This window comes from Camellia sinensis, chromosome 1 (assembly GCF_055761805.1).
Source record: "Camellia sinensis isolate YWXY chromosome 1, ASM5576180v1, whole genome shotgun sequence".
In the NCBI taxonomy this organism is placed as follows: domain Eukaryota; kingdom Viridiplantae; phylum Streptophyta; class Magnoliopsida; order Ericales; family Theaceae; genus Camellia; species Camellia sinensis.
In genome coordinates this window covers 239,613,965-239,686,053 of record NC_138961.1, presented here as the reverse complement: position 1 = coordinate 239,686,053, position 72,089 = coordinate 239,613,965, and the positions used below count along the sequence as shown (strand labels likewise).

The window sequence follows — 72,089 nt, the reverse complement described above, 5'->3', positions numbered from 1 at the left end:
AGAGAAGACAAAGATGACCAGAACCATCACATAGACACAGTCGAATTTGAAGTGTTTTACAACTGGACTCCAGAATGAAGTTGCCTACGTATCCCAAACATGGGAATCAAGCCTTACGTAGTTCGGGGTTAAGGTACACTCGGGTATTAACCTCTCCTTTTACGCTCTAACTTTTGCCAAGGCCGCCCTTTCTGGGTTTTCAACCTTGCGAGCTTCGTTCTTCTTTTCTTTTCAATTCTTTTAATTTCTTTTCTTCCTTTTTTTTTCATCTTTTCTTTTCATTTTCTTTATTTTCTTTATTTTCATTTTTTGTATTTTTCATTTTTTTTTTCTTTTTCTTCTTTCACTTGCTCTAACTTTTGCCTGGGTCGCCCTTCCGGGTTTTCGGCCCAGCGAGCCTCTCAAGGGTAAAAGTGTAGCTTTGTCCATGTTGAATGGTTTGAGATCCTGAAGTCATCTGAATCCAGGAGAATGACTGTTGTTCGCTGACGATGTAGGAGTCCATCCAATGGGGGCTGAATTTGCCCATAGTGTTGTGGATAGGAACTCGGTTATCCTTCAGCAATACCTTCGTCTTTCCTCCCTTCTGGGATTTGGCATTCTTGTCGATCTTTGTTGATTTGCAGAATGATCCATCTTCGGGCTCTTCGAGCATGTCTGATATTTTTGCCCCTAGTTCGAGGGGTGCTTCTGATCTAGCTTTGCAAGCTTCTTTTGATCACAACTGATCTTCTTGATCTGACTTTCTTGCCTCTTGTTCGAGGGCTGCTTCAAATTTGGCCACACAGGCCTCACATTGTAGTTGACCTTTGAACTTTCTGAGTTCTAGTCCAAGGTTTGAAAATGAGGGGTCGAGTCTCGAGGTTGAGAGCGATCCTAAGCTGCACAATCTCAAGAGCGATTCCACATAGATCTTCGCAGAACCGCGCAAAACATATTTTTTTTTTTGAAATCTTTTAAGAAAGCGACTAATCGCTCGCGCTGAAGACAATGTAGAACCAATCTGGATCAAGCCAAGATCCTTCTCAGTATTCACACTAACAAGCGTGATCTCAATCATTAAGGGCTTAGCATGCCTTTCTTTCTCTCAATTGATCAAGTTTTTGCAAATCCCGAGGAATTCCTTCCTCTTCATTTTCATCACAATGTTCAAAAACAGTTTTGAAAAACTTAGGTCAACGCAATGACTTAAAAGCACAGAGAAGCAGGTGAAATGCACTGTCGTTCCATTCAACTTTCTGGCACAACTGGCACAAGGCAGAAGCAAGCACAAAAGCATGAAAAACCACTGTTGTTTCATTCATAACTGTTGGTGTAACTGGCTCCATGGCAGAAACAGACTCAAAAGAAAGCGAAAAGACAAACACAAAACAAAATAGTGATGCCCGAGGTAACACCACCGAAATCACCTGACTCTAACAAAACAGGACTGACTTGATACAACAAGACAGACCCGAAACAAAAAGACAGACTCAAAACAACACAACAAAACAGACCTAAATACCCAAGTCAGAAACTAGCATTCGCAAATGCTCAAAACAATGCGTGTCATACGCCACATCTGGAGTAAATCGAGCGCCGCCCGCAGGTGGTTCATCCCCCGATCAAATAGTCACATTATCCCCCACAAGTTCATTGATCCAGTGCCGATAGACTTTGCAGGACCCAGCGCGACGATGACCTTGTTGTCAATCAGATCTTGTATTTCATGGCGAAGACGGTAACAACTATTAGTGCCGTGGCCAATTTCTTGATGGAAGGCACAGTACTTGGCCGGATCATGGAAAGGGGGAAGTTTATCTGGCAGTGGCCGCAGCTCCAGGGGTTTCAGATCCCCTTTTCTAATCAGGACCCTCAAGGTCGCTGATAGAGACATGTATATTGGGGTGAACACCCTCTGGCCCCGAGGTGGGTGTTTTGAGGTTTGTGGAGTTTTGCTGGACGGGCCAACAAAGGGACTGACAGGCGCTGACTGGGTTTGCTGATCTCTTCCAAGCACGAGATTAGAGCTGAAAGGGACATTCTTGGTGCAACGGCCCTTCTCCCGACTTGCCCCTTGATTTGAACTGCTCTCGTTCTGAGTGGCGAAAGTGTCATCCACAGTTTTTGCAACAACTGCGAGTACTTGCTGTTTGTTCAACCCTTCGGCTTTCAAAGCCTCAATATCCCATTGAAGGTGTTCATAGGGACTAATGCCTGCCCCTACCTTGTTCTTACCACTTGCCTCAACTTTGCTAAGAGATTGGCCTTCTCCCGATGCAGCCCGTCCCAAGGTTAGGGAGCCTTTTGATATGAACTCCCTGGTATATGATGCGGTTGACGACGGAGCCAAAACTCCAAAGGCCAGATCTGCCACAGTTCTTTGAAGATCTTCGATCATCCTCATCAGCTCAGAAGTAGTGGGTTCATGGGTTTGAGATGATTGGGGTTCAGATGCACCCATCATGCATAAGTCCATGCTTTTCGGGATAAACACCTCAGGCTTGGGTAGATGGACTGGGGTGATGTATGCGCTGGGGTCGTAAGGGACGACCAATGTGTGGATTAGGTTGAGATGTGGATGAGGTACTTGGTCATTGGGGGCTGAAGGTGGAGCTATCGTCCGGTTGTCAATGAGATTTTGGACCTCATGACGAAGGCGGTAGCAACGGTCGGTGCCATGACCGCGCTGCTGATGGGTCAGGAAGAGGTTGAGGATCAAGGGGTTTGAGATGCCCTCTTTCCATCAAGACTTTTAGTGCGCTAGTTAGGCTCATATAGAAGGGGGTGAAAGTTCTGCCCTGAGCTCACGCTGGGCTAGCGGTTTGTAGGCTTGGATTGGCAAAAGGGTCGGCTGTGGCAACTGTATTGATTTTGGTGGGTTTGGGAATAACGCTACTACCAGCGTTGGTACTCCCTGAAATCACCCTCCTTGTCGGTTCACTTGTTCTGGGAATGATCCCACTGTTGAACGCATTCTCGATCTGAACCCTCAGTTCATGCAAACTTTTGAAAGTGAATAGCGGAGCGACTATCAACTTTTGCAACATATCATGCTCGAGGTTTCACACCATCATCTGCACTTGATCCCTCTCAGAAGGGCGATGATCTGTCATCTGTGCTGCCTTTGCTCTCCACCTCGCAACAAATTCCACAAAAGGCTCTATTGGGTTCTGGCGGGTTACTTCAAGCTCTTGGATGGTCATTTCAACTTGGGTGTTGTACGAATACTGATCGACAAAGGCCTCAGCCAGTTCTTCCCAATTTTGCTTTACTTTATCTTCCAACTTAGCGTACCAAGTGGCTGCTACACTCGATAGGGTTCTTCCATACAAAGAGAGTTTCTGTGGCTTAGTCAGACCCATCGGCTTCAGGACATCCAAGAAAAGTCGGATATGTACCATTGGATCTCCAGACCCGTCGAAACGGTCAATATATGGCATTTTGAATCTGTCTAGGAGCCATACGGCAGACTCAGTGTGCCCATCCTCAATGTCGGGAATGGAGTTAAGGCCTTGTGCCTTTTTGAATTGCTTCTCAAGGTTCGCAATTTTCACTGCAGTCGGATTGAGCTCATTAACATCAAGGGAATAAGACCTCTCATTAGGCTGCACCAGGGGTCTGAGCACCTGAGCTTGAGTCAACCTTTCTCGAGGATTTGGACACTATAGATCTTCAGCTGGCAGAAGTGCGTCAAAGTTCGGCTGGGGTCCCAAAGCTGGATGTGAGGCAGATGCCCCAGATGGGCGCTGCATTTCAATACTGGTCTCAGCCTGCATAGCAGTTCCCTGATTTAATGCTGCTATCACAGCCACAAATTCTTCCAACCCTGTGCCATCATAGTCTGCTGAGTCCGAACAAAGGTGATGTGACTGGCGACTGACGGATCAGATGAACTAGTGAGCCCTGACTGGTCTTTCTTTGCCTTGCCTCAGCGAAAAAACACTGGTTTCCCTTGAATTGAATTTCTGACCTAACAAAGTCTATCAGCACTAGTCCAATGTACTCGGGGGATATCGGAGCCTTCTGAAGCTATGGTTCCAGGGCTACCCCTAGCAAAAGAGAAAACAGACAACATCTCAGCCTGATTTCACCAAAACAGATTTGACTCTTTACTGAATTCTGCTCCAAAGTTCTGCCTGTAAACCGATACCCTCAGGTAGAACTGATTGCCCCAAAATACTGATGCTGGTGCCCGTAGGCCTGATACCCAAACTTGTAAACTGATACATGCGTTCCTGTAGAGACGCACTCCAAAAGCACATAGCAAACAAGTGAGAGCCAAAAAAACACCCCTATGTTGAGGTAGGGTTTCCCTGTCCTATTTTGTCAGGAACTAGGGTTTCACTATGCACGCAACGGTTTCAAACAACCTATAATTGGGTAGCAACCTGTCCTAGATTGGAATGGTCACTATGAATTCCGAATATGCACTAGGTCGAATGGTCAAAAAGGGTGCCCCGGTAAAACCGGGGTTTGTGTTCCCATACTGGCAGAGCCCGTAACTGGTCAGTCTTATGGTCATGTCTTAACAAGGCAAGCCTTCGGCAAACCGTTCAGGAATAGCAGATGGCCAACACGGTGTCCTAGGCGCACCAATGCACATGCAATGCAAAGAAACACATAAGTGTAGTCAAAACAAGATATCATGAGTTCGAGTCAAGTTCTCTATTCTCCTCAGCAGAGTCGCCAGAAACTGTAGACGCGCCCTTGGGCCTCATGCTACAGTTCAGACTCGATTTGTGTCGGTTCTTAATCTGATCTCACAATGTGCAATGTGAGATTGATAAATCACCAAAGAGTTCAAATCCGGCAAATCGTTTTGGAAAACAGATTTTTGTAAAGAAGTGCCAAACATGGACTGCTTTTCCAGATACAGAGTCGCCACCTAAATATTTTATTTTGGGGGAATTTAGGAAATCCTGACTCGTTTGCCTAAGGCCACGTGTCCGTCATCACCAAAGTTGCCTCGGCTCGGGAACTTGGGTACGATTGGGGAAGGTCAGCTATGAGCACCCCCTCTCGCCCGATCCGAAGAGCGGTCTCTACTAACTATGATATCTAGTTTTGAAAACATTATGCGTTCTTCTTCCGGTTATTAGCCTAGATTTACTACGTGATGCGCACAGCAAACAAGTATAGACTAAGTCGCCTAAATTGGAACGAAACATGTCACGTTTGTTTATTTGAAAATGGTTTGATGGTGCTACCCGCAAGTAGGCTTAAGACATGAATTTTGCCACCCTCAAGTGGGCTTAGAAAATATAATTTTGCCACTCTCAAGTGGGCTTAAAACTTGTATTCAATGCATTGTTCCAATTTAAGTAACCCAACCTTCACCCACAGGCATTTAGGCAGTTATAACACATAAGCATATAGCCTCATGGTAAGCATGCTATCATGGCAACACTCACACTCATGCAAGGATGCTAAAACATAAATGCTTACCGAGTACTTCAAGCCAAAACAGAAACTAGTTAGTAATCATATGCATGATCCTAGTTCATTTTGAAGTGGCTAATGCAACACATGCAAGATGCAACTACTATAGGCTCGGTTATTCTAAGATGGCATATGATGATGGTACAGTTAACACGCATTCAACTTAGAATTGAAATACAAAATGCAGTTAGTATGATGCGCCGAGCCCGGTGCATGCATTACGAATGAATGTATGCAAATATGCTATCATAAGTTTGCTAATCAAAACATGCCCTAAACTAACCATCGAAAGCTAGTAAATAAAAGGGAAGAAAGACGTGGGGTAGGGAGACATACACATATTCACGCACACTTATTACACAGTTGCCCTCGCTCGGAGGGTCCGAATAAATATTACACAACAAAATGAATACTATTAAATTAATTATTATAGAACTTCTAATTAATTAACAAATTAATTACAGAGAGAAGGTGGCCGCAGCCCCGCCTCGGAATGCGTGAATGATGCATGCTTGGCTCGCCTTGCTCGGAAACCCGTACCATGCCACTGTTGGCTCTGTTTACACTGCCTTGCTCCTCTGAAAATTATGAAAGTTTCCAGAACTGCTTTGAGTTTCCTTCTGAATGTTGTGGAGTGCCACTGGCCAGAACAAAAGGCCACCGGCCATGTGAATGGGTTTATCGGCCAAAGATAATGTCATCGGCTGGACATTGATGGCCGGTCGGCACTAAAGATGGCCGGTCGGCCATTTGTTCCTGCAGAATCCTGCAGTTGACAGCAGCAGAGGGCAAGCAGTGTATGGCATGGAATTTTCAAGAAAATGTATATATGGCCACTCTCCCAATCATGTTATAGACTCAAGGGAGTGTGGCCCTCGACCCTCGGGCCATCAATTGCGCATTGCGATGCATGATGGCCTAAGAGGCCAAGTTTGCCATTCAATGTAAAATGAATGCATAAAAGAGATGGATGCCTCGTGCCCTATCATGTTGAGGTCAAGGGCATTGGCGACCGAGGAGTGAGTCGTATTTCGTCACTTTGAGTAAGAATACGCCTCATCCCTCATGCCTGGTTTGACACCCCAAACCAAACAAAATGCTATGCATGGGTGCAATGTGGCTCAAGTATGTAAGATGGCTCGAGTATGCAAACATGCCAAATGTAATGCAAACTACGCATGTAAACATGCAATGTGCCAAGCATGCAAAATGCAATGTGATGCGACCTATCATACAATGCAAATATTCAACGGAAACATGATATAATGCAAGCATGCAACTAATGTAATGTAACGTGCAAACATGCAAAGTATGCAAAGATGGTCTTATACTGAAATGAGAGGGCCTCAGCCCATCCCAAAACAGTGGCCAAAATGGTGCAACAAAGGCACAAAACACACATGGAAACATGCATATACCAAGGCCTATCACCTGAGGCATAAAAGAGGCAATTCTAAGCATACTTAAAAGAGACAAACATGGGCATTTTACAAATATGCTGAGCTCTGAAATCATGCTAATAGGAGTGCCAAACCAAACATGCAAATGAAGCATAGCATGTAAAGGGTTCCAAAGCTTGAGACCAACCAAAGGACTCAAGCCATAACCATGCCAACTAAGCCCCAAAGGGCCAAAGTGACTTAAATCAGTCCTAGGGCAGACCAAAATGGGACTAGAACATGCACGGAACATGGTCAAAACATGCCAAGAAATGGGCCCAAAACAAAGGGCATTTAAGGCCACAAAAGGGAGCGCTCTACTACAACCACCCCAACCACACATGGCATGGACTATTCAACCAAAAATAGAGTTTCAATGCATCTAAATACACCCCAAAATCCGCATGAATGGCATCCCAAATGACTTAAACAAAAGGCATGCACTATGACCTATTTCTAGGCATAAAAGAACAACTCTTCAAGGCATGAAAGGGATGATGAATGCAAGCATACAAGCATGGATTAGGGACTGAAATAGCATGGGGAACGACTCCAAATCACTGAAATCACCCAACTAAAGCATGTTAATGACTCACACACTTAAGGTTCACAAGCCAAAATGCAAAGGGGCTATACAAAGCATGACAGGTATGACCAAAGCAATACCTAACAGACCTCAAGAATTATGAAACATGACCAAAAGCTTCACAAAGCTAGGCAAAAACATAAGAGCATGGTAGGCTAAATGCATGATGCACTTCTAGGCAAAATAAGGGAATACAAAGCAAGTATATTAAGCATGCAAGGGGCCATTAATCCAACCAAAAATAGAGATATAATATGACCAAATAACACCCAAAAACCTCTTAAATGAAGCCAAATGTAACTAAGCATACATGCTACCCTTATGAGTCAAAATGCAAACAAAAGAGAGACAAAGGAAGAGGGGTGTCCCTCCCCTATGCAAGACCTCAAACCCTCTTCATCACCACTGTAAATCCACTAGATTTCAATAGTGAGAAGGCCAAAACACAATAGTATTCAAAACTCAACAAAGAGAGCACAAAAAGAGCCAAACAAGGCCTAAGAGGGGGAGGTCGACCCCAAACAACAAAATGTCCTTAATGAAGTATCTTAAGCATGCAAATATGAGACCTTTTTCAGTTATACACGAAGCTCAATTCAGTATGAAACGCAGGTCAAAAGCTAGTGCAAGATTGGAGAATCTAAAGCAAAAGTGTTACCCTTGAAGAACACCTCAAGAACAGCAAGTCCAGCCACCTTCTTCTGATCAAAACCAACTCAAAACCTCAAGAATAAACCCTCAACACCTCCCAAAGTCGAAGTATGGTGTAATGGTGTGTGTTTTAGTGCAAAAGTAAGAACAAATCACCCTTTTAGGCCCTCAAACACACACAAATGAAGAGAGAGAGGGAGATATAGAGAGAGAAGATGTATGTATCAGAATATATATGTTCTAGGTCTGATTTTGTTGAACCTCTTCAAAGGAGAGGGAAGGTCTCCTTATATAGACAAGGCAATGGTGCTAAGCTTCTTAGAGAAGCTAATATAAAAGGGTCAATGGGGTCAAGCTTCCAAAGGAATCTAACCCAAAGGTCCAAGCTTCTTGAGGAAGCTAAGACAAAGGGTCAAGCTTCCTCAAGAAGCTAGACCAAAAGAGATCAAGCTTCCATGAGAAGCTTTGAGTAAAAGGGTGCAAAGGTTCAAAACAGCCACACAAGTGTATGGAGGGGAGGGTCCGTGCACTCCAGCCGGCACAGCTGGCTTGTACCATGCCTGAAAAAGGAAAAAAGGAGGTATCGGCCAGAAAAGGAGACAATCGTCCAAATAAATGGTCGGCCGGCTACTACAAATGGTCAGCCTGCTATTTTTCTGGCCGGCTGGCTAAATTGGTGGCCGATACATGGCTTCCAAGGCCAAAATGTGGTCGGTGATGTTCATATTGAAGCCCCAGAAGTTAGCTTTCCAATGGCGTAAACCTTGCATTAAAATTTCTCCTGTGAAAAAAGTTATGCCCGTTTTGGTGAAGCCGCGCAGATTCGATCCAACCGGATTGATCCCCTACTTCAACCAACCATACCTCCCCCACCCGGACTTGGCTTTAGGAGATTCTTGAGTGCAAAATGAAGCCTTGGAAGTATGATTTCCAATGGTGGTGGCCTCATAGCTAAAATTCAAGTATGCAAATGAATAAGCCCGATTCAGCGAGGGCTGTTCGACTCTCTCTCCTACCCGGATCCTTGCCGAACTTCTTCTCCAACTTGGTTTCTCCCCTCTTCTCCTCTTTTCTTCAATTTCAAACCCCTAAACAAGGTGTTTTGAAAGAATTTTCAAAGATTTTATCTCTCTTTCATTCATTTCCACTTTGTCCTTGTTCGGTTTACCGAAAAGCACAACATTTACCGAAATGCGAGCGTCGGAACATCGTAGGAACTTTATTTTCAAAACATTTTGAAAGAGAGGGTTTTAAGATCTAAAATCTTTTGATCAAGATTGTTTTGGTCCAAAAGGGGCATGAAGTTGGGATTTGACTCTCTCATTGCTGAAGAAATTGAACCTTTGCCCTGCACACCTTTTACCACCAAGTAAACCATCAGTAACGCCCAAGTCTTAACGGCGGTCAAAAATGGGGTGTCTACAACTTTGAATCGGACCCCTTGAAACCAACTTGCCGCAATTTTTTGAAGTCGGTCAAAATAAGAGCCGTAAGAAATTCTTCACCCCTCAGAACTGGGATGTTTTCTGCCGCCAAAAACGTCATATATGTCGGCTCGTACCGAAGGAGAATGTGGGCCGCCCTCCCTTGCTTCTGAAGACTCGAACGGCTAAAATATTTGAGCGCGACTTTAACTTTCGAAAGAACGGCATCATCGGTTGAAGTCAAGACTTTCTTCAAATCGTTTCCTGCACAAGCAAAACCATGAGATCTCAAAAATGAAGCTTTATAAATATAAGGAAAATAAACGCAAAAAGCTATACGGCCACTTGGTTCGTCCCTCCGTCTAAGAATAGGATCAAGGCGATCCTCGCCTTCGCTGAATTCCCAGTTGCCTCGGACAACGACCATAACATCATCGACTCACTTGCCAGAGCGGGAAAGCATAGTAACTAGTTGATGGTCGGTGTCCTTAGCCCTAAGGAAATAGCGTCCATGCCGACCAGAAGACTTGGCTAAGGCATAACAATGCCGAATAGCAGGTATGCTGAGGTTAATCCTAAGGCGACGGTTTAGCTCTATAATCCCCATTACGATTCTAAAAAAGTTGACATTGGGTTGTGAGGGGATTAGACCCCAATGGCGAAGGACAGCCTTAAGAAATGGATGAAGTGGGAAACGGATTCCGCCCTCTGCAATTGATAAGAGAGGGAAGACGACTGTGCTTTCATCATCCCTCTCTATATCGAGGGTGTCGTCTGTCACAAGCGACAGATGGACGTCATCAGGGATAGAAAAATTGTGTCGAAAGCTAGAGATTCGATCCGCGAAGAGGAGGTCTTTCAGATGTTTTGCCATTTTGGTCAACCTATAAGAGCGTACTAAACTAAAGGCAAATCAGGAAAAGGGATTCAAAGCAGAGAGGAAGATAACTTACAAGAGACAGAGAGGACAATAAAGGATGAATGAAAGTTGCAGAGGTGAGTCGGAAGGCAGTCCAAAAACTCTTAAGCATCCAAAAATGTGTGTTCGAAAAGACGATAAGATTTTAAATCACAATAAATAGAAGTGTACGAAGGGCGGGAAGTTGAAATGATAACCGAAAGACGTGTGCTCTGACATCCGCGTTGGAATGAGGTTAGTCACCGAATTTCGGCTTTGACTTTTCGAGTTCGAAACCAAACACTCTAGCTAACTGTCGTTAGTGGAGTGCTTGGGGGGAAATTGTGGGGGCCGAATATTGGGAGTCGTAAAGAGGCCGAGTAATTGGACCCAAAGAGTCGAAATATATACATCGCATTCGGCCCCATCTTGCACATTTAAATCCTGCCCTATTCGGCCGAATAGCCGGTTGAGTAAGGGGCCGAGTGAAAAGCGGTTTACAACAAAAGGAGCCGAATAAATAGTTATACGGCGAATTGAAGGTGGGCCCAGCCCCGAGGCCCAAGAAAGAAAAGATATAAATAGAAGAACATCAGCCAGAAAGAGGTATGTGAGAATTAGTACGCTTAACTTAAAATACAAGTAACTAAGAGAGTATACACTGACTTAACCGTCGGAGTGCTAATTCCGGCACCCCCGACCGGAGTGTTTGTTTCTTTTCAGGTCGTTCAGGTCATCATCTGAGGATCTCGAGCATCCCAGTGGATCAAAAGAGTATTTCCAATCCACTTCCCCACAGCAACCTAGTAATCTCGGCAAGTACGTAGATACTTCTTTCAACATAACCTCGGCTTAACTTCAACTTGAAATTTTTTTTAAAAATTTCAACAAGTGTTAAGCCAACTTTAGCTTGTAAATTCCAACTCTCAAGCATCATTCTCCAGCTCTCTGCCCCCTAATGTAAACTTAAGTTTCAGTTAGGTTCTCGTTAAGCATGTGGCTATGACCTTGTTGCCGAAGTTATATTCAAACAGAGACTAGCCGAGGTTCTCAACCTTGGTTTCTCTGTTAATCTTACTCAAATGCACTTAGTTTCAATCTGTGTTTGACTTTGCCGATATGGCAAGTCCAGGTTAATTAAAACTTAGTTCAACTCCATTATATGCAAGTATAATTTCACCTCTGCCATATAATGAGTCTAAGTTATTCGTCATGTTTCAATCAGAAACATCACCAACTTAGTTCAACTCCATTATATGCAAGTATAATTCAACTCCGTCATATAATAAGTCTAAGTTATTCGTCACGTTTCAATCAGAAACATCACCAACTTAGTTCAACTCCATCATATGCAAGTATAATTCAACTCTGCCATATAATAAGTCTAAGTTATTCGTCATGTTTCAATCAGAAACATCGCCAACTTAGTTTAACTTCATTATATGCAAGTATAATTTAACTCTGCCATATAATAAGTCTAAGTTATTTGTCATGCTTCAATCAGAAACATCGCCAAGGGGTTGGTCAATCATATTACACAAGTTTGAAATTAAAAATCGAGCTAAAATTTTATTATTTACTTCGGCTAATAATAAAAAACTTTAAAAAAATAAAAAATCTAACGATAGAAAAACTTCAGGCTGTAAGTATTCCAGGGTCTTGGCAACTCTTTGCCTTCACTGTCTTCAAGCTGATATCTCCCATTGCCCAGGACCGAGATGATTCTATAAGGTCCTTCCCAATTTGGGCCAAGCTTGCCCTCTCTGGGATCCTTCTTGTTGCCGACGACCTTTCCCCGACTTGAAATTCTCGTGGGTTAACCTTCATATTGTAAGCCCTAACAAGCTGCTGTTGGTATGCCCCCAGCTGAATTGCTACTTTCTCCCTTCTTTCTTCCAACAAGTCCAGATCTCGAGCTAAAATGCATCATTAGTCCCATTCTCCACTCCTTGGGTTCTGACCCCTGGGATGCCGACTTCTAATGGGATTACCACCTCTGTGCCATAAGCCATGGCAAATGGGGATTTCCTAGTTGATCTTCTCGGTGTAGTCCGATATGCCCAAAGTACATTGGGCAACTCTTCCACCTGCTTCCCTTTTGCTGCTTCCAGCCTCTTCTTAATCTCATCCAAGATAGTTTTGTTGGATGCTTTTGCTTGACCATTGCTTTGAGGAAAGCTTGGAGTGGAGTAGTAGTTCTTGATCTTGTACTTTGCATAGAAGCTTTTGATTAGCTTACTGTCAAACTGCGTACCATTGTCTGCTATGATTGCCCTTGGGATCCCAAACCTAGTGATAATGTTCTTCCATATGAAGTTCTTTACATCAATGTCCCGAATCTTTGCAAGGGGTTCAACTTCTACCCACTTGGTAATGTAATTTGTTGCCACTAGCAGGAACTTCCTTTGTCCAGTCGCTTGAGGTAGTTGTCCAACAAGATCCATGCCCCATTAGGCAAATGGCCAAAGGCTGGACACTGGGTTTAAATCTGCTGCTGGTTGATGTATCAAAGGTGCAAACCTCTGACACTTCTCACACTTTTTGACATAAGCTTCAGCATCTTTTTGCATGTAGGGCCACCAGTACCCCTGAGTAATGACCCTATGAGCAAGTGACCTACCCCCTGCGTGGCTTCCGCATACTCCTTCGTGTATTTCATACAGGAAGTCTTCAACTTGTGAAAAATGCACACACCTCAAAAGGGGACCAGTAAAAGATCTTCTGTAGAGATGTCCTTATGTAGTTAGACTGAATCTTGCCGACTTCAGTCTAATCTTGTGTGCTTCTTTATGATCATCTGGCAGTTTCTCATCTTTAAGGAATACTATTATCGCATCCATCTAACTTCGTCCCATCTCCACACACATTGCCTCATACTCTGTGTTTAGTGGTTCTACACTTGGACCTGACAAATAGTCAACCATTATTGTCATTGCCTTTCCTAGTTTCATTGCACTAGCCATGTTGGCCAAGGCATCAGCATGGCTGTTGTCATCTCGGCTAACTTGCTGTACTCGGCAATTCTGGAATAAGGCTACCAATCTGCCCACCTCCTTCACATAGGCCATCATCCTTTTATCTTGGGTTGCGTATTCGCCTGTTGCCTGGTTGACGATAAGTTGGGAGTCACAGAAAACCATCACCTCGTCGGCTTCCATTACTACTGCCAACTTTAATCTTGCGATCAGTGCTTCATACTCTGCTTCGTTGTTTGAGGCCTTAAACCCCAAACGAATGGGTTATTCCAGCATCCGCCCATCTGGCGATACTGGCACTACTCCTGCCCCCACTCCTTGTCGGTTTGAACTCCCATCAACAAACAGGCGGAAGGAGTCGCCGATGTAAATACTGTAGGGCCTGAGTTTCTCTTCTTTCCTCTGTTCTGCTATCTCCAACTGGGTTTCTCCTTGTTCACCTGGACATCGTACACCCCGATTCAATGGAGCCCGATGTATAATGGCGCTTGTTGTGAACTTGGCCACGAAGTCGGCCAAAACTTGGCCTTTGATTGCTGTTTTAGGTCTGAATTCCAAGTCATATTGGCCCAACACCACTGCCCATCTGGTTATCCTGTCTGTCAGATCTCTTTGCCGCAACAGGGATTTCAAAGGATGCTCAGCTAATACCACAATCTTGTGAGCTTGAAAGTAGTGATTCAGATTCTTGGAAGCCATTACTAAGGCTAGTGTCAATTTTTCCAAGGGTAAGTATCTGGTCTCTGCATCTGCTAGGATTTTACTCACATAGTAAACTGCACTTTGTTCTCCCTTTTCTTCTCTGATTACCACTGCACTCACTGCATGCTTTGAAACCGTCAAGTATAAGAACAGCTCCTCTCCAGGTACTGGATTTGAAAGAACTGGAGCTGTGGTCAAGTATTTTTTCAAGTCGGCCAAGGCGACTTCGCACTCTTCTGTCCATAAGAAGTTTGTGGCTTTCTTTACTAAACTGAAGAAAGGTTTGCATTTGTTAAAACTTTTGCTTATGAACCTATTCAGGGTTATAGCCCTTACAGTTAACATCTGTACTTTTTTTGCCGATGTTGGGCTCTTCAATTCCAAGATGGCCTTGATCTGATCCAAGCTTGCCTCGATGCCCTTTCTGGTAACCAAGTATCCCAGGAACTTTCCTAACCTAACTCTAAATGTGCACTTTGACGCATTGAGTCAGAGCCGAAATGTCTTTAGGATGTCAAAGACTAACTTTAGGTCAGCCAGATGATCCTCAGGTTCTTTGGTCTTCATGACCATGTCATCAATGTATACCTCCACTGTTTTGCCTATTAGACGTTTGAACATCTTAGTCACCAATCTCTAGTAAGTTGCTCCTGTATTTTTCAACCCGAAAGACATCACTCTGTAGCAATACAGCCCTTTTGGGGTGATAAATGCAGTCTTCTCCTCATCTGGGAGGTACATAGCTATCTGATGGTACCCCCCGTAAGTGTTTAGGAAGCTCATCCTTCCATGTCCTGAGGTGGCATCCACCAATTGGTCAATTTTGGGGAGTGAAAAACTGTCTTTGGGACAAGCCTTGTTCAGGCTGGTGAAGTCCACACAGACCCTCCATTTCTCATTCTTTTTCTTCACAACAACCATGTTTGATAACCATGTTGGGTAGTTTACCTCTCGAATGGCTCTGGCCTCCAGAAGTTTATCCACTTCCTCTTCTACTGCCTCAACATGCATCAACGTAGGCCTCCTTGCTCGCTGGATGACAGGTTTGGCCGAACTATCCACATTTAGTCTATGGTAAGTGACCTCGGGGTCAATGCCAGGCATCTCGTATGGTGTCCAGGCAAACATCTCAAGGTTTGCTCTCAAGAATGCCTCTAATTCCTTTTTTCTCTTCCTCGGCCAAGCCTGAGCCGAGAAGGAAGAAGCGCTCTTCATCCACTTACTGGACTAAGATCTTCTTCAGAACTTCCTGATTTTTCTCGGCTGGTTCTTTGTTGACGTCCTCAAGGACCTCCATGTCCTTATCTTCAATTTCTACTGTTTCTGTTTCTCGTATGTTGCAGGTGGATTTCATTGCTGCCATAGAGCAATTCTTTGCCGGCACTTGATCCTCTCTGACCTCCTCAATTCCATGTTTTGTTGGAAACCGCAACAGCTGGTGCAATGTTAAGGGAATAACCCCCATTGTATACAATCATGGCCTTCTTAGGATAGCATTGTAAGGGGAGGGGGTGTCAATTCTTATGAACTCCGCTTTTACCTTCTTGGTGTTAGCCTGCACCTCCAAACTCATTGCCCCTAGGGGCCACGTCGACATTCCGTTGAACCCAACCATTGGACCATTGGATTGTTCCAGATCATGTTGGTGAAGGCCAAGCTCCTTGTAACACCTGACATACATGATGTCACAAGAGCTGCCCTGGTCGATTAGAATTCGCTTTACCTGGCACTCTCCAATCTGGAGGGATATTACCAAGGCATCGTCGTGGATGCTGCACCATCTCTAGGTCATTTTCAGTAAAGGACACCATTGGTCCCTGGCACTCGTCTGCCCTAGGTCTTTTCTGCCGAGCCTGATACACATGTTGTAAGTGTTTTACCTTCTGAGTTTCTGCACGTATCTCGTTCTCATTGACCTTCGAGTGAATCACATTGATCACTCGAGGTCCGCCTACTTGCGGTTATGGTGCTGGAGGAGGTAGTGTTGCCGGTGCCTGAGGTAGTCTCGCTTGCTCTTCCCTTGTCTTGGCCTCATCTACCAAGTCCCTTAGATGACCTTGTCTTACTAGGTCTTCCAGATGTGCTTTTAGAGCTCTGCACCCTTGAGTTAGATGCCCATCCTCATTGTGGTAGGCACAACGCTTCCCCAGACTTCTTCCCATAAATTCACCAGGAATCTTCTCTGGTGCTCTATAATAGGGCTAATTCTGGATTCTTTCCAAGACTTTGTAAACCAGAATTAGGAATACGGTTGTGACTGCCTGTGCAGCCCTCACTCCTGTCTCTTGCTTATTGTATCCACTATTACCTCGGCCTCGCTTCGGCAAACCATTTCTCTTCTCTTGTTTTGACGCTTTCGTCCCTGGCCTGTCCTCCTCAGCTCTCGCATACTTCTCTATCCTGGCCATTAGTTCCTCCTTACTTTTTGGCAGTGTCTTTGCCAGTGATTTTCGAAGCAAACAATCATCGTTCAGGCCTTTCTTGAAAGACACGACCACCACCTCTTGGTTGCATCCTGGTATTTGGTTGAACACCTCATAATACCTTTTGGCATAAGCCCTAAGGCTTTCATCCTCGCCAATTCTCAGAGCCATCAAGGAGTCCACCCTCAACGGCTGTAGTTTGTTTGTCACAAACCTGGCCACGAACATCTCGGCCAGGCCTTCCTAGCTTTTCACAATTCCTTTTGGCAACTTGTGAAACCAGTCTGATGCAATTTCCTCAAAGGATGAGGGGAACACCTTACAGAGCAACGGCTCGTTCCTGGTATACAGTGCCATTGAGTTCAGGTATAATCCGATGTGAAAGTTAGGGTCAGACTTTCCGTCGTATATCTGGAATCTCGGCATGTGGAATCTTTTTGGGGCCTTAAATTTGCCCAATTCTATCGAGAATGGCATTCTCGGCTTGACCTGAGAGGTTACCTCGGCATCTTGTCGCTTCCTCTGGAGGTAATCTCGTAAATCCTCCTTGGTCCGTCTAGAAGCTCGGTTGTCCACAGACTTCATCCTTTTTGGTGCGCTACTTCCGGTGTTGTTATAAGTCCTCTTGGACCTCCCTCCATTAGTCATGTCGAAACAGAGCTCCTTCCCTTGAACGTGCCGATATTCTTTGGTGCAAGCTTCTTTGATACGATGTGTCCTCCGAGACTCTCCCTTCATTGAGTCTCCTCGCCCGACCTCCCTTGAAGGCCGGTGAGAGTGTTCCTTGGTCCTGGTGTGCTAAGGGACTGCAGGGACTGTTTTCTGCCCCACTTTCTGGGTATCGTTCTTGGCCGCTAGAATCGGCGTGTCTTGTAACAGAAATGGTGGATGCATGACCTTGTTCTGCATCATGAAATTGACGACCGATTGTAGGTCCGCCAATTTGTTCTACATTCCCTTCATCTCTCCATCCCTCCACAGGCATCTATCTTTCCACACCTGGAGGTCGTTCTCGTTATAATACCCGCATCGGTCTGCCTTCTTTGGTATGTCTCCCTCCTGGCCGACATCTTTCTCTCTAGGATTCTGATCTCGAGTTTCTTCGTTGCAGTTATCCTCCTCTACGTTACGGTCAATGTGTTTACCACTTCCAGTAGGGATGTTGTCCCCAATCTTCTCTTTTTGTCTGTCGTTAGCCATCTATTTTCCTTTCTTTACCACAGACGGCACCAAATTGTGTGTGTTGTTTTCTGACCACACTGCCAAATAGGTACTCAGCTAGAGAACACAGGCATAACAGATTACGCCCGAACGACCTGTCACTGAAAGATGAGACTCTGGCGGTGGTTCGTCCACCCGGGGGCACTCCGATGATCAAGTCGATACTCAATTATCTCTCAAAGATAGCAAATAGTGCTTTTACTCACTAATCAGAATACCAAAAGCATACCTTAGACCCACGAGGGTCTCCTACTTTTATAGCCAGCACTAACCTCATCCCTGTAGAAGCCTAGCTTCTCTTGGACTCTGGCCCAATGCTCATCCTGGACTCTCCAATAGATAAAGATAAACTCCTTAAGAGCTTTATCCTTATCTAGGCTGAGGTCCTTCCTCAGTCCATGACTCTTATCCCTTATCCATTCATCTCGGATTCTGGTATTTTCGCAGATAACCTCGACCTAGCCAAGATTACCTCGGCGTCATGACCAGGACACGTGGCACATCGGCTGGCACTTCGGTGCCACCTTGACCATGTGTTGTTATTCAAAAAATATGTCCCCACAGGAAAGTATCCAACCGAACTCCTTTCTTCTGTGTCATCATCATCATCTGCTCAAATAACTCTACTGAAGGACCTAGGGATTGCTTTTTTCCGAGTCTTTTTCAACCAATCAACTAATTATGCTTAAGTCCCAACCCGTGATCTTGGCCAACAATGCTGCAGGTGTCTCGAGGGTTTCTTGTTCACAGACTGCCCTACCAAAGCCTCTGCAGGCATTAGTTGATGAATCAGGGGATATATAATAATGCCATGGACAAAAATTAGCTGAGGTTGATCATGGATTTTCTTTTCTTTTGTTTATTTTGATACATGATTAATGAGTGATCTTGAACCACTTACTGTGTATTGCATGACCATGTTTTCCATACAGATTTTTTTTATACATAAAATTTATATAGCATAATGTGTAGTGACAGTATTTGGAATTATAAACTACAATGGTATGTTTTTGATTTCCAATGAATGAATGTAAATGTGACATATCATTGTTTATGAAATTTCTATATACAAATTCTGTGTATAATATTATCATTTTTAGTAACATAATTGTTTATTAGAGGAGACTGGCAATGAAAAGCAAGAATGCATATAGATAAATAAAGCAATGCAAATTTCATCATGGCATTATTATTCTCCAATAATTTAATAATCCCATTAATTTTTGCATTGGTTTGTCTCTAATTAATTTGGAAGCCATGATTAGGCCACATTTGAAAATATAAACTCATTTCAACCGAGTCAGTCCTCCTCTCTATCTTCTTCATCCTTGAGGCAAGTCCTGGGAGATCTTTCTTCCCCCAAGATTTTCCACCAACTTCAACTGCACTAAACTGACTAAATCCGTGGATGAAATATAAAATGGGGCACCAAAATGATTTAAAATGACATGGAAAAATGATCACCATATGGTTGTTTTTGATAGTCTAGGGGAAATTTAGTTGTAGTTTTGTTACGAACATTGTGTTTTTTTGTTTATTTATATATTCATTTATTATTATTATGACGCTGTGGTGAGCAAATTCATGAGGTTTTGTGGTGTCTTTTGTTATGATGTTTACATTTTTTGTGGTATTAGTTACAAATTATTGTAATATAGTTATGAAATTATATATAATATGAGTAATGATATACAAATAGAAAACGTGCACAAAATAATGTGACTCAATATGAATTTTTCACTTTTAAACAAAAACAATTATGAAGATGATTTTTATTACGAACAAAAATTACACTGACACATTATTTTTATAGTGTTTTCAGTATAAAATTTATGTACAATTTTTCCTTGAGAAAATATCTTATTCTCGAATCGTTTTGTTTCAACTGATTTTTTTTTCTTTATTTTTTTATAATGTGTAGGGTATCTTAAGCCAGGTGCACACCAGACTAAGGTCTCATTTGGTATGTGTTTGTTTTAGTTTAAAAATCAAAAAGTTATTAAAAAAATTAAAAAGTCTATAACTTATACAAAAAAAATCAAAGATTCTCTTTTCTTTTTACTTTTTGCATATTTTTTCGTAAAAAACTAAAAAGTCATTTCAAACATACTATTTTTTTTTACCTCATATTTTAACAAAAAAATCAAAAAATATTAAAACATATGTTCCCAAACAAGGCCTAAGTTGCCTTGTTAGACCTTGAATGAGTGTGCACCATTGAACTCCACCAATTGCGAAGTGGACAGTCAGACTTGTCCAAATGTGATGCTCAGCGTGACCGTCCAAGGGGTTGAGGGCGTTAGATTTAGGCCAAGTTTAGCATCTCTTCAAAAAATTAAAAAGTTACTCAAAAAGTTAAAAAGTTATTACTATTCACCAAAAAAAATATTAAAAAATTAATTTTTCACATATCCATACAATTCAACAATCATGAAAAATCTGGCGCTGCGCAGCGTTTGTTGAATACTATTACACAGTTTTGGTGCAATTTTCACACACTGTTGTTCGACCTGTGGGGCCCCATCACGGGTCCCGTTTTGATAATTTGAACCATTTAATGTGTAAAACTCGTCGAGCACTATATGTTTGTAAAAAATCACATTGATCGGATATCGATAACTACATGATCAAATCAGTTTTGTATAAAAAAATGGATGGTATTATAATTAATGTACGAGCAAGAAATAATCTTCTCGTATAATCCTATTGATCAAGTTCGTGCTCCTCCAAACGTCGTTGCTTTACTCCCTGAAAACACAAACGTTAGCTAGCCGGCGGATGTGTGTCAGATACTTCTCCGATGCTTAAGTCAGCAAAATAGGCAAATAGACAAAAGCTCTGTGTATTCGAGAATCAAAGTTGTGTTACCTCTCCAAAGGTGATGTTGTGAGCTTTTATAGGTTCCGCATGGCACAATCCTTGTAGGGCTCTTACTTCTCCATGTAGAATCCTCCTAGGAATCACACTCCTGAAAGATAATGCTTATCCTTCAACACCTCCCTCATTGCTTAAACCAAGTGAGATGGTCCTAGCTCGGTGGTATGTCCAAACGACCGAGCTAGCATTGCCATGGCACAATGACAATGCAACCAAGCTAACAATGCTCATGTTACATTTATCCCGACGCTTTATGTGTAACATGTACCTCGGCTTCGCCTGTAGATCGCGCTAACCGTAGCTTACTTGGACCGAGCTACTCAACAGCCATGTCCTGGATAATACTATTACACAGTTTTGGTGCAATTTTCACACACTGTTGTTCGACCTGTGGGGCCCCATCACGGGTCCCGTTTTGATAATTTGAACCGTTTAATGTGTAAAACTCGTCGAGTACTATATGTTTGTAAAAAATCACATTGATCGGATATCGATAACTACATGATCAAATCAGTTTTGTATAAAAAAAATGGATGGTATTATAATTAATGTACGAGCAAGAAATAATCTTCTTGTATAATCCTATTGATCAAGTCCGCGCTCCTCCAAACGTCGTTGCTTTACTCCCTGAAAACACAAACGTTAGCTAGCCGGCGGGTGTGTGTCAGATACCTCTCCGATGCTTAAGTCAGCAAAATAGGCAAATAGACAAAAGCTCTGTGTATTCGAGAATCAAAGTTGTGTTACCTCTCCAAAGGTGATGTTGTGAGCTTTTATAGGTTCCGCATGGCACAATCCTTGTAGGACTCTTATTTCTCCATATAGAGTCCTCCTAGGAATCACACTCCTGAAAGATAATACTTATCCTTCAACACCTCCCTCACTGCTTAAACCAAGTGAGATGGTTCTAGCTCGGTGGTATGTCCAAACGACCGAGTTAGCATTGCCATGGCACAATGACAATGCAACCAAGCTAACAATACTCATGTTACATTTATCCCGGCGCTTTATGTGTAACATGTACCTCGGCTTCGCCTGTAGATCGCGCTAACCGTAGCTTACTTGGACCGAGCTACTCAACAGTAATGTCCTGAGTAGAAACCAAAAATACCTCGATTTAAGATGGTTTGACCGAGCTAACTGTCACCGCGCCGATCGAGCTAACCGGGCTATCTGCAAGGCTCCTCTGGACCGAACTAATTACAAGGCCTTTTTACTCCGCCCTTCTTACTGTGGCCCACAGAATGGCCCATTACCCAGCTTGGCCCAATTTACATATAAATTACCCTCTCAATTGCCCCTTAATTCCATCTACGCAGCATGATAGGGATTATCTTTTACCAGCCGAGCTAAAAACTTCAACTCTTCAACCGAGCTAAATCCACACTAAGCTTCCCATCTGTCCGGTCAAAACGTCTCTTCAGTCGCTGTAACTGAACCGTTTCTTATTCCAAGAACACGTGGCACACTATCATTGGCCCAATGCAGCTGTCACACCGTTTTCGTATTTCGTGTATCTTGAACGGTCCCGCCCAATTTCTCATTCTTTACACAAAAACTACTCATTTTGAATCTATCATGTCTACTATTCATCATTTTCTCTCTCTTTGAGCTTCTTCTCCTTTGTTCTCTTGCAACTGTGGAGCTCGTGTTCTTGCTGGGATCTTTTTCACCTTTGGTCCCTCCATTTTGAACTAGTATGTGACTCAAATCTCTTTCCTTTCCGTTGATTTTGCACTTGTTTTGTAATGCATAGCATGCGTTTTTGTATGATTTTCAAAAACACCTACTCCACTTTTGCTTCCATTTTCTGGAAAAAAAAAAACCTTTGTAACATAACCACTGTCTATATGAATAACCTGGGAAATGATAGTTTTGATTCAAAATCACACTCCAACCGAACTAGGACACTATTTGTATTAGGCACGACCCTGGCCGAACTAGATAACCGAACTAAAACTTCACGCCATACTTGTAGTTTCACTAGATCTTAAGTACCTTCTGTTTCAAGTAGCCAAGCTAGCTCACTGCCTTAGATTTGCGCAATACCATGCTAGAAAGCCTCAACCACCGACCGAACTATGACTTGGGGCTAAACCAGCTTCCTTGGTCAAAACCGAGCTAAGATTGCTGCCCCAATAGCCTTAACCACCGGCTGAACTATGACTTGGGGCTAAACCAACTTCGTTAGTCAAAACTGGACTAAGAATGCTGCCCCAAATGTTCAACCGGACTAAAGACCTTCGCTCAAACCGGGCTAAAAATGGACAATATCCCATGTAGCCGAGCTAGGACTTCATTTATCTTGCCTTTGTTTCTTTTAGCATGGTCCAATGATCTGTGCTTAACACCTTGCTTTTTCACTTTGCCGACTCTGACTAGGTTGCCCAGGCACTCCTTTGATCATCCAACCGAGATAACCAACGTCATTTCTCGACCGAGATGACACTTTAGCTAATTTAATCATAACTTAAGATCACATAGGGAAATATAGATTTTTGGTAAACACCCCAGGTGCTATGGCCGAGTTCCGAAGGGACTACCATATCCCTGATGATGTCCATATCACTCTAGCCGAACTAGATATCACACCTTGGGGAAACCTTGGTTTTGTTCCCTTTACCCTTCTTTCCATTGTAGAAACCGGGCTAAAATTCCCTGTACAGCCCCTTCTTTGCGAGTTCCTTAGACAAACCAACCTCTGCCCTACCCAACTTTCTACAAATTCATACCGCATAATAAATGGCATCGCCGAGCTAAACCGCCGGGCTGGCCTTAACCTCGGTTTAGCCGAGCTCTTCCATCAATATTCCATAGGGTCGGCCGAAGATGGCTGGGTTTACTATTTAAGAATAAGGCGCCAGAGTGAAAAGATAATAAAAAATACCCCGGATAAAGATGTGAACGATGATGATTTCTTCTAGGTATCTGGGAACTTTGAGGACCAACAAGCCCAGATCCCGGGTGACAGAATAAATTGGAACAAGGGTGTAGCTTGTAGGATTACCTCGGCTCAGTTCCATGCTTTTCTTTACTTTGGTTTCTTATCTTGAACCGTACTAACTGTTATCTTTTTTCCTTCATGCAAATTTGAACTTCCTTAAGTCTCAGTACAGCTACCCAAACTTAAACGCACTTCATGCCACACTTCGATATCCAAACAGAGGTTGGGCCGAGCTACTGAATTTTGAACCGACCTACCGATATAGTAGCCGCAGGAAGACCAGAGTGACCGATTTCCTCCTTGAACCTTTGCCAGAGCCAGATCCATCTTTGTCTCAAATCAATCTCATCCCACTAACGGCCGAACAGGAAATGGCCAAGAAGAGAGCCGTAAGAGCACTCCTCACCGAGACAAATCGGCCCGAGATACCACAAGCTGGTCAAACCCAGGAGACCGTGGTAGCCCTGCCATCCCATCAACCTGAATCGTCTCAGACTCGCAAACGCGCTCGGTCTTCCATTACCAAGCCATGCCTCGTTGATGAGAACGAAACTGTGCTTCCCCCAACCGAAGTACCGAGCCCACAACTTGAGAGCCCAGACTGAGCTAACTCTTCTGATTGGGCACCGAGATTAACATATCAGGACCGAGCCATCAGACCAACAGATTCAGTGGTGGCAGATAAAGATCACATGTTGGCCTTCAACCTGGCTAAGAGCGTGTGTCTGCCCCCTGATATGGATCACCACGCCCACCTTACCGAGCTAAAAGCTATCCGTTCGGCCACCAAATCAACGGTGCTGGTGAGTACTCTTTCCTTTGTTTTCCTGTTTTGTGCAACTGTTAGCTCGGTTCTCACTCAAAATTGCTTACCACATTTATGCAGGCCATGCAAAAGAACCAGATTGCTCATAAGCATGTGCTAGAGCTACGCAAAACAACAAGGCAAGCCGTAGCGGAGGCTGACAAGAAGACGGCCGAGCTAAACGAGGCCAATCAAAAAATGGCCGAGCTACAATCTGAGGTCGCCCACCTCACCGGCCTAGTTGACTTAGCCGAAGTGGACAAACAAAATGCTTTAACCGAGTTGAAGGATCGTTACCTGCGTGAGCTCACCACAGTTGAGCAGAACAAGAAGGCCGAAATAACTGAACTTGAGAAGAAGATTGGCGATGCGGAAGACCGTGGCTACAAAGAAGGTAAAGCAACCTATATCCTGCAGTGCGAAGCTGCCAAGGATCTAGTTTTCAAGTGTGGGTGGAAAGTGGCGGTGGAACAGCTCAGTCACGGTCCAGAGACTGAGGTTTTCCTGAACCCTCCATCGCACTTCATACCGAGCTGTATGGTGGAATATGCAGCCGCCATTCAACAAAAATTCCCTTGAATCTAAGGATGATGAAGAAGAGACCGTGCCTAACAATGCCCCGGTCATCAATGATCCTGCCATCCAGTCAGCTCAGGTTGACCCACCAGTGGAAGACCTGACAACCGAGTTACCAACTGAAACCGGGCTCCGACTTGAACTGAATGCTGATCTTGACGACCTGTTTGCTTGACTTTGTATTTTCTTCTTTTTACTTTTGGAAAGAAAACTGTAACCGGGCTGAAATCCCACCGTTTTGTAACTCTTGATTTGCACTTTCAACAAAATCTTCTCTTGTTCCAACTATTATTTCGGTTAACTGTCATGCATGTACTTTACTCTGTAATCTGAATGAAGTATAATATTCTATGGCCGAGATACTTTATCCTGGTCTTAACTTTGCAATCTAACTGGCCATACCTGCCAACCTCTTCAGCCTAGATCCTTATCTCGGCTGAAGAACAATAAGGGTTAGTTTTTCCAGCCAACCTCTTCAGCCTAGATCCTTATCTCGGCTGAAGAGCAATAAGTGTTGGTTTTTCCAACCAACCTCTTCAGCTGAGATCCTTACCTCGGTTGAAGAACAATAAGTGTTGGTTTTTCCAGCCAACCTCTTCAGCCTAGATCCTAATCTTAGCTGAAGAGAGCTCAAAGTTGGTTTTTCCTGCCAACTCTGAGTGAAGTGTTTGGTTATTCCTGCCAAACGTCCCGCAGCCTGGATCCTTATCCTGGGCTTAGGAGGGGTGTTGGTTTTTCTAGCCGACCTTTAAGTTGGTTATTCCTGCCAACCTAGAGTAAAGTGCTTGGTTATTCCGACCAAACGTCCTGTAGCCTGGATCTTTATCCTGGGCTTAGGAGAGGTGTTGGTTTTTCCAGCCAACCTCTAAGTTGGTTATTCCTGCCAACCTAGAGTAAAGTATTTGGTTATTCCGACCAAACGTCTTGCAGCCTGGATCCTTATCCTGGGCTTAGGAGGGGTGTTGGTTTTTCCTACCAACCTCTAAGTTGGTTATTCCTGCTAACCTAAAGTAAAGTGTTTGGTTATTCCTGCCAAACGTCCTACAGCCTGGATCCTTATCCTAGGCTTAGGGGGGGTGTTGGTTATTCCAGCCAACTTCTTCAACACTGATCCTAATCTTAGCTGAAGAGAGTGTGAAGTTGGTTATTCCGGCCAACTATGCTTTCAGTGCGCCTAACTCACTAAAACAATCTTTTACAGAAGGAAACAACTATACTGAAAAGAAACTACTTGTTTTATTGAGAAAGAAAAAATTACAAGTACTTGAAAGAAAAGATAAAAATAAAATAGTTTGAGATTGACAGTGTTCCATGGCCTGGGAATGGCTTTGATGTCTTCATCTTCCAAGTGGTATGCCCCTTTTCCTGCTAATTCAACCACCTTGTAAGGTCCTTCCCAATTATGCCTTAACTTGCCATCTCCGGGTACCAAGGTGCTGCCCATCACTTTGTGCAGTACCCAATCTCTGATTTTGAATTGTCTTGAATGTACTATTTTGTTATACTTTCTGGACAACTCTTGCTGGTATGAGACAATGTGAACCAGTGCTCTTTCTCTTCTTTCTTCTGCAAGGTCGATCTCTAATGCTATGGCTTTACCATTTAAGTCCGGGTCAAAATTTTGGCTTCTGATGGTGGGGAGGCCAATTTCTAGTGGGATTACTGCTTCCATGTCGTAGGTTAAGGAGAATGGTATTTCTCTAGTTGATCATCGAGGTGGGTACGGTAAGCCCATAAAACATGAGGAAGCTCCTCGGCCCACTTTCCTTTTGCTTTCTCTAACCTTTTCTTCAATCCATCCAAGATAACTTTGTTTGATGCTTCTACCTGGCCATTTGCTTGGGGGTATGCCGGTGTAAAGTTTTAGAATTCTATCTTGTACTCCTCACAAAAGCCTCTAAAAATTTTACCGTAGAACTAAGTGCCATTGTTTGATATTAGAGCCTTGGGTATGCCAAACCGGGTGATGATATTCTTCCAGACGAACTTCTTTACATCTTTCTCCTTTATTGATGCTAGTGCTTCTGCCTCCACCCATTTTGTGAAGTAGTCTGTTGCTGCTAGAAAGAACTTTCTGTTACTGGGTGCTATCAGAAGTGGTCCTACTATGTCCAAGCCCCATATTGCGAAGGGCCATGGGCTAGTTAGTGGTAGAAGCTCTCTGGCCGGTTGATGTATTTGGTGTGCTAACTTCTGACATTTCTCGCAGTTCTTGACATACTTCTCCGAATTTTCTTGCATGTAAGGCCACCAATATCCCTGCGAAATTGCTCTGTAAGCCAATGATCTCCCCCCTTGGTGGCTTCCGCATACGCCTTCGTGAATCTTGAACAGGAATGCTTCGACCTTGTTGGGATGGACACACTTCAGGTAAGGTCTTGTGAAGGATTTCTTGTGCAAGGCCATTGATGGGGAGAGCCAAAATCACTGTGACTTTGCTCTTATCTTGTTGGCCTCCTTCTTCTCTTCGGGTAAAATGCCGTCTTTTAGGAACACTATAATGGGATCCATCCATGAAGGGCCTAGTTCGGCACAACATATTTCTTCTACTTCAGGTTCTTCAATGCTTGGTCTGGGTAGGAAGTCGATCAGTAGTGGATGTGGGATTGATGTATCTGCCATTGAAGCAAAGCCTACTAGTTCGTCTGCTCTGCTATTTTCTTCTCTGCCAATCTACTCTATCCGCACTACTTCGAACTTTACGATCTCTTTTCTGACTAACTCTTGGTACTTAGCCATCCTTTGCTTCGTAGTCACCTAAAATTTGGTTTACCACCAACTGTGATTCACTGTAAACCATTAGCTCGGTGGCCTTCATGTAGAGTGGTGATTTTAGTCCTACTAGAAGTGCTTCATATTCCGCTTTGTTGTTTGATGCTGGGAAGCCAAGGTTGATTGTCTATTCCACTACTAGGCCATCCGGTGAGATGAGGACTATGCCGAGTCCTGCACCGTGCCTATTGGACGCTCCATCCACAAAGAGCTTCCACATATCTCTAACGAACAGCTTCCAGCAAGTAGAGGGATCGGATGATACCTTGGGGTCCTGAGTGTTGCTGGTGTTTTCTTCAAAGTCCACACTTACTGTTTGCCCCTCGCTATCTGATTGTACCAAGTCTGTATTTGTTGATGGGTCTTTACTTGGTGCAACATGGTTTGTTTCTCCCTCCTTTTGTTCACTCTGGTCTATCTTAGGATGTGGCTGGGTATCCCGATTCAGGGGTTACGCGCTTCCTGCGGCGCTTTCTATCCCCATTTCGGTGGCACCAGCCAAGTCAATTGGGCAGATGTGATGGCTTCCTGGGGTGAATTCTGCTACAAAGTCTGCCAATGCTTGGGCTTTTATTGTGGCTCTGGGTTGAAACTTGATATCGTACTGTCCCAGTTCCACCGCCCACTTCAAGATTCGCTCAGAAAAGTTCGCCCTCTCAAACAAAGCTTTTAATGGAAAAGCTGTGAGGATGATTATGGTGTGGGCGTGAAAGTAGTGCGACAACTTCCTTGAGGCCATCATCAAGGCTAAGGCCAGTTTTTCCAATGGTAAGTACCTGGTTTCTACGCCTAGCAATGTCTTGCTGACATAAAAGATGGGCAGATGTTGGATTCCTTCCGCTCGGACCAACACTGCGCTAATTGCGTGCTGTGAGACTGCCAGGTACAAAAATAGTTCTTCTCCAAGTACTGGGGTCACTAGCAGCAGTGGAGAAGACATGTATTCTTTCAAACTTTCAAGGGCGCGGTCGCATTCTTCATCCCACTCAAACTTGGCCTTTAATGCTTGAAAAAATTGTCGACATCTGTCTGACGACAGACTTATGAATCGGTTTAGCTCGACTGCCATACCAGTGAGATGTTGTACTTCTTTCACTGAGTTGGGCCTCTCTAAATCCTGAATTGCTTTGATCTAAGAAGGGTCTGCCTTTATACCTCGGTTGGTCACCAGGAAGCCTAGGAATTTTCCTGATCCTACGCCGATTGCACACTTAGATGCATTAAGGCGCAACTTGTGCTTCTTTAGGATCTGAAACATCTCACCTAGGTCCCTGAGATGGTTATTCTCATCCTTGCTTTTGACTACCATATCGTTGATGTAAGCCTCCATTGTTCTGCCTAACAATGGCTCAAACATCTTGGTGATCATCCGCTGGAATGTTGCCCCTGCGTTGGGCATGACCTTGTAGCAATACAGTCCTCTTGGCGTTGTAAAGGATATGACCTCCTGGTCTGGTTCATACATAGCGATCTGATGGTAATCTCTGTACGCATCAAGAAAGCTAAGTCGACTGTGTCCTGCCGTTAGGTCTACCAATTGGTCTATCCGTGGTAGGGGAAAACTGTCTTTTGGGCACGCCTTGTTGACTGTTTTGTAGTCCACGCAGACACGCCATTTTCCATTCTTCTTTGGCACCACTACTGTATTGGATATCCACTTGGGATAGTGCACTTCTCTGATAGCTCCTGCCTTTAGAAGGTTTCCCACTTCTTCCTCCACTATCTCGGTGTGGTGGAGTGCTGATCTGCGAGTGCGCTGTATGATTGGTCTTGCAATTGGGTAGACATTCAATTGGTGACAGATGAAGTTTGGGTCAATGCCAGGCATGTCATACGGCGTCCAGGCAAACACTTCGATGTTAGAGGTCAAGAATTCCATGACCTCTATTCTCTTGGTGCTGGACATAGATGAGCCAAGCAGAAAGAACTTTTTCAGGTCCTTTTTATCTATTCTTACCTGTACCAAGTCTTCCACTTCCTTTTGTTCAGCGGCTTTACCAACATCCGCAAACAATTCATTGCTCTCAGGTTCTTCCACCATCTAAACAAACCCTTTGGCAGCTCGGCTGCCATTTACTTTAACGAAGCACTACTTGGACATAATTTTGTCTCTAAAGACCTCTTCAATTACTCCGGCTTCATTGGGGAACCGCATTACTTGATGGTAGCTTGACACTACCGATCGCATGGCATGCAACCATGTCCTCCCCGAGATTATGTTGTAAGTGGAAGGGACTTTCAATACCCAGAATTCCACTTGTTTCATCATGCTTCCTGCTCTAACTGGGAGGATAATCTTGCCAACAGGCCACTCTGGCATTGAGTTGAATCCAATCAGGGGAGATACGGCAGGTGACAAGTCTTTGTTCTCCAGTTTCAGTTGTTTGAAGGTTTTGTAATACATTATCTCACATGAGCTCCCTTGGTCAATCAAAATTCGCTTGACGTCGTAATCCTTGATGCGGAGGGTGACGATCAGTGCATTGTTGTGAGGGCAATATATCCTTGCCAAGTCTCTGTCTAAAAAAGACATGACGTTCGTGGCCTCTGTTCTCCCCATTTTAATGGTGGGCTACGCACTTAATACCTCCTTTAAGTGCTCAGCCTTCTTTATTATTCCCCTAAACTCACATACTCGCTTAGGTTCGAATACCCCATGTATTACGTTTATCACGCCTTGAGGTGTTGCGTCGATCGGCGTTCTGTCTAGGTGATCGTGGTTTTGGGGGGCTAGCTGCGTCCCTCCCTTAATGTACTGGTCCAGATGTCCAGCTACCACTAACTCTTCCAGATGCTGTCTCAATGGCGTGCAATTTTCAGTGCGGTGCCCTTTTTCCTTATGGAAGGTGCACCGCGATTTTTCGTCATAATCCTTTTGCGCTTCCCCTAGTTTAGCTGGCCATTGAACGAAAGGTTCATCGCATATCGCGCTGAGAATCTGATAGATCAGTTTTTTGAACACTGTGGTAATGGCAGTGAGGACTCTCAACCACCTTTTATCGTGGTCCTCTCCGTTGTCCCGCCTGCCTCGTCCGTTTTTGCTTGGACGTTCTACCGCGTTGACTTTTGCCGAGGTCTTTTTATCTGGTATTGCGGTTGTACCAGACTTTGTTTTAGCACGGGCGCCATCCTCCTCCACCCGAATGTGCTGGTGTACCCTCTCCATTAAGGCTTCCATTGTGAGGGGGGGTGTCATGGTGATTGAGTCCCTCAACCTGTTTCCGACTGGAAAATCTCTTTTGTACTACGCGATGGCGAGATTTGTAGGGCAATCTCCTATCTGGTTGAAGGTCTCTCAATACGACTATTGTAGGATCTCAACGTCTCCTTGTCGCCCATGTTTATGGAGAATAACTGATCGATCTGTACTGGCGTCTTGGTGTTCTTTCTGAACCTTGTCACGAACGCCTCTGCTAGTTGCGCCCAGGAGGTTATGCTGCTTTCTGGTAGCCTTTCGAACCAGGTTAAACCTAGGTCGCCAAGGCTGGATGGGAATAGGATGCACATCAAAGCCTCGTTCCGCCGGTATACTGCCATGACCTAGCGAAAGTGGCTTAGGTGCATATAAGGGTCTGTCTTTCCCTCGTAAGTCGTAAATTTAGGCTGGATGAAGCCTGAAGGTAATGGTGCGTTCTTAATCGCCGGAACGAACGGCGAGCTATGTAACCTTGCCAATGCTTTATCTGTTGGTTCGTAGGCAAGGTGCGGTATTGGCATTCCTACCTCGACGCTTCTGTGTGTCCGAGGAGCCAACCGCTGAAGGGCTGAAACTCTGTGCGGGTCGCGTGCCTTGGCATTCTCCTTCCGTCGTGCCCTTTCTTCAAGCACAGTCCATAAGTCGGACGATCTAGGCAACTCTGTTTGCCTGGATGATGTCTGGTGCGTATGTGAGGGCCGATAGGTGCTTCCCTCAGTGTAAGACCTCAATGATCTCGTTCTCTCAGACTTGAAGTAACGAGTCTTGGAAGTCCTTGATTGAGTGTCGCCTGTTCTGAGGCTCCTACTCTCTGCTTGTGATGGCGTGGTATGCCTACCACGATCTTCTGAGAGGCGATGAGGCATATTGCTTTTGCGCCTCTCTCCTGTCGCCACCCTTTTCCTTTTTATTTGGCGCTTCATCAATTCCATGTCTGCCGCCATCTTCCTGATTAACTCGTCCTGCTCCTTTACCCGATCCTTCAAAACTTGAGGGTCGATCCTCCGCCTCTGCCTATCGGAACTTGATGAGTGACGGGGGCTGTTACCCCGCCTCCCCCATGCATCCCTCTGGGGGTTCTGTCGCTGGGGCTCTAAATCTGCCATGGGAGGGATGGAAGGCAAACCTTCGCGCCTCCCACCTCCCTCGGGGGTTTGTCTGTTAATGGCGGACTGCGACAAATCTTCATTGTGTGCCATTGCGTCTAATCTTGCGAGGAAAATTTTGATCAAGAGGTTTTGTTCTTTCTGTGATTCCCACAGACAGCGCCAATTGTACGAGCAAGAAATAATCTTCTCGTATAATCCTGTTGATCAAGTCCGCGCTTCTCCAAATGTCGTTGCTTTACTCCCTGAAAACACAAACGTGAGCTAGCCGGCGGGTGTGTGCCGGATATCTCTCCGATGCCTAAGTCAGCAAAATAGGCAAATAGACAAAAGCTCTGTGTATTCGAGAATCAAAGTTGTGTTACCTCTCCAAAGGTGATGTTGTGAGCTTTTATAGGTTCCGCATGGCACAATCCTTGTAGGACTCTTATTCCTCCATGTAGAGTCCTCCTAGGAATCACACTCCTGAAGGATAATGCTTATCCTTCAATACCCCCCTCACTGCTTAAACCAAGTGAGATGGTCCTAGCTCGGTGGTATGTCCAAACGACCGAGCTAGCATTGCCATGGTATAATGACAATGCAACCAAGCTAACAATACTCATGTTACATTTATCTCGACGCTTTATGTGTAACATGTACCTCGGTTTCGCCTGTAGACCGCGCTAACCGTAGCGTACTTGGACCGAGCTAGTCAACAGCAATGTCCTGAGTAGAAACCAAAAATATCTCGGTTTAAGATGGTTTGACCGAGCTAACTGTCACCGCGCTGACCGTGGTGACCGAGTTAATCGGGCTATCTGCAAGGCTCCTCTGGACCGGACTAATTACAAGGCCTTTTTACTCCGCCCTTCTTACTGTAGCCCACAGAATGACCCATTACCCAGTTCGGCCCAATTTACATATAAATTACCCTCTGAATTAACGATTGAAAAAAAAAATCTGATCAGATAGCTATCGATATCCGATCAACGTGATTTTTTATAGATATATAATACTCGACGAGTTCTACACATTGAACGGTTTAGATTATCAAAATGGGACCCATGATGATCCCCACGGGCCGAACAAAACCGTCCAGTGCAATGCCCGAAAAGTAGCCAATAATTTCTTACTATCATTTCCGCTATGCAGATTGTACGGCTGTGGCCCACACATCTCTAATCTTCTCCTACACACTTCTTTATACAATTTTTAATACACATTTTTTTATAAAAAAGTCAAAAAGTTAACCAGACATCCATATTTTTTTTCGTTAACTTTTTAGTCTAAAAAGACAAAAAGTACACTTATTTAGGACACTCCAAACAACCCCAGTCAAATATATATATATTTTTTTCTCTTTGTTATATCGGTCTCCTGACTTAATGAATACACCTGTATGTACATATTTGAAGATAATTGAGATGCACAAATTGAACATTACTGCAGCATCGTGGTGGAGTGTGAGTTAATTATATGTACTTTTTTGAAATTATTATTTGAAAAATACTTGAGACATCTAATTTATCGTCTCTAGAAATTACTTTTAATGATGTGTTTGATAAGTGAAAATTTTTGATTTATTAAATATTTCACAATGTAAGAACTAACCTTTAAAATTATTGGTTGCTCCAGGGACACAACGTAATTATGCCCCTATCCAATCACAAATTACCATGCCCCCTCATGTTTTTCAATTATTCAGTATAAAATCGTGCGTGTCACTCTTTTTATCAATCACAATACATGTGAAGCGCCACATGGTGCTGCTCGTGGACCAATCAATAACTTTTCGTCTAACGTAATGCCACGTTATTATGGCTGGTTTAGTTAATGCTGTGTATTTTTTGAACAAAATATTGAGAGGATTTATAAACGAGAAAGCAGACTTCTTGTGAGAATCATCAAGAACACGTTTTGTACTCTTTTATTTTATTTTATTTCATTATTTTATTGTAGTCTCTAGTCGACACAATAACTGTTGGGTTGACTCCCTGCACTGTGCCTGGGGTCAAGATGAACTGTCCACAACAACAATATTTTTTAAAAGCCTCTTGAGCTTTGATCTGAGGGATGCATTGCATGCATGCTCTCATTATTTTAGAGCTACAAAATCCCAATCATGATTGTTAATAGCATAACGTCTTCTGTTCATTGTGCTGTATTCATAATAGCAGTGTCAGTATGCACAGTAGCTATTGTTCTTATTACAGCGCCAGAATCTGCGAAAGCATCGCCATTTTCACCTCTGTCAATAGAGGCGAAAGCTCTACTCGATAGCGGTTGGTGGGAAAACTTTGCTTCAGCAAATCACTGCGAGTTGATGGGCGTCACCTGCAATGAGGTAGGAAGTGTCACTCGGATTGACTTTTCTTCTTCCCATTCTCTCCCTGGAAAGCTTGAAAACATGAATTGGGCTTCCTTACCAAACCTTGAATATCTCAATCTCAGCAATTGTTTCTCAACTGGAAGCGTAAGCATACCTGACGAAATCGGTACTCTGTCAAAGCTCATGTACCTTGATCTCTCTTACAACTATTATCTTCAAGGTTTGCTACCCCTTACCTTGGGAACCGCACCCAACTAGTACACCTTAACATATCTAATACTGACATCACTGGTACAATTCCTGGTCAATTAACTAATCTAATCTTTCTGTGTCTCTCTTCGAATCGACTTAGCGGTACCATCCCTCCAGATTTAGGGAAGCTAAGCAATATGGTTGAGATGTATATAAGTAATAACATCCTTAGTGGTCTAATTCCTCCAGAAATAGGGCATTTGACCCAATTGGCTCACTTGGACCACCTTAGCCATAACTTTCTTATAGGTAAGTTCCCATCTTCTATAGGTCAATTGATTAACTTGAACTTTCTTGATGTGTCTGCAAATCAGATCAATGACAACATACCTCCTGAACTTGGGCATTTTCCCAGAAAAATTCAATATCTGGACCTCTCTAACAATTTGCTTAGCGAGCCAATCCCAAAAGAGCTACAACAACTCTGCTATTTGGAGTACTTAATATTGGGTAGTAATAATTTGAATGGAACAATACCTGTTGGACTTGCATGTTTGCCATGGTTAAAGCAATTAGATCTATCCCACAATAATCTTTCTGGCAAAGTCTCATATTGCCTTTGCAACTTAATAGTTCATGACTTCTCATACAATCTGCTTGAGCATCAAATCTCAGGTAGATCTCTGTATTCATGTCCATCCCAAGCATAAGCCGTTTCCAAAATTGCATCCTGTAGAGTCAATGATTCCTCTTCCTATTGCTCTTCTTCCAGAAAAAAAGAAAGAGTACCTATGCTTATGTTCCTAATGTCTCTCCCTATCGCAATTTTCCTTGCCTTACTTGCATTCGCATTTGCATGCTTTCGTTGTCGAAAGACCCAAAAAATCCAAACTGAGGCAAGATCAAATAAAAATGGGGATATTTGCTCAATATGGAATTATGATAGAAGAATTGCATATGAAGACATCATTGAAGCAACAAACAACTTTCACATCAAATATTGCATTGGAATTGGCAGTTATAGAAGTGTGTATAAACCTTGGTTGCCAAGTGGCAAAGTAGTTGCCTTGAAGAAACTCCATCGTTTGGAAGCAGAGGAGCAAAAGTTAACTAATATATGACACCGAAACATAGTAAAGCTTTATGGGTTCTGTCTGCACAACAGATGCATGTTCCTGGTGTATGAGTACATGGAAAGGGGAAACTTGTTTCGTGCCTTAAGAATTGATGCCCAAGCTATTGAATTAGGATGGACTCGGAGGGTAAACATCATTAAAGCAATATCACATGCTCTGTCATACTTGCATCATGAATGCACCCCACCTAATGTTCACCGAGACATATCGAGCAACAACATTCTGTTGAATTCTGAATTGGAGGCTTGCGTTTCTGACTTTGGCACTGCTAGATTGTTGTATCCCAATTCATTGAATCAAACTGTAATTGCAGGCACTTATGGATATATTGCCCCAGGTTGCAAAGTTACTTTTTCCTCTATACATAAATTATTATTGTTATTTTTTAAAAAAGAGCAAAAAAATGGTCTGACATGTTTAAATATTAGTAATTTTTTTCAAACTCAATTATTCATGATAGATAAAAATTTCATGGAATCACACTAAATTAACTTTTTTTCATTGATCTTTTTGTTTGTGCAGAATTTGCCTACACCATAGTAGTGACTGAAAAGTGTGACGTTTGTAGCTTTGGAGTGGTGGCCCTAGAAACAATCATGGGAAGGCATCCATGAGAACTGCTCTCATTGTTGGCATCGTCCTCTGCTCAAAACATAATGCTAATTGATATCTTAGACCCGCGCCTTCCATCTCCGACTAATCCAGTGGCAGTAAGGAACATTATTCTAGTTGCTGCAGTGGCATTTGCATGCGTGCGTTCTGAGCCGAGATCTTGTCCAAAAATGCAAAGCGTATCTCTTGAGTTTCTTTTTGTAGGAAGACTTTAGCTACACCTCTTCATGCAATTTCACTGCTGCAGCTATGGAATCCAGAAATTTTACATCCGCAATCATCTAACGTAATACATCCACGATCATTAGTGCAATGAATCCTACATGAATCTATTAATATCTAACAATTATAAATGTATCATATCAATCAAGTAATAAATAAAATATGATATATATATATATATATAATTAGTGTAGCTGCAATCAGAACGCTAATTCCATAATTAGGATGGCTTTCAGAGTGGATAGTAAGGCTGAATGCAACTTGTCCAAATGTGATGCTATGTGTGCCAGTCCAAGGGGCTGAAGGAATGAGATTTAATTAATTTGTCTAAGCCTTTTTTTTTTTTTTTGGGTGTTATATATTGGTCTCTTGACTTGACCTAATGAATACACCAGTATACATTTGATGATAATAATTGAGGTGCACAAGTTGAACAGTTTTGCAGCATCGTAGTTGAGTGAATTCATCCTGTTACTATATAAATAAATATATATATATATATATATATTTTTTTTCCTATATCCCTATAAATGGTACTCAAATATTGCGAACCTTCCTTGGGGATGATGCATATGAAAGAAACCTGCTATTTCCTTGCAATATTGTGTACCTTCCTTAAGTAATGATGTACAAACAATATTTTTTTTTTGTTTTTTTGATGTGGGCGCATGCTTTAAAACAAAACACCTATGGATGAAGATGACTTTTACTTACAAAAATAATATTGTCACATCATTCTTGTGACATCTTACAATTTTCTTTTTTTGAGAAATTTCTTAATTCTGAAAATGTTTTGTTTTCAGCCGACTTGTTGGACCTTGAATGAGTGTGGTCCATTGTAAACCATACTAATTGCCGAACAGGCAGTTACCGCTGCCTCTTGATGGAAGCCATAGTGAAAGGCACAAAAGAATGGAGACTAGTCAAGAGAATCACCCACAACATGTGTTACGCACTTTTTCTCTTCTTATGACAAGTCAAAGTGGACGCCAATGTAAGTCAATTCGTTCAAGTCAATGACTCCCTGTGCCTGGCTCGTTGTCGTAGGCACCATTACCAACCAATACCAAAATATTCTTATTAACAACCTATTTAGCTTTGATAATGCGTGCCCAATATTTTAGAGCTGTTACAGAGAACCTACATATATTTGCTTCAACTATGGGTGAAAAAAACATTTTGTCCTCTGTTTACTCTCAGGTACTCGTGGCAGTATACATGGTGATGATTATAATTCCAGCATTGCCTAAATCATCATCATTGTCACCATCGTTTTCATCGTCAATGGAGGTGAAAGCTCTACTCGACAGCCGTTGGTGGGGAAATATTTCTTCAAGATACCACTGTGAGTTCACAACCATCACTTGCAATGAAGCAGGAAGTGTCATTGGGATTGACCTTTCTCATGATCAATTCTTGAGGAAAAAGCTTGACGATTTGAATTGGTCTTCCTTGCCAAATCTCCAACGTCTTGTTTTCAGGTATTCTGACCTCACCGGAGTCATCCCTGATGAAATTGGTACTCTGTCAAGCCTCACCTACCTTGATCTCTCCTATAATAATCTCATTGGAAGTTTCCTACCTCTTACCCTAGGTAACCTCAATCAACTAACCCACCTCGACATTTCTGGTAATTACATCAATGGTTCCATTCCTACAGAACTGGAAACTCTGAAAAATCTGGTAGTTTTGGATACAAGTAAAAATAACCTCACCGGTTCAATCCCTTCATGTATCGGTCAGTTAACCAATTTGACCTCTCTACATCTCTATTCAAATCAACTTGGCGGTTCCATGCCTTTGCAAATAGGGAGCCTAATGAACCTGGTTGAAATGAATATGGGACTTAACAACCTTCAAGGTTCAATTCCTCCAGAAATAGGAAATTTGGCGCATTTGATTTTCTTGGACCTTAGCCACAACCTTCTCACAGGTCAGATCCCATCATCTCTAGGTCAATTGATGAATCTCAACTCTCTCTATCTGTCTGCAAATCAGATCGACGGAACAATTCCTCCTGAACTGGGGGATTTGCCCAGACTTGGTGATCTTGATTTGTCATCGAACCAACTTTCTGGCCACATGCCAAACTTCCAAATTACAAGTGCAATTCAGTATTTAGAACTTTCACAGAATCAGCTCAGCGGGACTCTCCCAAAGAAGCTAGAACAACTTGGCTATTTGAAGCACCTAGGATTGAGTAACAACTATTTGAGTGGAACAATACCAACTGGATTAGCATCTTTGCCAAGGTTAGTATATCTAAATCTCTCCCACAATGATCTCTCTGGTGAAATCCCCAGTGGTCTTCGCTTCTCCGTATGGTGGCGATCTGTTGACTTGTCACACAATGCTCTTGAGGGTCAAATACCACGTAGATCTCAAGATGCACGTCCAGAGAAAAAAGCACTCATGCTTAATCTCCTCATTTGCCTTCCCCCCATCGCAATTTTTCTTGCCTTAGTTGTATTTATGTTCTTTTATTGGGCTAAGGCTAAAAACAACCAAAGCGTGCAAAGAGTGATTAAGAATGGGGATATGTGCTCAATCTGGAATTATGATGGAAAAATTGCATACGATGACATCATTGCAGCAACAAATGATTTTGATATTAGATATTGCATAGGAACGGGTGGTTATGGCAGCATCTACAGAGCACAATTGCCAAATGGCAAGGTATTTGCATTGAAGAAACTTCATCGTTTCGAAGCTGAGGATCCAGCTTTTGACAAGAGTTTCAGGAATGAGGTGCAAATGTTGACTAAAGTAAGACATCGAAACATAGTGAAGCTTTATGGGTTCTGTTTGCACAACAGATGCATGTTTCTGGTATATGAGTATTTGGAAAGGGGAAGCCTATTTTATGCCCTAAGCATTGATGCTGAAGCTGTTAAATTAGAATGGACTCGGAGAATAAACATTGCCAAAGAGACAGCCCATGCTTTGTCCTACATGCATCATGATTGCAATCCACCAATTGTTCATCGAGACATAACAAGTACAAACATTCTCTTGAACTCAGAGTTCACCGCTTTCGTCTCTGACTTTGGCACAGCTAGAATGGTACATCCTGATTCATCAAATGTAACCGTAATGGCAGGCACTATTGGATATGTTGCCCCAGGTAGCCAAACTATATTTTCTGAAGTATATCTTATTTATATATATACAAGGTTCAATATGTGAAAATCCCAGATAGTGTATGGTTTATTCTAGTTTTTTATTCAGTTTAGTGAATGTTTATTTTGTGCAGAACTAGTCTACACAATGGTTGCAACTGAGAAGTGCGATGTTTACAGCTTTGGAATGGTGGCGCTAGAAACGATCATGGGAAGGCATCCAAAAGAACTCCTCTCATTACTGGCATCGACCTCTGCTCAAAATATAATGTTAAATGATGTATTAGACCCGCGTCTTTTGCCTCCAGTTGATCCGCTAGTTGCAGGGAATGTTGTCCTTGTTGCTGCACTGGCATTCGCATGCTTGCATTCTGAACCAAGATCTCGGCCAACAATGCTACACGTTTCTCAAAAGCTTCTCCCTCACAGAAACAGGAGGCCTCTAGCTACACTTCTTCATTCAATTTCACTATGTGAGTTGCGAAATCAAGAAATGGATTTTATCCAATAAACTAATAAAGTAAAAATGATGAATAATGATTTAGAGGATGGCTAGTATCAATCGTTATAACCATTATGTATATGTATATAAACATTGTTATATCAAAGTTAATAATTAATTTTAATTTTGTGATTTGTTATATATTGCTGAACTCCTTCACTGATTATGTGGCTAACCATCTTAAGCATAAATGTGTCCATTATTTCTGCCTCTTCTCTCTCAGGTATGAGGTCTCCCTCTTTCTCCCTCTTCTATTCAGACTTGAATAAACAAAAAAACTGTAGAAAGGACTTCCATCATTCTCCTCTTTATTGGAGGGAGATCTGTAAAGAATCTATTTGGGATTGTTTTTGTTCTTTTGGTGAAAAAGAGATCTTTCAACAAGTGATTTGGGATCTTTTTGAGAACACTTAAAAAACTTGATGACTTTGCAAGCCTTTATGCATTAGCCTCATTTGTAATATCTGAGACAATTCCTGAGTTAAACAAATAACTGTCCTATCTTAGAATTGGGAACTTAATAATTATACTTACCGAGGACTTTGAATTTTTTAAACTGGCAGTCTGTTTTCAGATGAAATATTGGTATATGGATATGATTGAACAGTCTTAGATGCATTGAGTGGAGTATTTTATTTTATTTTTTTGGCAATAGATAGAGAGAATTTACTATTAAATCATTGAAATACATTAAACTGAAGATTAAAAAATCACCACAAATTCAAGACCTTAAAAATTAGAAGAAATCTACTCCCAAAAAGGTACTAAACTTTTTTGTAATGTATGTTGTGACATTTTGTGATGAAGTTACGAATATTGAATTTATGATGTAGATTCTAAAGTTAGGAATGAAAATATTATGACACTTTATCATATGTAATAAGAACATCCATCCCCAAGACATGCATATTAAGGCTACAGCAGCTACCCAGGGAGTAAATCTCAATTTGTCACAGCAATTTAGCCCCGTTTGTAATCTCTGAGACAATTCTTGAGTTTCCAAGAACAAAGGCTTGAAACATAATTAAAAAAAAAAAAAAGAAAAAAAAATACACATAAAAGAAAAGAGACTGAGTCATCAATTCAATCACTCAAGTCATGATTTCACATTTAGGAATGTAGAAGGAAGGTTCATATATTTGTGGTCACTTTATATCTATATATACATGTATTTTATTTGTCATCACAATGACTATACTGGCTTGACTCTCCATGTGCTTGGGTCAAGATTGTGAGTGACACCAATATTTCAGAAAGATACTAGAGCTACGAACCAAGGATGCATATTTAGAAAATCCATACATTCATTCAATTATGAGTATAATAATATGTTGTCTGACGTTGGTTCTGCTGTACTCATAGCCATATGCACGGCAGCTATTATTACTTCAGCCATAGTTTTCCTTACCTTACTTGCATTTGCATGCTTTCAACGTCGTGAGACCCAAAAACACCAAAATGAGGCAAGAGCAATAAAAAATGGGGATATTTGCTCAATATGGAATTACGATGGAAGAATTGCATATGAAGACATCATCAAGGCAACAAACGACTTTGACATCAAATATTGTATTGGAACTGGCGGTTATGGTAGCGTATACAGAGCTCAGTTGCCAAATGGAAAAACAGTTGCCTTGAAGAAACTCCATCGTTTTGAAGCAGAGGAACCAGCTTTCGACAAGAGTTTTAGAAATGAGGTGCAAATGTTAACTAATATACGGCACCGAAACATAGTGAAGCTTTATGGGTTCTGTTTGCACAACAAATGCATGTTCCTGGTGTATGAGTACATGGAAAGGGGAAGCTTGTTTTATGCCCTAAGAACGGATGTCGAAGCTGTTGAATTAGGATGGACTCGGAGGGTAAACATCATTAAAGCAATAGCTCATGCTCTATCCTACTTGCATCATGATTGCACACCTCCTATTGTTCACCGAGACATATCTAGCAACAACATTCTATTGAACTCTGAATTGGAGACTTTTGTCTCTGACTTTGGCACTGCTAGACTGCTATATCCAGATGCATCGAATCAAACAGTAATTGCAGGCACTTATGGATATATTGCCCCAGGTAGCAAAGTAATACTTTTTTCTTTCATACGCATTTATGCTTTCAAAGAAAGAGGGGAAAAATAATCTAAAATGTTTAAATATTTTAGTGATTATCAAATATTTTTTTTCAAACTCAATTATTGATGATAGATTCAACATTTCAAAGAATCACACTTCATTAATTTCATAAAAGAGAAAGTGAAGTCTATGATTTTTTTTTTATTTATTAATTTTTTGTTTTTGCAGAACTTGCCTATACTATGGTTGTGGCTGAAAAGTGTGATGCTTATAGCTTTGGGGTGGTAGCACTAGAAACAATCATGGGAAGGCATCCAGGAGAACTCCTCTCATCATTGGCATCACGATCTGCTCCAAACATAATGCTAACTGATGTCTTAGACCCGCGCCTTCCGCCTCCAACCAATCCAGTGGTTGTAGGGAACATTGTTCTAGTTGCTATGATGGCATTTGCATGTGTGCGTTCTGAGCCGAGATCTCGCCCAACAATGCAATGCGTATCTCAAGAGTTTCTTTCTCAAATGAAGACTTCAGTTACACCTCTTCATGCAATTTCACTTTTACAGCTATGGAATCGAGAATTGAGTTTTATCCAATAAATGAATAAACTCGATGCTTGAGCTTCCCATAAAAGAAAAATGTCTATTTAGAAATGTTGAGTATCATATTTTCTTCGGGACCTTGTTGTTACAGGATTGCTATATATTATCAAACCTCAATTGTTATTTTTTTTATATTTTTTTAAAAATATGTTTTCCTTGCAGCAATCCCAAGCCACAGAAAAGAATGTTCCCTCTAGATCTTGTAGAATTTGAGTTCTAGTAATCTCTCCTATTTGAACAAGATGCAGCAATCTCGCATACATCCATATTAACAACTCTGATTTTTACTACAATTGGTATGCTTCCACCACATTTCATAATAGAACACAGTACACAACCCAGTTACATGGGTGTGGGACACCTCATGTGATAGGGTGATCGATTTCTGTATTCATAAACTTTTACTATGAAAAAGAACAGAAATGAAAAAAAAAAAAATGATGCATACGAACTCAATGTTTTAGTTGCCACGTTATTATGAGTGAATTTAGTAGTGATATTTTAAAATTTCAGTGTTGTCTACTGTTTCTAGCATTTGGGTTGACCCCAGCCTGTTCGACTTCCATTGCCATGAAGGTTGGGATCCTCTAATAACTAGTTAGGATCATTTTTTAAAAATTTAGAAATTGATTGTTTTTAAGCCTTTATATATATATATATATACTAAATTGATACAAAAGATAAATTATAATAATCGCGAGAATAATTTACCTGATTAAAAAATACAAATACAAGAAATGAGAATGAAGAAAGAAAAGATCAAGAGGGAGCGAGTCATGAAAATTTCGAAGATGTGGATGGATGAGTTGCTTTAATAAAACGAAATGCAACTTGTCCAAATTATTGTGCTGCTCATGTGTGGCTTGGGGTAAGATTTTGTATGGATTTTTTTGGGTTCAAATTTTTAGTTTTAAATTAAGTTAAAATGTAACTTGTCAAAAATTAATGTGATTGTTAGTGTGCCAACTGTCATGTGTCGACTCATTGGTAAGGCGAGTTTTCCACCAAACATCTCGCAATTCTTGTCGCATCACTTGGGTTGGATTCTTGGACATAATGCAAGCATAGGTACGCAGTAACACTCGTGGAGCCCACTTCTCTAGATTATTTGGTCTTTTGAAAATTTTATAGTAGTGTTGTGTACACTCAATTGAATAGGTACATGACTCAAAAAAATAAGAATAGAGGCTATTTTCGGAAGTAGATATTTTTTTTTGACTTACCGGCTTTTTTTAAAAAAACATACAAAAAAGTACAGAGATGTTGTGATCTCAAATAAGCCAATAAATTGATTTTTTTCTTGCCTTCCCAAAAGAGGCCAGAGTGAATTACACTGATCTCCCATCACAAACACATGGACTCCATTTATTTTAGTTTTTGGAAAGAGTTTTGAGTTGTATTTTGAAAAATAAGTTGTTGAAAATTAAAAATTTGTTTGGTTATGAGTTTTGAAAATAATTTTAGGATGATTTGTAGTTTTTTATTGTTTTTTTGTAGTTGAATAAATAGGTGTGAGAAAAAATTTAATTGATTGATGTGTAGAATATGAGAGAATGAGTGAGGAGAGAGGAGAGAAAAAAAATTGATTTATTTATTAATAAAAAAAAAGCAGAGAGAAGAGAAAAATAATAATTTTAAAAATTTATTAATCAAATATGTTTTTTAATTTTTTAATCTAACTATTAATTTAAAAACTAAATCAAACGCTACCATGAAGCTGGGACTGTTTGTTACAGCTTTTGGGGGTGATATTAGTTTATTTTGATTTTGGAGCCTGTGTTGTGCCAAACTATTTAGTGTTATAGATTATTAGATAGAAATAACTTAAATAAGTTGAAAACATTTAATTATTTAAAAAGTGAAATAAGAGTACTTTTAATTTTTACTTTTTGATTATCAAATTTTAATTTAAGAAAGCTCCACCAAACATGCCGTCGTCAAAAACTAAATAGTGTGTGAGGCATAGGGGTTGAAGCGAGTACGATTTAAGTCGTCAATTGTGGAAAAGTCATTCCGTTATTGATACGTTGCTGGACTTGTGAATAGATAGTTATAGGAGACCTTTGATAAAAATTGAAGTGCATGCAATCGGAAAAGAACACACATTACTGTGAACCTTCCTTGGGCATACATCATGATAGAAAGTGGATTAGCTTTTCTCTTGTTCACTTTGGCCTAATAATTGTAATTGTGTCACGTTAAATACTAAACAAAAAGTTTTTTACAAAAAAATCATCCTAACTATGAAAAATCAAATCATATGAAAAATAATAGCTATGTTGTTATATACATACATACATATATATATATATAATAATGCATTAGAGTTGAAATATTGATGACTCATCACTATATATAAGCAAACTGCTTATTTATAGAGAATCGTCAACAATAGGTTAAGCACATTATTTATTTATTGTTATAAATCAAAAGCCAAGAACAAAGGTTGATGAATCTGGGCCATTGGATTTTACTTTGTATTTGGTCATGCATCCTTGATGAAATTAGTATTCAGTCTATATACCTTAAGTCAAAATCAGAGAAAAAAAATATATAGACTGATAAATTTTTTAAAAGTAAAAAAGTTTTGGAGTAAAAAATTTACTCCATGCCAACGGAGTGAATTTTCTTTTTTGGAGAAAAAATACACTTTGTCCTTCATTCAAATTTACTCTAAAGTAAGAAAAAAAATTTTTAGGGACTAAAGTAAATACGTAGCCCAACGTAAAGGGAAAAAAAAAAAAAGTGTAATTTATCCGAAACAGAACTAGTCCTAAAATAAAAATTGAAAGTGGTAGTTTACATTACAGTGGTGCTATATGCATCAATTAATGTATACATTAATATATCAATTAGTGTTATACTATTATTACTGACCTCACCTATTATACAAATTACAAATATCTAAAACCTCTAAAATTATGTCATATCATCTATTAATATACTAATTAATGCATTAATTAGTATATATAACATTATTTTTTTACATTATTTTCATTGTCCAGAAAAAGACGGTAGGAAAGCAAATTCCATAATTAGGATGACTTTCGGTGTGGAGACTGAAACTTGTCCAAATTAATGTGATGGGTGTGCCCCTCCCAGGGGTTGAAGAAAAACTTTACTTAAAATTTGTCAAGAAAATTGTTATGAATAGAAAAGTGCAATTTATGTACAGAAAACGTTAATGTTTTAAAAATGATATATAAATTTAATAATTGTGTAAATATATGTTTTAATAATGTGTAAATTTAATAATTGTGTAAATATATGTACATAAATGGTTGATGTTTTAATAATATATAAATGAGATGATTAAAAAATATATAAAAAAGAGTTATATCAGATATTCTAATTAATTATCAAATAATTGAGTTTGAAAATTTAATATAATTTATGAGCTAAAAAGTGTCTACATTTGATAATAATTGAACTACACAATGGAAATGGCTCAGAAACATTGAGTTTTTTTTTTCAAATAATCCAAAAAACGAAACTATTTAACGAATTGATCCGCTTTTCAAACTATTTGAGAAACTAACCTATTTTTGAAATCGCATTTTGAAAATGCGATTTTGAAATTGAAATTGCATTTTCAACATGCAATTTCACCACGCCATCATTTTCAACTTGCGATTTTAAGGTGAAATTGCATGTTCAAGATGCAATTTCAAATTCAAAATCGCATTTTGAAAATGCGATTTCAAAAAATAGATTAGTTTCCTAAATAGTTTGAAAAATGGGTCAATTCTCTAATTAGTTTTTTTTGGATTATTTGAAAAAAAAAAACTCTAGAAACATTATAGTGGACCATACTTGAAATAGGACCGGCCTTGGGCTAAGGCCACTAAGGCCTGTGCCTAGGGCCCCAAATTTTGGTCCAAAATAAGATTCCAAATTTATTAGTTTTATATTAGATTAAAAATTCAAAACCCAATCTTTTTTTTATTGTTTGAGACCCAGTCTAAAACGGTCTCTCAAAAAAATCTATTGGGCCAAATTAAATATATATATATATATATATAATCATTGTTAGGCCCATTAAAAATTTTATATAATTAGTCCAAACAAATATATATGATATAATGAGTGGTATTTTGGGAAGATAGTAAAAAGCTGACTTTTTGGCTTTTTTAGCTTTTTTTCACTGTTTTATGTGAGTCCAGATCATCTGCCATGGTTTTCTACAGTTGTTCCTGCTGTGATCTCCAAAACAATGTCGTTTTGCCTAAAACGACACGTTTTGTTCAGTGTTTTTTTTTTTTTTTAAATTCAAAATTTTTATTTGGGCTATTTTCTCTTCTCTGTATCATCTTCTTTACTTTGCATCATCGATCTATTTCAGTCAGTGAACCCTAGCAGAGAGAGAGAGGCAGAGACGTGAGAGGCAACTGAAAGTCGGAGTGAGGAACTGAGAAAGAGATGGAGAAACGAACGCAAACGAAGAGAGAAACGAACTGAGAGAGGAAAGAGATGGCGGAGATGGCGAAGCAACGCGATGGCGAAGGAGTAACGAAAAGGATGGCGAGCGACGGTGAGTCCGGCGGAGACGCGATGACGGGAAGACAAGATTGTGGTGGTGACGAGGTCTATTTCATCATCATTGTCATTTCTTGTTGTTATATATATATGATTCTTGGGTTAGATTTGTTATTGATTTTTGAAATGGGTTTGATTCTTGGGTTTGATAATTGATCTGTTGCAGTTAAATTTGTTGTTGTTGTTATATATATATATATATATATATGATTCAGATTTTTAGGGATTAATATATAAATTAAATAGGGCCCCTTTGATAGTGAATCACATTTATTTGTATATATTATTTTCGGGGGATTCATTTATGATTTTCTTCCATTATATATATATATATATATATATTTGATTCAGATTTGTGCAATTCACCCCCAGTACCTGCAATTCAATATAAATGTGGTTAAACCTTGTTGTTATAAATATGAGAGAGACATGTAAAAATAGCAAGAACATAGAAATTGATTTGCAGTATTAATGTGTAGCATAGCAAGGATGAAGCACATATAGTATTGTTGATATGAGAGAAATTGATTATTCTAGCTAACAAGGTTGAACCTTGTTATATGTATGATACTGAAATTGATTATGAATGACCTTGTTATTTGTAGAAAAAAATAGCAGGAACAGGGATAGGTAAAACTTGTTATTTGTATGATACTGAATTCCAGTTAATGGAAGAAAATAATATTGTTGATGAGTTGGCCAATTGTGGTTGGAAGTTGAAATTGGGAATGTTATTTGAACTTTGAACAAGCTGCGTATGACTTTTACAATACCTATGGGGGAAAGGTGGACTTCAATATTAGGAAGGCCTATGCAAACAAGAACAAACATACGAAGGAGATGACTTCACGGACGTTTGTATGTTACAAAGAGGGAAGTCGGGGTATTGACAAACGAGATCCACTTGTCAAAAATCTGAGACAAGAGGTAAGATGTGGTTGTGGTGTCCGATTTAGTATCAAGTTAGATAGAATTTTAGGAAAATATATTGCTTATGATTTTGTTGAACATCATAATCATGACCTTGTGCCTCAAGATTGCATTCATATGTTGTCATCCCAAAGAAAAATATCTACTACCCAAGCAATTAAAGTAGAATTGACTTCAGAATCTAGAATTCCTCTTAGGTCTGCTTTATGGGCTATTTGGTAGGGAATCTGGTGGAAGAGCATCACTTAGCTTCACGAAATTGGACCAAAAAAATTATTTGAGATCGAAGAGACAAAAAGATTTGAAATATGGAGAAGCGGGTAGTGTGTTGCATTACTTTCGTAAGAAAACTCTAAAAAATCCATCATTTTTTTATGCAGTCTAATTAGATTGTGAAGAGCAGATAAGTAATATATTTTGGGCCGATGCTCAAATGATCATGGACTATGGTCAATTTGGTGATGTAGTGACATTTGACACTACTTACAAATTAAATAACGAGCATAGACCTTTGGGATCATTGTTGGATTTAATCATCATCGAGAAACAGTTATATTCGGTGCAGCGTTGATGTATGATGAGACTGCCGAATCTTTTACATGGTTATTTCAAATTTTTCTGGAGGCAATGTCAAACAAAGCTCTAAAAAATATTTTCAAAGATCAAGATGCTGCGATGGCTAAGGCCATTCCATTTGTCATGCCCGATACAAACCACCGACTTTGTATGTGGCATTTGATGCAAAATGTTATCAAGCATGTAAGTTCTATTTTTGATGATGTAGGGGTCAAGGCTGTGTTTTCAAAATTTATGCATGACATTGATGACGAAGAAGAATTCCGAATATAGTGGGACCAAATGCTTGATAAGTATGATGCACGCGACAATCAACGGTTGGAGCAGACTTTTCGCTTGAAGGAGAAACGGGGATAGCCATATATTATGAATTCTTGGGCAGCTGGAATGAGTACTACTCAACTTAGTGAATCCTTCAATGGATTTTTGAAGGATTATCGTATTATGACCATAACTTGATGGAGTTCTTCATGCATTTTGAGAGGGTGCTCTATAAGAAGAGGTATAAGAAATTGAAAGTCGAGTATAAATTGTCCCAAAAATTGCTGAGGGTTTCAATTCCAACTTTGATGTTAAAGCAAGTGGCAGAGATTTACGCCAAAACAATTTTTGAGGAATTCCAAAATGAGTACGTGTAGTCCATTGAAGTATCCATTATAGGCACTATTAATGATGGTGAGAGTACCATATTCATAATAAGAACAGTGGTAGATGGAAATTAAAGATAAGAATGTGGCAATGGATAGAGATGGTTCTTTGAGTTATAGTTATAGGAAGTTTGAAGTGAAGGACATATTGTGTCGACATTGTGTGAAGGTGCTTAGAGATATATTCAATGCAACAAAACTTCCTCCACAATATATACTCAAACAATGGACTAAAAAAGCACGGGTTAAAAGTGTGAAAGATAGATGTGGATATGAAGTGAAGGCTGATGTGAAACTACATCAAAGCGACCGATATCGCTCATTAATGACTATGTTTAGAGCAATAGCGAGTAGAGCCGCTGAAAGTGAAGAAACTTATCATTTGTCAGTTTCAAAAGGTGAAGAATTGAGTATAATGGTTGAAGACAAATTAAGTGTCCACATTTGTGGTCAAGTGGAGGTAACTGATTTGAGAAATTCATCAAGTAACACATGCCCATAGAGTGATGAAGTAGATTGTCCAATCTAAGCTAAGGGACTCAAGAAAAGAGAATCAACTAGTAAGGGAAGAAGGAGGATTAAAGGCGGGATGGAAAAATCTATTGCAAAGAAGAAAAGGGTGCAATCTATTCAGGTAATTACATGAAAAATTGCATATGATTAAAATACACTAGATTAATAAACTAAAACAATGATTTTATTTATTTATTAATGACCCACTTTCATTATGGTTTTTCGTTGTATGTAGGGTGCTGCTGTTTATACTCCCAAATGTCAATCTCAGCCTCTTTTCGGCATGGGTAATAATTCTATTCAGGTAATATTTAATAGTAATTTAGTCTTTCCATGGTTAGTTTTATGAATTCCTTTCATTGAGTCCTCTCACTAGTTGTATGAAATTATGAACTATCTGAATACTTTTAATTTTTCTTATCTTTAATTCTGCCTTGCAATGTAGTCTGGTGCTGCTGTTTATACTTCCCAAGGTCAATCTCAACCTCGTTTCGTCATAGGTAGTAATTTTATTCAGGTAATATTTATTTGTGTGCAACCTTTTAAGAAAATGCTAAATAATGTTTCTTTTTTCTTTTTTTCAAAATTTTTGTTTACATACTTTATATGACAACCCCGTTCCGTATTATACTGTTAACTCATTAATTATATAAGTGTTAATGTGCTTGATATGAAATTTGATGTTAATTATGTGTTTTATGTGATTTTTGAATGCCTATGTATTGATTGTAGACATATCTGTTACAATTTCTGCTATAGTCCGAAATTGAGGGCTGTAGAGGCGTCAGAAACCAAAATTGATTAATTTATTGTGTTCAGCATAATTTTTAGAGCCTATAGTGAAATTTAATTAAAATTGATTCAGATCAAATTAATTAGATTAAATTGAATTAAATTAAGTTAGGTTGATTAGTCTTAATTATGCTTAAGTAGCTTAAGCTATTCACCCACTCTATATATGTTGAGTTAGTGCCTAAGCTCATAATTTTAAGCTCATCTTCACCATTTTACTGAGATTAAGCTATTTAGAGAGAGAAATCTTCATCTTAGAGACAGAAAAGCTCAATCTTGAGGAATTGGCTTGGAGGATTGAAGAATTTGGAAGCTAGGCTCAAGAAATTGCTAAACCTAGCCTCATTGAATATAGTAGGTAAGAATTTAAACCTCAATTTGGGAGTTAAGTTGTGGATTTAAGAAGATAATGAGATTAAATGTGTGGGTTGAACAAAGATTGTAGGAATTGAGATCAAATTGTATATACATGAATTCATGTTTTGAGCATTTGCTTTGATTCTTCAAGTTTGAGCATGAACTTTGATAATCGTGTTGAATTGGGAGTTGTCGCTTACACGCATTCATGTTTTCTAAGTCTTGAAGGTTTGAAATACATGAATTCATGAATTGGAAGAGTTTCATACTCTCGAGCATGATCCTTGTCATCCATGTTGAATTTAGAAGATGAATATGTAGAATTTTATCATTTTGGGCTTGAATTCTATGATTCATGATGAAATTGGAAGTTATATTGCACATGCAACATTGTTTCATAAGTCTTGGAAGCTTAATTTTATGTTTGGAAAGTCATGAAAAGAGTTTTGAAATTTATCCTCACATGCATGAAGATTTGAGTTCAATTTTGGTGAATTCATGAGGCTTTGAGCAAATGATTTATGGATGATCATGTATTTGAGTTTTCTAAAATGTTTTTATGATTATCAAAGTGTTTTCATGAGTTTGAAATGACTATGCAAGCTTTTACATGTTAAAATGTATTTTTGGAACTCAGATTTTCTATTTTGAAACCCAGAAAATTCGCAGCTGGCTCAAGCGACCAAGTGGTGGCTCGAGCCAACATTACGAGCTCCCAGTATTTTGAACTCTGCAAAATATGGCTCGAGTGAAGAAGTGGTGGTACGAGCGAGCTCAGTTTTTGCCTTCAGCTGGCTCTAGCCACGAAAAGCTGGCTCTAGCCAACAACTTATTTTCAACATGTTTTCAAAAGATGGTTTAAGTACATATCTTCGCTTCCATCTCTTTCCGGACATTCTTAAGCATGAATTATGACTTATTAAGGACCAATAAGCTAAGAAACAACATAAGTAAATGATTAGGAAAGAGAGAAAAGATTCATTTGGTTTGAACGTTGAGTTTCATCCTTGGAGCATAAACCTTGTAATCCATGTTTTTGAAAGAATTTCTAAGTATTATCTAAAGTTGTGGATAAGCCATGCAAGTTCATGATTTGAACCCTCTTAGGCATACATTGTGCATTCTAAATGAATTAAAGGATTAGAAAGGAGCCCAAGAGAATTAAACAATGACTGGATTAAATAGTATTGTGATCCGATTTGTGTATGTTTATGAATTGTGTGGGAGCATCCACGAGGACGAATCAACACTCTGAACATTGTGAGTAATATCTTAGCAAAAATATTTTCATATATGTTCTTTTCTAAATGCTACCTATGTGGTAAGTTTTCGAACTCATGAATTTGTATTATGAATGAGTATTCTACCTGTCTGATTCGTAAAAGACTTGAAACGTAATTGATAAGCATGAAATTATAAGATTGGACCAAAGGTCGTTTTGTATGAACACACAATGGACCCAAGGCCGTTTGGTATATTTGACACGGATACAAATTGGGCTTAAGGTCGTTTGAAATATTTAACAAGAGACTAAAGGTCATCTTATATATGAATTGGACCGAACGTCGTTTTGTATGATTGTTAAATGGACCAAAGGTCGTTTTGAATAAGGAATCGATTAGACCAAAGGCCATTTTGAATATGAATACGGATGTGATCATGATCATGAATGTGACTATGCACATAGTTATGAATATTAGAATGTTGGACCCAAAGTCGTTTGGTATTATGATATGAAGGACCGATGGTCATTTGTATATGGATCCATTAGACCTGAGATCGTTCTATGAATGAATATTGGATCCAAGGTCGTTTTGTATAGATGGACCCAAGGTCGTTTTGCATACAATGGACTTGAGGTCGTTTTGTATATGAGTTGGACCTGTGGTTGTTTTGTATATGAGTTGGACCTGAGGTCGTTTTGTATATGGATATGATGTATTGGACCTTAGGTCGTTTTGCTTTGTTATGATCTATAAATCTGATATGAATGAGGATAGTAGTTCAAATGTTTAAATTATAAGTATGATTTATTTATGTATGAATCTCATTCATTAACCTCTTTACACTAGTATTATTCACTGGGCATTATCTCATTTCGTATTTATATGTATGTAGGTGAGCAGTGGGATGTCTAGCCCTAGCCTTAGTGAGATTGTGAAAGATTCTCGAGATTTTGGAGTTAGCCAAGGTTGCCTCATGCACTGTGACACCCTAATTGTTTAATTAAATACCACACACACACACACACACACACATATATATATATATATATATATATAAACATAATTATGGTGGTATGTGATAATATATTATTAAATAAATAATAATAAATAAATTAAAAAATCTAACTTGGTGTTGGGTTATCAAATATGGGATTAATTAGGGATTATTATTTGGGGCCAAATTAACACAAATATGGAATTATAATACTAGTTGGGCCAAATTAGAGTTAAAGATAGTAAATAAATAAATATAAAAGTAAGAGTAAAATTAATAATAAATTTTCTATTGGTATGCGATAAAGTGTAATTTAATTAGGAATTAATTTGTTTATATAGTTATGTTAGAGAACTGGGTCAAAGTGTAATTATCATAAATATTCATTAAGATAAGTATAAATCCATGGTGATTTATGATCAAATCTGGGGAGGGATTCGAGCTGTGCCACGTGTTGGCCTCATGGTGCTTTTACCTCCCTATAAAGAGGGAGGAGTTGATCAAGATCTGTGGAAAGAAAAGGAAAAAAAGAAGGAGAGGCACGCAAGATACTGGAGAAGGTTGTGATAGTGGAAAGTAAGGCTAAGGGTCAATATTAAGGTGAATTATATTATACCTTGAGTCACCATAATATATTTTACGTATGTTTTGACTTAACATAATTTATTTTATACAAGTTATGTTTTATAAATTATATTAATATTTCAATTACATGGGTTATTTTCTGAACTCTATTTGTTTAAAATGAAACCCATGGATATGTTTGTATATATTTGACTATGACTTTATAAACAATTATGTTTTGTAAGTACCACCACGGGAGTTCCACGCCTTGGGGGACTTAAATAACCATTGGCCACTTTGTGGTCTTCTGTTTGTCATGGATCCATTGATCTCTGTTCTGATTGTCACTTCTGTGACCTCTATTCTGTACCGTGGTTATGGTTATTTATTTATATAATTTATGTATTTCAGTTTCTGCCACTTAAATGATTTATTTACCAAATTAAATTATGTAAATGTTTTGGCTTAACTAACTATCCATGGTTATTTTGTATTCTCTATACTCTTGACATAATAATTCTCACTCTGCTGTGTGCTTATAGCTGTTACCCTTTCAAGTGATGAGATGTAAGGAAGACCCATAACCTCGTGTAGTGGAATCTGTGCAAGAAATTGATGCGGACCCGTTAATTTGTTTTTCTTTTCTTTTCTTCCTGTCGTTTTTTCTGATGGCCGATCGCTGCATAATAAAATAATAAAAGCCTATGGATGTACTTTTTTTTTTTAGTAGAATGAAGTAACTTTCTGTTTAATTATTTTATTTCCGTTTGCCTCCGCTTGCGCAGTTTAATTTTCTACAATTAGAATAAGTTAGTAAGTTGCGATTCTAACCCTAAGCCATTGGGGTTGGGTCGTGACACACACGGGGCTTTTATTTGATATTCTTTTGCTTACTTTTGACGATCATGTAAGACCAGGCCTGTATATAAACCTTGGTTCTTAGTTTCCCAGTTTCTGAATGATCCTGGATATGTATAATCTTTTATGTTCTGTTGGGTGTGAGTTATTATATAAGTGGAAAGTTTTTATTTTGCCATATATGCATAGCTCATTGGGCAAAATTTATTGTTTTGCTTTCGTATCTGGCCCATATTATTAATTTTTAATTGATTTCTGTCTGAGGCCATAGGTAATCTCATTATTACTGGCCGGTTATGATCCTAACCTATAGGGGCGGGTTCGGGTCATGACATAGTGGTATCAGAGCATAAGTTAATAACTCACGCACTTGTCGAAATGAGCCATAAGGTGTCTAGAAAAGACTTAAGGTGCATCCATTTGATAAGTACATACTTGTATGCATTGAGAACATCTGGTTACATAAGATATGAATTGTTATGTTAATGCATACAAGCTAGTTTTGTTTTGTTATAATGCAAGTATATGAAAATGTGAATCATGAATTGTTGCTTATGTGCATTCGATTATGCAAATGGGTGTATATGTGGAATATGAATATGGTTAAGTGTGCAATTATCTAGTAAGTGTTCAGCACGCGATATCTGATAAGTATGAATATAGGTGATTATTTGTGTCTTGACGATACGTAAAATGTGAATATGAAACAATATGCCTATGTGCATTTGTGTTTATTTCTATACTGGGCATTTCTGTACTTGGCATGGCTTAATACGAGTTATGTAGATCATGGAGAAAACAAGGGCATATGAGTTGGCAGACTCTTCCATAGCCCGACTTGATAGATTTGAAAGAATAGTACAAGAAATGGCAGAGATCTTAAGACAACAACATCAATTACTGCTACGACAAGAACCTTTGCCACCACCAGCGCAAGAGCACCAAATGAATGTATTAGAAGTCACAAAATATGTTGAGGTGCTTGTAACGCCCTCAAAATAATACAAGATAAACCCACATTATTGACATGAATAGACATAAGAGGATAAAGCATATTTCTATTTATCAGAGTATTCATTACAAAAGTATGATATGTTGACATCAAAAGTAAATTTCCCTACGGGCTTACACCTTTCCAAGCCAACACTTGGTTACAAAGAAGAGAGTACTAACTCAAAACGCAAAATAAGCCCTTGAATTGATTTACACACAAAATAATCACAAAAAGGAAGCATTCAGCTTCGACAACCTCCCAAGCTACATCCTTGGAGGTGGCATATCACCTGGACCTGAAAATGATGTCCCATATAGGGTGAGCCAACGCCCAGTAGAGATATGCTAAACATAATATGAGCAATAACTAAAACATTGGCATTTTGATAAATGTTTAACTCATATAAACCAACATACAGCACAATCCAAATCCATGACAAGTATGTCCATGATCCTTTCCAATATCAATAATTTAAATGAGATTATAACTCATAATAAAACACTTCCATACTTCACAATTCTCATGAGATAACAACTCATATTAAAACACTTCATACTTCATAAATGATACACAGATTTGCTGTATCAATGGAGTCCATCCCCTATCTCCTCCCAAATAAAATCCGATTTAGGCGTCCATCCCCTATCTCCTTCCAAACCATGGTGTACATCCCCTATCTCCTCCCACACAATACAATGTATATAAAATTATCATATACACGATCAATCAATACACAAATTTGATGTATTATTCCAACCGTCATATTCAATGACATATTCAACTGATTAGTTTTATTTCACCTAATCATCATGCAGTGTCTACAACAATCAATAAGCTCATTTTAAGATTCAAGATATACATATATTGGTCAAAATAGCAAAACCCCTCTTTATTCAAGTTGAAACCCTAACACCCAAAATCACCCAACTTCAACATTAAATCAAAATGACCAAAAGTTTATGTCAAAGATCATAAAAATGAGTAGTTATCCCTACCTCAAATGAAGAGACTCAAAGAAAGTGATGAAGATACTCGGATGTGTTCTAACCCACAATTTTTCGGATCAAAACGAAGATCAAGGGAAGCTCCACACTCAATACAAAGGAACTAGGGTAGAAGATCACTAGAACTAGATGTATTTATAGAGAGAAGATGTAGTCTAGAGAGAGAAACTCTCAAGTTATTCATTCAATAAACTTCATTAAATTGATTAATGTATCTCATACATTCATGATACATAATGTATCTTCTATATTAATGAATTCATTAGATAGATTAATGTATCTTACATATTCATAATAGATACATAATGCATCTCTAAGATTCATTCATAATAAATCCATCACATTCAATGTATTAGCATTAGTCTTCTATACATTGTATATATAGGTGCATTCATCAATGATTAGTCACCATCTAATTGATGTACATGTATCTTACTTAATGAGATAAATCTAGTATAATCATGCATAAGCTTCAAAAAGTTAGAGAGAGAGAATGGCCCGAAAAAAGTGATCCAAAAAGCTGTTTTTCGGATTGATATACAAACAGGTCCGCTCGAGCGTCAAGCCCAAAATCTGGACATCAACCATTGGTTTCCAAACACAACCAACCTCTTTCAAACCTGCCCAACACAACCTAAGACTCATATACAAAGAGTAAAGGACAGAAACGGGAATAAGACAACAACACATCCATGAAACCGAGTCCGGAATACAATTAAACAATGAAGGAAAAATTGGGATCGCTATAACCTCCCCCCCTTAAAGAATTTCATCCCCGAAATTAGATAAATAAGTTTCAAAAATATGATTTCTCAATTCTCAACGATATTACAATTCAATATTTATCGACTTGACTCATTATCGGTCGTTCCATCTCTTTTCATGAGGCAAATTACAACATATGTTACAACATGCGTCATCAACATGCATTCCCTTGAAATTCAAAAATTTCAACACAAGTTTTCCACAGTTCAATTACATATTCAATGCCAATCAATATATTTGCATTTCTAAAACCGAATTAACATATGCAATGTTAAAATAAACTTCCATTTCAAGGCAAGTTCCATAATATTTCCATAAACCGAAACATATACAATGTTTTACAACTTAAGACATATTCAATGCTCTTAAAGTTTATCAATACAACAAAATTCCCAATACATGTTTAAACATTAACAAACAAGTCCGGATATTTCTCACGGACCTCCAACTCACGTTCCCAAGTGGCTTCTTCCACTCCGTGATGCTTCCACAAAACTTTCACCAAAGGTATCATCTTGCTTCGCAAGACTTGATCTCGCTTATCCAAGACTCGTACCGGTCTCTCCTCATACGAGGCATCCTCATTTACCTCTAAGTCGGTACAATCCAATACATGCGATGGATCCGGCTCATACTTCCGAAGCATACTAATATGAAACACGTCATGTATCCCGGACAACTGCGGCGGTAAAGCTAAACGATAGGCGACCTCACTAATCCTCTCAAGGATCTCAAAAGGGCTTATAAACCGAGGGGACAACTTCCCTCTCTTACCGAATCTCATCAACCCCCGCTTAGGTGATATTTTCAGAAAGACGTGATCACCCACTTCAAATGCCAAAGGCCTCCTCCTACGGTCGGCATAACTCTTTTGGCGACTCTGGGCTGTAACAAGCCTCCTATGGATAAGCTCAACTTTCTCCGTCGTTTCCCTCACCAACTCCGAGCCCAACAAAGGTGTATCACCCACCTCGGCCCAACAAACTGGAGATCTACAAGGTCGGCCATACAAGGCCTCAAACGGTGCCATACCGATACTCGACTAAAAATTGTTGTTGTAGGCAAACTCCACCAAGGGCAAGTGCCTCTTCCACGACCCACTAAAGTCAAGAACACAACTTCGAAGCATATCCTCGAGGATCTGAATAGTACGCTCGGACTGCCCGTCAGTCTGAGGATGATAAGCCGTACTAAAAGTCAACTTAGTCCCCAAGGCACTCTGCAAACTCTGTCACAAGCTAGCAGTAAAACGAGGATCTCTATCTGAGACGATCGACACTGGGACTCCGTGCAACCTCACTATGTCCCGAATATACAAGTTGGCAAGATGATCGACCGAATCTCTCACGTGCATAGGAATGAAGTGCGACAACTTAGTCAACCGGTCTACAACCACCCAAATAGCATCACTACCCCGCTGAGTCCTCGAAAGACCTACAACGAAGTCCATAGTGACATGCTCCCACTTCCACTCGGCAATAGGCAAGGGTTGCAACAAACCTGTTGGCCTCTGATGTTCGGCCTTCACTTGCTAATAAGTAAGGCACTTAGACACGAAAACTGCCACATCCTTCTTCATACCCCGCCACCAAAACTGGCGACCCAAATCACGATACATCTTGGTGCCTCTCGGATGCACCGCAAGGTGTGAATGGTGAAATTCTCGGAGTACTTCCTCTCGGTAAGACTCCGGCACAAACAGACGGTCTCGGTATCTCACACTCAGGTCGGGATACACAATCAAACCCTTCTCAACCTTCCCACTGGAGATCTTCTCTTAGAGGGATTCTACCACAAGGTCACCTCTCTGTGCCTCTAACACGCGACTTACAAGTGTAGGCTGCGCAACAACAAAAAACAAGGCCGCAGCCTCAACGGATTCGCCCAGAAGCAAATCAAACTCGCCAAGTGCACCCAACATCTCCAACTCCCGGATGGCTATACAAGCTACATCACTAATGGATTTCCTGCTAAGGCGTCGGCCACAACATTGGCCTTCCTCGGATGGTAATGTAATTCAAAGTCGTAGTCCTCAATAAACTCCATCCATCTCTTCTGCCTCAAGTTCAAGTCTTTCTATGTAAACAGGTACTTCAGACTCTTGTGATCTGAGAACATCTCAAATCTCTCACCATAAAGGCAGTGCCTCCAAATCTTCAAAGCAAAAATCACAGCTGCTAACTCTAGGTCATGTGTAGGGTAATTCTTCTCGTGTATTTTCAACTGACGTGAGCCATAGGCTACCACTTTCCCTTCTTGCATCGACACACAACCCAAACCCTCTCGTGAGGCATCACAATACACTGCATAACCCAAACCTCTCTCCAGAATAATCAAAATCGGAGCGGTGGTAAGTCTACCTTTCAAATCTTGGAACAACTTTTCACAAGTCTCACTCCATACAAATTTGACCCCTTTCCGTGTCAATCTAGTCAAAGGTGAAGCTAGCCTGGAGAAATCCTTCACAAACCGGCGGTAATACCCAGCTAATCCCAGAAAACTACGAATCTCAAAAACGCTCTTAGGTTGTGCCCAATCTTGGACTGCCTCAATCTTGGATGTATCAACAGACACCCCTTTCCCGAAGACTACATGGCCTAAGAACTTGACCTCTCCTAGCTAAAACTCACACTTCCCAAACTTAGCATATAGCTTATGGGCTCTAAGTAACTCAAGCACTACTCTCAAGTGTTCCTCGTGCTCCTCCTCAGAAGGTGAATAAATCAGAATGTCGTCCACGAAAATGACTACAAAACGATATAAGAATTTCTGGAATATCCGGTTCATCAAATCCATAAACACTGCCGGTGCATTGGTGAGCCCAAAAGGCATCACCAGAAACTCATAGTGGCCATACCGCGTATGGAATGTCGTCTTTGGAATATCCTCCTCCCTGACCCTCAACTGATGGTAACCCGATCTCAAGTCTATCTTAGAGAAACAACGAGACCCTTTCAACTGGTCAAATAGATTATCTATACGGGGCATAGGGTACTTGTTCTTAACCGTAGTTCGATTCAATTTTCGGTAATCGATACAAAGTCTCAAAGCACCATCTTTCTTTTTAACAAAGAACGCCGGTGCTCCCCACGGCGAAACACTAGGACGAATAAAGCCCTTATCTAGTAACTCTTGGAGTTGAATCTTGAACTCACTCAACTCGGCTGGGGCAAAACAGTAAGGTGCCATGGAAATCGGTGTTGTGCCAAGCACTAAGTCAATAAAGAACTCGATCTCTCAATGGGGTGGCAAACTAACAAGATCCTTGGGAAAGACGTCCGAGTACTCACAAACCACTCTCGGCAACTCAATCCGGATCTCATCACATTCACTACTCATAAGGCTAGCGAGAAGACCACTAAGCTCACTCCGCCCTCGTGGATCATACACCGGTGGCAACACACTACCAACCCAATCCCCCAAGAAATGGAAAAAATCCCTGCTCAAGGTACATACTGTGACCCTCTAACGGTAACAATCAATAACAGCCCGGTATGACGATAACCAGTCCATACCCAAAATTACATCAAAACCCGACATAGCCATAACTACAAAAGAAAATGGAAGCCTGCGGTCGGCGACCTCTATATCACAGCCCCGACACCCCTGTTTCAAAATCAATTCACCCCCAACAGGTGAGACAACACATATAGGAGATGCTAACTGTGCCAACTCCAACCCCAAAACAGATGCAAATGCACCAGATAAAAAGGAATGAGATGCATTCGTATCAATCAACACATTAGCAATTGAGTTGTAAAACAAGAAGGTACCTCTCAAAACAGACGGAGCCGGTACAAGATCCTGCGCGGTAACAGCATACACACGCCTTGAAGGCCCCTGATCTACCTGCTCACCTCTCGGAGCAAAAGACTGCTGCACCGACTGAGACGATGAGGCGCCCTGATTGGCCCTCGAGACTTGAACTGACTGTGCTGACTGAAAACTCTACGTCTGCCTCGAACTAGACGCACCAGATGTAACACTCAACTGCGGGCAGAACCTCTTCAGGTGCCCCACCTGACCACACTGATAACATGAGGACTGGCCTCTGCCCTGACTCTGGCTCTGAGGTCGAGCCGAAAATGAAGCTGTTCTCTGCTCTCCTCCCTTCTGCGGGCAAGCTAGAGACTTGTGGCCCAGCTGACCACACATGTAACATGTAACATCTCCTTGGCTGCCTCTCCCGGAGCCTGTACTCGGCACTGGAAAGGTCGATCTAGCAAAGCCACCCTGAGACTGCTGAGGGTTAGGACCCCTCTATCTCCTGCCATCACCTTGGCCATCCTGACTCCTCTTGGAGCCCTTCAACCTCTCCTCCTTCTCACACATCATAATCTCCATATGGGCTGCAGCATCTACAAGACGCCCATACTCTCGGATCATAGAACCCCCAACTCTCATCTTGAGCCCATACCTCAGCTTCTTCTCAAACTCGAGACAACGGCGTTCCTCAGACGCCACAAGCTCAGGTGCAAACCTGGACAAACTAGTAAACGCGGCCTCAAACTCGGCCACTGAAGAATTCAGCTACAAAAGCTGGGAAAACTGATCTCTCAACTTCTCCCTAACAGCGGGAGACAGAAACTTCTCCTGGAAAGCATCCACAAAGGCCTCCCAAGTACCACCAATACGACCCCTCGTGAATTTCCACCACTGACCCGCATCTCCCTTAAGCTGGAAAGCTGCCAAGGTCACCTTCAATACCCCGTCTTCGATGCCTAGCATCTCGAACGTCTTTGTCATCTATTCCAGCCACTCATCAGCCTTAAGAGGCTCATTCGGATCCCCCAGAAACTCGTCCGGGTTAGACCGGAAAAACTCCCTCTTCAGAAAAGAAGGCCCTGCATCAACAACCGGAGCCTGGACTTGATTCTCAGCTCTGAGAATGTCCATAGATGCTCTCAAAGCTCCTGCCATCTCACGGGCTAAGGCGCCCATGGCCTGTTGTCCTACTGGCTCGACCATATTGGCCTGACCAACACCCTCCTACTGCGCCGGAATTTCATCCGGTATAGGCATTTCCTGCCTACCACGTCTACCTCGCCTACCTCCACGTCCTCATCCTGACATCCTAATAAAGGTAACAAAGAACGTTAGCACTTTCATAAATGTGCCAAAGCTATAACACTCACGTCCTAATACATGGACAATTGTTATTCACTCCACGTAAGCACATAATCACATAAGCACTTATGAATTTCATTTTCGGATAATGATAGTCACGAGGCGTTGCTAGAGTTCTGGTTAGAAACAACATTGATCAAGTGCTTTTCCATCAAGACTCATAGAAACCCAAGGATTCAATCAGCATCCTAGAAATCAAATCCCATACCCATATAGTCACATAAGCATGTTATCACATAAGCACATAATATCATACATCTAAGTCTCTAACAAGCGAGACAAACCCATTGTGATGATAATCACTTCCCACGTACCCAAAGTATTCAAACCCGGTACGCTCCGATACCAAGTTGTAACGCCCTCAAAAATATACAAGATAAACCCACATTCTTGACATGCATAGACATAAGAGGATTAAGCATATTTCTATTTATCAGAGTATTCATTACAAAAGTATGATATGTTGACATCAAAAGTAAATTGCCCTACGGGCTTACACCTTTCCAAGCCAACACTTGGTTACAAAGAAGAGAGTACTAACTCAAAACGCAAAATAAGCCCTTGACTTGATTTACACACAAAATAATCACAAAAAGGAAGCATTCAGCTTCGACAACCTCCCAAGCTACATCCTTGGAGGTGGCATATCACCTGGACCTGAAAATGATGTCCCATATAGGGTGAGCCAACGCCCAGTAGAGATATGCTAAACATAATATGAGCAATAACTAAAACATTGGCATTTTGATAAATGTTTAACTCATATAAACCAACATACAGCACAATCCAAATCCATGACAAGTATGTCCATGATCCTTTCCAATATCAACAATTTAAATGAGATTATAACTCATAATAAAACACTTCCATACTTCACAATTCTCATGAGATAACAACTCATATTAAAACACTTCATACTTCATAAATGATACACAGATTTGTTGTATCAATGGAGTCCATCCCCTATCTCCTCCCAAATAAAATCCGGTTTAGGAGTCCATCCCCTATTTCCTCCCAAACCGTGGAGTACATCCCCTATCTCCTCCCACACAATACAATGTATATAAACAATTATCATATAAACGATCAATCAATACACAAATTCGATGTATTATTCCAACCGTCATATTCAATGACATATTCAACTGATTAGTTTTATTTCACCTAATCACCATGCAGTGTCTACAACAATCAATAAGCTCATTTTAAGACCCAAGATATACATATATTGGTCAAAATAACAAAACCCCTCTTTATTCAAGTTGAAACCCTACCACCCAAAATCACCCAACTTCAACATTAAATCAAAATGACCAAAAGTTTATGTCAAAGATCATAAAAATGAGTAGTTATCCCTACCTCAAATGAAGAGACTCAAAGAAGATGATGAAGATACTCGGATGTGTTCCAACCCACAATTTTTCGGATCAAAACGAAGATCAAGGGAAGCTCCACACTCAATACAAAGGAACTAGGGTAGAATATCACTAGAACTAGATGTATTTATAGAGAGAAGATGTAGTCTGGAGAGAGAAACTCTCAAGTTATTCATTCAATGAACTTCATTAAATTGATTAATGTATCTCATACATTCATGATACATAATGCATCTTCTATATTAATGAATTCATTAGATAGATTAATGTATCTTACATATTCATAATAGTTACATAATGCATCTTTAAGATTCATTCATAATAAATCCATCACATTCAATGTATTAGCATTAGTCTTCTATACATTGTATATATAGGTGCATTCATTAATGATTAGTCACCATCTAATTGATGTACATGTATCTTACTTAATGAGATAAATCTAGTATAATCATGCATAAGCTTCGAAAAGTTAGAGAGAGAGAATGGCCCAAAAAAAGTGATCCAAAAAGCTGTTTTCGGATTGATATACAAACAGGTCCGCTCGAGCGTCAAGCGCAAAATCTGGACATCAACCATTGGTTTCCAAACACAACCAACCTATTTCAAACCTGCCCAACACGACCTAAAACTCATATACAAAGAGTAAAGGACAGAAACGGGAATAAGACAACAACACATCCACGGAACCGAGTCCGGAATACAATTAAACAATGAAGGGAAAATCGGGATCGCTATAGTGCTAGACCGAACACTGATGACCGATGCTAACATGAAACGATCTTCTGAATGGAGAAGCAAGAGGCAAGGCTTTTTCTCAAAGAAAATATCATTTAAAAAGAAAAATACAAGATCATCGTGCACTTCAAACTTTACAAGGAATACAACACCAACATGTAACGAATGTGGTAAGAAACATCGAGGAGTTTGTTATTGAATTTCTGGGGCTTGTTATAGATGTGGTGAAATGGACCATACGGTAAGGAACTGTCCCTGAACTGAACAAAATGTGAATAGACCCGCTGTCTCAGCTGGATTCGTACCAATGGCAGGAATTGCTAATCAGGATAGAGTAAATGCACTCGTCCCAGAAAACACTCAGAATACTGCGACTGTTATCCCATGTATCTATTATGTTTATAAACGAATGCCTATGTATTGATTGATTCTAAACTAGTGTATGTGTACATCTTTGCTTGGGATATTATTTGATTCGGTTCGGCTTATTCTTTCATATCTGCTACATGTGACCCATAGGATCAATACCTTATTTATTGTATGCATCTGCTCCATTTGGGAATTTGTGAAATACGTAGTGGGAATATTGATTGACTTTGTACATGCATATATATATATCTAAACCTATGCTCATGATGATTTGTTATATCACTGTCTTTATTGACTAAACTACCGGGACTATGACTCTGTGGTTGTGTGACTAAGTTGGGCACCCTAAATGATGAACTTTATAATTTGTGAGACCGTGTACTTTGATTGGTAAAAATTGAATGGTCTATGTGATTAGACTAGACTCGTAAACCTATGCTTTTGAGACTGTATAGCTAATTTTGAACTTCTGCATAACGAATCCTATATTATGTGCAACTGAGGAAATTTGTTGGATGCGTTACTGTGTACCATATACTTACATGTAAGACTTATGACTATGATACATTCCTCTTGATATGAACAACTGCATACCTGTACACCTACATATGAACTTATGTGGACAATGCCATATTGTACATGACCTGAAACACTTTGATATGAACCGTTGTGATGATGACTCTGATATGACTATGAGAACTGATGAGTTTTGACCTTAAGCTACGCAACTAGTCATGAATCTGGGTTAAAAACAGGTAGAAGATTACAAATAATTATAAATAAAAAAAGGGATAAATTATACTTTTCTTAAAATTTGAAAAAAATATAATAAATTTTACAAATTTGACATTGAATTTCTTTAAAAAATTGGATTCATAGAACATTTATTAATTTCTTTATCATAAATCCGTTAGTCGAATAAAAAAAAATAATATTATCATTTATTTATATTAAAATGTATATTTTATCTTGAGAGGGTAAAATGTGTGAAGCTTGGGCCGAGCTAGGACCAGATATAAGTGAGCTGAATTGTGGGCCAAGGTGAGTGGGCTTCGCCACTGGGCCTTGTTAGCCCGGTCATGAAAGACTGAGGTTAGCTCGGCTTGAGTATTCTGAACCGAGGTATAGGGAGCCGTGTTGTAAAAGCAAGGTGGAACCAAGCTAAGTAAAGCAAGGTAGAACCGAGCTAAGGAAAGCTCGGTGAAATCTGCCGCTTCAGCATGTGTTAGCCCGGTAGTTTTGTCATATTACCGCGGTAAAACCATCTCACTTGGTTAGACAGCGAGGGGGGTGTAGAAAGATGAACATTACCTTTCTCTTTCCTAGGATGATTCTACCTTGGAGAAAAAGAGTCCTACTAGGATTGTGCCACATGGAGTCTACAAAAGCTCATAGCAGGGCCTATGTACAAGTAGCACAACCTTGATTCTCGAATACACAGAGCTTTTGTCTATTTGTCTATTTTGTTGATTTAGGCATCAGAGAGGTATCCGGCACACACCCGCTGGCTAGCTCACATTTGTGTTTTCAGGGAGTAAAGCGACGATGTTCGGAGGAAGCGCAAACTTGATCAACAGGATTATACGAAAAGATTATTTCGTGCTCGTACAATACTATGTTATATCAATTTTGGTTTGTAAATTTTATTAGAAAGATGATTAGTGTAATCATAAAAAAACTATAAAAATTATTGTATTTTCTTCAAATCTCACAAAAAATAACATAATTTAAACTTAAAAAAAGACCTTTGACAAAATAAATAATATTATGAACCACGATTTTTTTTTTATTTTTTAACAAAGATCAACTTGAAGTATTCACGGGTCGATTACTCGGTCAATTTGTGTGGGTTTTAAATGAGAGTTTTACTTGTTTTCAAGTCATTTTTGCATAGAAGAGTGAAAAAGATGTGGTTTTCAATGACAGCACAAGGATTAAATATATCATCAAATAAATTTTGCATTTTTTTTTCAAGTTGCTAACATATGGTGTTGAAGCCTTAACTGCTAAAACGTTTCTTATATTTTCCTTGTAGCAAGCCTGTGCCACAATGAATAAGAATGTTCCCCTCTAGATCTTGATAGGAATGGCAATGGATAACCTACCATGTGGGTATCTATGGAGACCCAACCCAAAAACATGAGTTTTTTTTCTTTTTTCTTATCCGTTGGGTAGGGTAAGTGATATTCTTTAAATATCCACAGGGGATGGGTCGGGGATGGGTACCCACTAATTTCCCCATATTTTTTTTCTTTTTTTTTTTTTTCACAACCAAAGCTAAATATATATTCAATCTTTTTTCTTTTTCTTTTTAAGGTTCACAACCAAAATTTATTTTTTTATTTTTTTATTTTTAAGATTCACAACCAAAAGCTAAATATATTCAATCTTTTTTATTTTCTTTTTTTTTAAATTTTGTTTTTTTTTAAGGTTCACAACCATTTTTTTTTTAAAGATTCACAACCAAAGCTAAATATACGTTCAATCTTATTTTATTTTATTTTATTTAGCTCAACAAAAAAATCAAATACACATTAACTAACATTGTCACATTATTCTTGTCAAATTTTATGAATATCTAGAATTTTTTAAATTTATTTAGAAAAATTCTATTCCTACAAAACAATTCCATCTTCTTTTTTATTTTATTTTGGCGACTACTTTTGGCGACGACATCAATTTTTCATAGCTAAAAGTATATTTTTGGCAACACAGTGATGAATTTCGTAGGTAAAAGTAGTCCTTTAGAGATGCAATTTACTACCGTCACTAAAAAGCCATAACATTCACTAAGCGCCAAAATTATTGGTTGGTGCCAAAATTTCAAAAATTTTAGCTACGAGACTTACTTTTTAGCAACACAATGAGCGTTGCTATTAGTGTGCTTACTTTTGGCGATGACAAGTTGGCGTGGGCAAAGAGTTAAACATTTAGTGACGATAACGCTATTCGTTGGTAAAAGTTTTGCTAGTAAAATGAAGTGATTTAGTGGTTTGTGTTTTTATTATAACTTTTGAAATAGTTTTAAATATTCTAGTTAAAATTAAAGTGATCATTGAATTAGATCACAAAATGAACCCATCAAACCCAATCATATTCTTAAGTTGAGATGGCTAATTCGAGATAATTTTAACTTTTCCAAAGAATGTGGTTAGATTATCAATTTCAATATATTTGGTTTTATTTTCAGAAACTAGTTTCAAATTTTCTTTTTCTAAAAAACTAAAAAAAAAAAATTGGGTGAAAAAATAAAAAATTACTTATTACACTACTAGAAAAACGGGTATATGACATAGAACCTTTTGTGATAGCAAAATTATTCGTCGTAAAAAGTAACTTTTTGCAACGATTAATATCTTGTCGCCAATAGTCCACTTTTTACGACGGCAATTACTGAATCAAAAAGAGGAAAAAAAGGTAATTTTTTGTTTTTTGGCCATAGCCTTTGTTGTGCGGTCGCTAATAGACACACAAAAAAAATATAAATAAATAAATAAATAAACCCTCCTTTTTCTCAAGCCCTTAGTGCCCAAAATCCCCAAATTTTATGATATCTTGGTGCCTCTGATTTTTCTTTTCATTTTCACGCTTAACTCTCTCTCTCTCTCTCTCTCTCTCTCTCTCTCTCTCTCTCTCTCCATCTGCATCTTCTATCTTTGTGCGACTCAGAATCACTCTCATCCCACTGGCAGGGGCTCAAATATGTAGAGCATCAATGTCGAAGCCACCGTTGCTCATCTTAATGTCGCACAGGACCACATAGTGTCCGTCAATCGTCCATCGTCGCACATCATCGCACATCATCGCATGGCCACCGTCGCTCACCATTGCCTCGACAACCACCACTGCCATTGATGTCACCATCGCAAACCAACAACCATTCTCTTCTTCTCTCACATTACGATCCACCATTGGAGCACTACCCCCAAGTATGTCCTTCATAATTCGCTCTCTTTCTCTGTATCTTTGTATCTCTATCTCTATTCCCCCAATTTCGGCCTCTACAGTTTTTTTCGCATAGCTTCAAGCAAACCCACCCCCAAATCGACCCACCCACTTTCACACCTTCTGCACTTTCTGCTTCAGCAATCTGATTGTGGATGTCTCTTCTCTTCTTACTAGTGATTATTAGTTGTCCATGGTGCAAATTCCAATCTCCGACCTCAATATTTTCTTGCCATTATATCTCTATTTTGAACAACACCTCATGATCTGGATCCCCTATTGGATTGCCTCCAATCATACATGATTTTCTCGAGCCTCGCATTCTCAATGTTAGGTAATTAAAGTAATGTTGTGCTTGATTTCATTTGTATTTTGCTGTTATAAATCCGATTCTAGTTAGCTTTTTGGTTTCATTCTTTGCTAATTAGAAGTGTTATGATCTAATTAGACAAAAGATAAAGTTCAATTCTAGTTAGCATTTTTTGTTTAATTCTTTGTTTGATAGTTAGATGAAGTCTTATGATCTAATAAGACAAATTGACGCGTTTTCGTTTCATGTTGATATATGCATCTTAGTTTAGATTCAAAGATAATTCGATTCTAGTTTTTTTTGTATTTATTTTTTATTTCTCTGCTAATTAGTTTTTGTTTGATCGTTAGATGAGAAGTGTTATGATTTAATTAGACAAATTGTTGTGCATTAGTTTCATGTTGATGCATGCATCTTAGTTCAAATTCAATCTACTTTCGCACCTTTGTTTGATCTTTTTATTATTATCATTATTATTATTTTTTTTATATAGCTTTTCCGGAAACCTCAGTGACTTTCAATGTGAAATTGCAATGCCTGTATGTACGCTGCATTTTGATAAATTAAGGTTTGTCATCAACCTCCATGACTCTGTCAATTTCGTGTAATTATAATATATATTTTTTTGTTATTTAAGGTGTTTAAATTCATTTAATTTGATTATCTTTAATTTATTTCTTTAGCACACTCTAATGAGAGGTTGGCGGTGAAGTGGAAGCTGCGATAGATGCAAAGCTGAGGCAACAAACTAAGGTACTGGCTTAAACAATACAGTTTACCACATTTACAGTATAATTAACTTGTCTGCATATTTAATGATGCGAACTTCTACAATAGTGTTTTTGTTAGTTTATTTTTCTATCTCGAAACTCTATTAGACTTTTTGTGAACCTTGTTTTCTCTTTGGCAGGTTCATCACACTGCTACTTGAAAAATCTAGAAATCCCCTAGATATTGATTTGTGATTATGTAACAATTTTAAGCAGTATTTAACAATCCCAATCAAACAATCAAGACAAATCAACACAACGATTTTAACGTGGAAAAACCACAATTGGACACCTCCAACTGTGATTAAAAAACCACGGGCAACAGCCACAAAACAATCCACTAAGAAGATTTAAAGGAATTACACAGGTATACTCTCAATTACCTAGCGAATCCATGCCTAATTGAACCAACCTCTATGTGCCTCTTCCAACCCCGTCTTCAGCTTGGAATTGTCTTTACGATGAGCCACTCCAGAATCCACCGAAGCTTCAGGCTCGAATTCTTCAGAATCCACCAAAGAACAACTCTCTCTCTCTTGTGTATAACAAAAAAAACCTTTGATGTACTCTCTTTAAACCATGAGTTGAATACTCAATAAAACATCAAAGAAAACTAACAAAATATCACCAGATATAAACCTTAAGAACCAAAAAGAAGATCTGGAGGACTTAAATAGTTTTGGGAGAAAACCAACTATTTATAGAAAATCCAAAAGTAATCCTAGTTTTGAAAGAAATCCAATTACTTATAGAAATCCAAAAGTAATCCTAGTTTTGGAAGAAAATCAACTTCTTAAAGAAATCCTTGTCAAACGGGATTGCCAATAATAAAACCTAACAATCTCCCCCTTTGGCAATGCCGTGACAAAGCACACCTAACAAATAAAATCCTAATCACCCCAACCCATTACAACCAACAAACACAAACTTCTTTCTTAAGATTAAGATCTGCAAAACAACTATTAGTGCCACAATCTCCAAAACAACTATTAGTCCCACAAGAGTATATGAAAAAGCAATAGACATATGACACGATTATCTTGAAACATGAGATAGAAAACATGAATAGATGAAAACTAAGACTCATGAAAAACAACTCTCAATCAACAAAAGCAAGATCATAAACCAACCCAAGTCAAGATGAACCAAACTCCCCCTCACTAAAAGCAACCACAAACACTGAAAAACAGTGAACAAGAAGAAAACGACAAAAATTATGGTGGAGCAAGCAAGGAATTGCAGATTAGTATCTTAAAACACACAAGACTATCCAAGAAGCACAATTACTAGTAAACACAATGTGCATAGTCTGTAGAAAATTCCTCATGAAGGAAAGTCATGCATTATGTGAAAAGCATAGATCCCATGATAAAAGTGTGTGTGTGACTCTTGGAGTTCGACAAACACTAGATTCAATCGTAGTAGTGATCTGAAAGTTGGACCTCCGACAAGAGAATCTAAGCACAACAAAGGAAAGTCAAACCACTAGGAATCAAGGGGTATTTGGTGAGTAAAGGTGGAGGCTCCCCCTCAATTAATGAATCTTTTCTTTTTTCTTTTTTTTCTTTCTTTTGCACATTTTTTCTTTCTTTTGCATATTTTTTCTTTTTCTTTTTCTTTTTCTTTTTCTTTTGCACAATCATTGGCGACTGACACGCTCAAGAGTATGGAAACCGAACCAGAAAATCATGGATATAATAAGGATGGCCTGGTTGGTGACTCTGAGGTAGCCTTTTCCTCATGGCTGGACTACAAAGAATAGAGGGGAAAGCCGTGGAGATGCAAAAAGATGGAGGATGGTTAAGAGACTCAACATCACCCAAGATATGCTAGTATAGGTGAATTCCTCTAGAAAAGCAAAAGATACAATGCCAGAAGTCCATAAAAAAATAATCACTAAGGCGGAAGACTCCA

The 72,089-nt window shown here is 39.8% G+C and overlaps 2 protein-coding genes and 1 pseudogene across 5 annotated transcripts; all 3 read left to right on the top strand.

Moving 5' to 3' along the window:
• Positions 1-35,232: 35,232 nt before the first annotated feature.
• On the top strand, positions 35,233-36,412 carry LOC114310915 (MDIS1-interacting receptor like kinase 2-like; annotated as a pseudogene). The gene is made up of 2 exons (XR_014347040.1): positions 35,233-35,992; positions 36,178-36,412. The product of XR_014347040.1 is annotated as an MDIS1-interacting receptor like kinase 2-like (transcript).
• Positions 36,413-37,549: 1,137 nt separating this feature from the next.
• Positions 37,550-42,949, top strand: LOC114310928 (uncharacterized). Of its 3 annotated transcripts, none has more exons than XM_082899598.1 (4): positions 37,550-39,613; positions 39,743-40,081; positions 41,473-42,149; positions 42,411-42,949. In XM_082899598.1, exons 1-4 carry the CDS (start codon positions 37,594-37,596, stop codon positions 42,468-42,470), a joined length of 3,096 nt encoding a protein of 1,031 aa, XP_082755724.1. In that variant the 5' UTR covers positions 37,550-37,593; the 3' UTR covers positions 42,471-42,949. The 3 variants fall into 3 exon arrangements, with proteins under 3 accessions (XP_082755724.1, XP_082755716.1, XP_082755721.1); XM_082899590.1 differs by having other exon boundaries at positions 41,473-42,183; XM_082899595.1 differs by having other exon boundaries at positions 41,473-42,191.
• Positions 42,950-49,537: 6,588 nt separating this feature from the next.
• Positions 49,538-49,975, top strand: LOC145822895 (protein FAR1-RELATED SEQUENCE 1-like). The gene has a single exon (XM_082921356.1). It carries the CDS (start codon positions 49,538-49,540, stop codon positions 49,973-49,975), a length of 438 nt encoding a protein of 145 aa, XP_082777482.1.
• The last annotated feature ends 22,114 nt before the right edge of the window (positions 49,976-72,089 follow it).

What these genes read in the sequence shown, in the direction of transcription:
- LOC114310928 (XM_082899590.1), top strand. Translation starts at nt 37,594, where the DNA reads ATGCGTGCCCAATATTTTAGAGCTGTTACAGAGAACCTACATATATTT. An exon ending in TCTTCATTCAATTTCACTAT is followed by an intron (nt 40,082 to 41,472) that starts GTGAGTTGCGAA and finishes CTGTACTCATAG; the next exon opens with CCATATGCACGGCAGCTATT. An exon ending in TTATGGATATATTGCCCCAG is followed by an intron (nt 42,184 to 42,410) that starts GTAGCAAAGTAA and finishes TTGTTTTTGCAG; the next exon opens with AACTTGCCTATACTATGGTT.
- LOC145822895 (XM_082921356.1), top strand. Translation starts at nt 49,538, where the DNA reads ATGGAAATTAAAGATAAGAATGTGGCAATGGATAGAGATGGTTCTTTG.